Below are 59596 nucleotides of genomic sequence, written 5' to 3' on the forward strand. Positions count from 1 at the left end.
TTTTCTCATCCTGGCATGTATGCTGTCACATCGAAAGGGCTCATTTCCATAGTTTGACGACCTGATCATGGCTCCCTGAGGCAACCATATCAGTCTTTGGGGATGACGCCAGTGCAGCAACTAGCCCCTTGTGCGCTGGAACAGTCATAGTTTTATTGCTCTCACTTGGACTCCACAACTCAAGGGACTGCCAAGAACAAATGAATAATTAGATTTCAGCCAAAAACACTCTCAGCAGTACAAGAGACCCATGAAATTGAGCCTGAATCAAATTGCAAACATTATAATGTTCGTGGAAAGAGAGAAACGTGCTGTTTATCATCTGATGACCTAGAAACATTGTCATCCTTGCAACTAAAATGCTCAAGTTTGAAAGGAAACATCAGTGTCCAACTTTCTTATTCTACTGAATCAACAGAATAATACCATTGTTTTCATGTCCTCTTGAATGTTCTAATGGAAGCATAAAAGACTAGCAGTAAGGATACTAAGTGCGTAGACTAATTTTCTCATACAGAAACATTGTTCAAACGGTCAACAGAAACAATAGATATTAAGTTACCTCGTAACAACCAATGATCAAGAGTAGTGAATATCCAGGATGAAATGTGCATGATTGGAATTTGTTGCCATTTGAGTGGAGTTCATATATGCATTTTCCGCTTGATGCAGTTGACCAAATCCGTGCACTGTCTTCACTAACAGAGGCAAGATACTTCCCACTTGTATCCCAGCAAATTGAAAGGACATCTTTGGCATGTCCAGATCCCTGAAAGGAGTTTTCTAGATGTCAAGTAAGATAAGCCAGAACTTATATATAACCTAGATCACTGAATTAAAAGGTAGCAACACAAATTGCAAGATATGTTCTCAAGTTACCTTCGAATACAAGTCGAAACTGGCAGTCTCAACATCAAAAGTATTGACACTATTTCCTGAAGCAGCAGCCAAATATTTTCCAAATCGAGGCTGGAATCTGACTTGTTTAGTTGCTCCCTGCAGTTATTCCACAAAGAGATTTAGGTAACACTTTGATGAATGAAAGTCCACTTTTTTAACAATCATTCTCAGATTAATTAGAGTACAGTGGGAGGAAATTGCCATCATAACAAGAAATGAAGGAAAATTCTAAAAGGTAATTTTTTGACACTTTCATTTTGTGTTAAAAACAATCAAAACCACAGAATGCTAGCAACATTATACGATGGTTTTACTGCATTTGATTACATTAACAAATCGTGATAGCAGATATTCCAGAATATGTTTCTTCTACCATGTATTAATTTGCATATAGTTTATTGTCAAAGATGAATAGGATTTCCCTTAAGGGGTATTTCATATATTAGCTTGTATAATGTACCATTATACTAAAACAAATGCATAGATCAAGATATTACCTTAAACATGCGTGTGCACTTAGATTGGTTGACATTCCACAGTCGGATTTCATCGTTACTATCGCATGATGAAAGGAGATTGAACTTCCTTGGGTGAAAATCCACTGACATTACATGCTCATTGTGCCCTTCAAGCTTGGATATTGATTCACTTGGCTACAAAGACACAAAGAACGATAAATGATAAAAGAAGAATTAAAGGAACTAACAAAGAATCTTCTTATGAATTAGAATTAAGCGGTAAATGAAAATCAAGATATTACTGATAATGAAAGACTCACTTTGGCTGCATCCCATATCTTCACATTTCTATCAAACGAAGATGTTGCAAACGTTGTTGAATTTGGTCTAAACCGTACATCTGTAATGAGATGAGAATGCTCTTCGAAAGTTTTAACAACATCAAAAGTTTCCATGTTCCAAATCAGAACCTGCTGGCATATGATGATAATACAGCCACAAACTCATAGACTGAACAAGAAGATGATAAATTGGAATATTATAATGGATTTCATCAAGTAACCTTTTTTTCATGCCCTGCACTAGCTAACAACGTCCCATTTGATGAAAAATGGCAGCATACAACCTTAGCCATGCTTGAATGGAGAGAACAAATTTCTTCGAACTTGAAGCCTACCAATTGGTGACAGAAGTAATTTTAATGAAAAGTTCCCAGCCTATTTCTCTTCAGCTCTCAGACAAAACTAACAATGTCTGCATGTGTGGTTTTTTTAATCCTTTCTACTATCACCATCCACTTATTTGTTGTATTAACTAAACTCTTTTGCATACACTTTGTTAGTTCCCCTCAGCATCTCCATTTAAAAGAATACAATGTTACTAAGTAGAAGCAGAAGGACAAAACATAAATTTAAATATATAAAATGAGGAGCTAAAAGAGAAGTAGGAGAGAATGAATGGACCGGATATGGTGCTTGAAGCAAAGAATTACCCCTTTCGTGCTTTTTTTTCCCACCACGACGCTTTGAAGCCTTGAATGGAGTGCTTGTACCACCAGCAGCACTGTCATCCTCATAGGACAAGAAAGACTCGGTATTTTCTTCCACAGGGACATCTTCATTAGCACTCGTATTTTCCTATGGTAGGAATTGCACATAGAAATTGATGAAAATATTAGATAATAAAGGACAAAAGAAAGAATGCGCTTGGAGGAAGTATCCAATACATGATGAAGAGTCACAAGCTATTCTTAAATTTTCAATAAGGGGAGGCCTTTATAACGTGTGTCACCTACCAAATGACTGTCTCCTGCTCCTGATGCTGTCCTCCTCTCTCTGTCATCCTAATTTGAAATGATGATATTATAAAGTAAATTCAAAGGAAAATATGCATATCATCACCATGACATTCAAGTGATTCAACCAAGGCAAGAAAGTATCAATCATCAAATTTAGTAATCGAGCAAGTGAATTAATCATGGTTACTTCCCGACCTCTAGTAACTGCTGCTGATCAGGTTGTTGCTGGGGCTCTGCAATTTGTCTCAAGAGGCGACCCACCATCTGGTTCACCAGCAAGTGTTTACATAGGTTTAAGATATGTTAGTTAGACCTCTGTTGTAAACTAATTACTTGACTTTGGAAGTGGAAAGACATAAATGTCAAAAGCATGTTCTTATTGATTTTGAGGGATGATTTTGTGTGTAACTGGAAAACATACTTACGGCAATTCAAACTGGCATTGTAAACCATAGTACCCGGTCCTTAAGTTCTCATTTGGTATAACTTCCAGGAGAAGGATCACAGTTTTACCTGATCACTCAAAGGTGGATGCTGATGTTCTGCTGTTGATGTCTCAATCAGTTGTTGGTGGTTTGGAGCCTGCAAAGCTGCGCTTACTACCTGGAGAGGTTCAAGCCATGGAAAATTTGATCAACTTCAGAGGAAAGTACTAAGAAAATTGAATCAAACAGTTATAGTAATGGAAGATAGAAATTATAAAATGATGCTAAAGGAGTTCCAATGGGGAAAACTTTAAAGCGCTTACTTTTAAAGGCCTTCCAATTTGTGGTCCAGGTTGAACTCCGCTTATACCTGACAGCATAAACATATAGAAATCACACACCTACATGATGGAAATCAAATAACACACATTTCTTTCTAAGAATAAGTCTTCTTCAGAACTTCTACAATCATCATGCTCAGTTTAAGAAAACAGAATTTCATGATTTGAAACAAAAGTGACACCAGTATCGTGTAACTAAATAATATGAAGGACGTGACAGAAATACATATCATTGACAACAACTTCCAAAGAAATACAAAGACAAACATAGTGTGCAGCTCTGATGCCAGATCAAACAATAATAGGAAGTAGCTAGCAGATACATTTAGGAAGGTCAGCTAGAGAACAAAGATATATCTTAGTATAATACAATTTCAGATTAACAGTACTTTTTAAACTTCGTGTAATACCTGCATGAGTTATCTGATATATGCAACTTCAAAGTGCTTAAATACTAGAACTCCAAAAATGACCCTAATTACCTGCATCCTGAGCTCCAGTTAGTGGGAGTAAGGAGTTATGCAGTCCAAAAACCTTAGAGCCAATGTTGTTAGTCCTGCTGAAGCTAATGACATTTCTGTTGTCCTGCACTTGCTATATAAATTCTCAATGGAACTGTACACAATTGGGGTTCTTATTAGAGGGTATAATGGATTAGACAATATTCTCACTTACCTGCATTTGAGCAATATTCTTGAGGAGTTGCTGATGCAGAGGGCTAACAAAAGAATGAAAAATGTTATTAAAAAGGTGAACATACTTTGTATTCAGATAAATCCAACCAACAAGGCAACAATAGATCAAGCATTAATCTGAACAACAACAAAAATTAGTAAGGAACTGATTATACCTTGAACTGGTTGCAAGTGACTTTGAGATATTCAGATCATTGACACGAAGCGGATGCAAATTGGGTCCAAAATCTCCACCTGGTATCCCCAACCACTTACTAAAGTAGTCAATACTCCTGGTCCTAGGCGTTCGTCGAGACCTCTTTTGCTTGGTTGCTAAAGGTGCAGTAGGCACTCTTGGTAAATCTTCAGGCACTCTTGGATGTTTACGTTGCTGCTCATTCTCTCTCCTTTCCTGAAATCAAACAAATTGATACACACCATGTCACAACCACAAGTCCTAAAACAACCAAAACCAAGACTAGTTCAAAAATCAATTCACCTGAACCGGTGCTTCAACCTTGGCCTGATCTTGATGCTTCAATTGTGTCCTAGACGAATACACATCATAAAACAAAGTCCACCATTCATTTAAGAACCCCTCCTTGGTATCAATAACTGAAAAAAAAAAAAAAAAAACACCCTCAGAATTGTTAACTAAGCTAGAATAATCTGTAACACTAATCAAAGCAGAACTATCCAAACAACCCACAAGCACCACAAGGGTTCTTGAATTATGATCAAAATTGAAAACCACACTTTTATTCATCAAATTCCTCTGCTACATTCTACTCAAAACAACATAAATTAATCAGTACACCAATTCAATCACTGAAGCCGAATATGAGCAATTAATTAGTACTAACCAACAGGACTTTCAGAATAGACATCAGCTTCTCTCCTGAAAATTTCAGCAGTGGAGTGCATATTCTTCTTCACCATATAATCGTGCAGATAAAGATCAAGCCTATAACAAACAACCCTCAATTCAAACAAACCCGAAATCGAAATAAAAGAAAACAAGAAATACATTGAACTCAAACACAAGCCAACTCACATCTTTTCAGCATCCCAGAAGTCAACACGGCCCGAAGAATTGGCCATGATCGGTCACACCACCTTCAAAGAAAAGACCTACACAAGCATGAAAGAACAAAAAAAAAAAAAAACCGAAAAGCTTTAGAAAAGAATTGAAATTTCAAGTACCCAGATTGAGATTAGGGATATGAATTGGAAGCACAATTGAAATAAGAAAACCCAGTTGGGTATTTTGTGAGAAACGGCCAGACCAGAAAGAGAGGTTGAGGCAGTGAGTGTGAGCTAAGAAAGGTGTAACAGTGCCATGCAAATATAGTGTTGGCCAAAGAAAAGAGACAAACAGGCCAATTTGGTTTTTTCTATTCACAGAAAAAAGAGAGGGCTTTTTGTGAGTGAGACTTGTGTGTGTGTGAGGTTTTGGGTTTTTTATATGCAGAATTGCCAATAGACCTTTCACTTTCACTTCTCCGGGGTTTGAGTCTCTGTGGTGACAGACCAATGGCCTCGCGCCGCGTCATTGCCTGCTCAAAAGAGGCATGAAATGTCTACCTTTTTTTACTTTGGACAAACATGAAGTGTCTGCCTAAATCGGGTTTATGCATTGCTATTTTGGACTTGAAGAAGAAGAAGATGGTGATTCAATGTTTGGGTGTTTCTTTTTCCCCATTGTTAATTGTTTTTTTTTTTTTTTTCCTCTCCTCCTAACTTGCAACCGTAGTTAATTGGGTGATTCTTTTTTTTTTATCGGAAAATAGGTCAGCCCTTTCATTAAATTCAGCAAGCAGTACAAAAATGAAACACTCATATGGGGTCGACAGAAAGAATCGTTCCTTAGAACCTCCCAAAACTCTATTCTAAAATAATAAAATCCCGAAAAGTCCCCAATACACCCACCTTTTAGGAAGCCCACGCACCATTATTCTAACAAAAACCAAGAAAACCTCGAAGCACACTCAACTAAGGCATTGGTTTTTGTGACCTAAACAAAAATTAAACAATACTATGGGCCATAAAGACCCAATCCATCCAGCCCCATAACACAAAGGTAATCCAGCCCACTTGAAACCCTAGAGCAGTGAGTCCAAAGCTACGGCCCACAGGCCAATACAAGGTCCAAACGGCCCAGATACTCCAAGGTTCGACTTGAGCAGGGAAAGAAACCTCCTTGTCGCCACACCATCCCTGAACGCCGCCACCAAAGCCACCGCCGCACTTTGGACAACTAGCATTCAAGCAGCCATTATCATCCATGCCAAAGTAAGACATGATCGATCTCAATTTCGGCAATGGCAGATGAACATTCATTCCCCCACCATCATCAAATTCATCCCATCCCACCTTCAATAACCATCGCCACCGCAGATCGGAGCATCCAAAAATTGGGTACCCGATCCCATTAGTCCAAGCCTTCAACAACAGACGTCCTAGCACCGTCGACCCCGTCGCCACATCTCCGACCCACACAGCCTGGGAACCAGCAAGCACCAGACAGTCCAACCAAACTGATCGACATCCATCAGGCTCCCATAATCGAAAGCCAGCAATCTCCCTATCCCAGACAAAATCAGAGACTCCTCTCACACCTTCAGATCGAACAAAATCCACCCCTATAGCCTCTCCCTCAATATAGATCAAGAAGGAGGTGACAAGAAGCAAAGCCAGTCGGACTGACTTCGACGCAGCCATCAAATGACGACCAGGTATAGTAGAAAGGGCGAGCTGTCTACCAAACCCTAGCAGAGCATGCTAGGTCTTTTTTTAAAAAATATTTCAGTCTAGATGTTAGTTTACTGTGTAGTTAATTAGGTGGTTCTAGTTGAACCTCCAAATTTGATATTTGGACCTCCATTTTTTTCAATTATTAATAGATTTTGTCAAGTCATATGAAAAGACAAATAAGGACAAAGTTAGAAAAATGAAAAGAAAAAAAAAAAAAAAAAAAACTCTTCTTACCTTCCCCAAATATAACATTCAATTAAATTGTTTTTTTTTTCTTGAAATTTTCTTATATTGTCGTATAGTTTTATAATTTACCTAAAACAATTAAGTAAAAATAATAATTTATATACATTGCCCACATTAATACAAAAGTAAATTCAAAATAATCTGATATGAAATTTCCTTAAACTATATTCATTGAATATTCTGATATAGTTATTACTCGATTTTTCAACCCAAAACTCATGAAATCCTTCTTTTAGCAAATTCAAAGGAATTTCAGGAACCAACTCTCTGATTAATTTGGTAGAGGAGAGATCTACTCATAAGATAACAATATCATGTGATTTTGATTCATTCATTCTTTCTCTCATGGTTGAATATAGAGATAAAAAGTAGAGTAACAGATTATTGTATCTCATGTTCAAGGGTGTTTTGGTAAAAATAAGAAGGTCCACTTAGCTTTTCAAGTATTTTAAAAAGTAAATTAGAGATGTACTAAGTATAAGAAGTCCAAATAGTAAATTTGGAGGTCAAACTAGAACCACTCTAATTAATTTGGTGCGGGATGTGGGGGATTATAGCTCAACTGGTAGTTGGAGTCTCGTCACTTTCTTTATTCTCAAATCGAAGTAAACAAAAGCTTCTGTTTTTTATTATTGTAAACGGTTCTTTTATGAAAATTAATGGTTCAGTCGGTGGTGGTAAAATAAGGACAATTCGCTGACGACATGTAGTGATTAACTAGAAATTAAAGTAATGACTTTCTCCAAATCGAGGTATACAGTTTAAAAAAAAAAAAAAAAATTAGTGTGAACAGTTTTTTTTATGAAAATTAATGGTCAGTCGGTGGTGGTAAAAAAGGACAATTTGCTGACGACAAGTAGTGATTAGCTAAAAGTTAAAGTCTTGTCACTTTCTTTATTCTCATATTGAAGTAAACAAGCGTTTTTTTTTTTTTTTTTGTGAACGGTTTTTTTATGAAAATTAATGATCAGTCGGTGGTGGTAAAATAAGGACAATTTGTTGACGACATGGTAGTAATTAGCTAGAAGTTAATTAAAGGAACTTCGTGTCAAAAATGGAAGGTAGCGTATTTTATCTGACAAAGGGATGAGATCGAGGTTTTGTTGAAAATGGATGAGAAAGTAGGGGTGCATGTTGAAAACACTTGTACAGTTATAGAAAACACACGTGTCGTTTCTCATTATCAGTCAATAATGATTTCCCATTTAGGAGGTCATGTGTTCGAGCTCCATCAAGGATGGAGAGGGGTGAGGTTCAAAAAAAAAAAAAAATGCTCTATGTTACATGACATTATCTTAGTCATTTGTGTCATTATAAGGCTCATGTTCTACAAATGTGTACCTTCCATCTCCCTCAATCAATCTTAGGACCCAAATTGGAAGGCCTTCGAGGATTTCGAAGTGACCTTGAGAAGGCGAAACCTAGGGTTTTGTCTTCGTGACGCCAATGAACTTTCGTTCCCTAGACCAGGCAACGGCGCACTCCAGAAGAGGGAGGTCGCTTCGATTCGGGTGCTTCTCGTCTAAGTGTAGCGGATCTAGTACTAAGACACCGATCGTGGTGGTACAACGACAGCATTTGGCGATCTGCTTTGAGGTGGCAACTCTAAAGAAACTTTTCTAACTGTTTTGTTGTTCTCTAGGTCGGGGTCCAAGGAGCTTCTTCCCTAGACTACGACAATGGTGGAGGATCAAGTCCGGCCGCTGGATTGGTGACGGGATGTTGCTCTCTTGAAGGCTCGTTTGAGGCCGATCTAGGGGGACGAGGTGTGGGAGGTAGGTTTTGCGCCATTAGGCCTCAGCCTGCTCGGGCTGCTGCAATATTGTAGCCTGTCTGGGCTAGCCCACCCTTTTTTTTCTTTTGGATATGGCTTGGTGTGGGCTTTTGGGGAGTGGCATAGCCCTATGCTGTCTTAGGTTGAAGTTATTTCCTGTGTTGGATGCAGCAATGTACACCATAAAGGTCTTTAGGCATCATAGTTTCAAGACAGTTGCTTTGATTTAGGGTTGTGTAGGCGTAGGTTGTTTTCTTTTCCGCATTTCTTTTTGAACTTTGGTTTTTTTTTTTTTTTTTTTTTCTGTCCTTGAATAATTGAGTATCGATTTGTAATATGAGGACCCTCAAACTTGACCTAGTAAGATCGTTTGATATTATTAATGGAACTTCATTATGTTTTTCTGAAAAAGATGGTAAGCTTACGGTACAAGAGAATTTTGGGAAATAAAAATAATGTTAATATGATGTTTCAGATGCCATTGAATTCCACATGTGAATAGAAATAGAAAAATGCATATTAAGGACCTTAGCCGACTGCCTATTTTTGGGAAAATTAATATAGTAATCCTTTTATAAGTTGATACCTCCCCAATTTTGAAGGCTACCTGAGATAAGAATCCTCATTCTATCTTATGTAACCTAGGAGATTTAGTTCAACTAAGTGCATCCTTTTAGCTTGTCAGCTAGGCTGGGTAGATCTTATGAAAGTGACTCCATTACCATTTCTAGATCGACATCGTATAGTAAACATTGTACATCAGTTGTTACTGCTTCCAGATTAAAAATTCAAGCATTACATGGAACATTACCATGCAAAAATAAACAAGATACCAAAACCAAGAGATATTCAAAAGAATCCAGATGATTCAAAAGAAATTGCAAGAAGTAATGTAACAGATTAATAGAAGCAACCCAGTGACAGTGATGATTGCGATGTAGAAGCTAAGCTAGGCATCTTTTTATCTTAAAAAAGGAAAAAGAAAAATAAAGGACGAGGAAAAGCATATCTTTAGAGAGAGAGAGAGAGAGAGAGAGGAATAAAGGAAGCCAACAGTGGAGCACTATATCATGATCTCCACACAATATGATCATCAGAATAATCAAGGAGATGAAGTTCTTGTTTCAGTTCCCGTGCTGCTCGTGCTTCTGCTTCATCAAACCCAAAAAGAGCAAACACAAGGAGAAAGAAGCCAAGAGTGGCTGAACGATGTTATTCTCTCGCCAATAGTTCTCACGAAAAAAAAGTAGGGAGAACTACTGCCATCTGCTTGGTGTTTTAACAACCTTGTCTTTACATGCCTGTGTATCCAATGTAGTAGTCTTTAAATGAACAATAAGTTGACCTTTTAAAGGGCTTTCTCCTCAATCTTCATGCTGTTTTTTCTGCTTGTATCTTGATCAGTTGGCGCTAAGCCTATCTCACGGATTTGATGTTCCACAGAAACCAAACCAGTCTGCGAAAGAAACCTGCAGCATAAACCCAATCAGCAAGCCATCAAGTATATCTCTTTTAAGTAAATGACATAACAAAATCATATATAAACATTCATCATCTTTCTAAATCCTTGTAGGGGATTCTCTTTGCAGTTCCTTTCCCCAAGCAAAATGATCATTTAACTGGTCATTAAAAGTCCTCACTTGGACTTATACATGACATGCTTACACAGTTCACGTCTACCCATGCTCCTAAAAATCAATTTAGCCGTCTCCAACTTCCCTCAAGCCAATCACTTAATCCGTTCTCAGAACCACGGAAAATTCAGCCCCAGGCAGATAAAGAGTTGGACTCGATAGAACCTACTCCGTGGACAATGTCTCAGTCCAATTCTACCAACGAAAGTGCAACATGTCTTCATTATACCTCAGAAAACACATAACCATTGATAGCCAATACACAGGGTAATCAGCTTGGGATATTGACTACTGAACTATAACATTGAGTAAATTTTCATAAATTGGTGCTACATGTACAAATGCTTACCATATTATACAATATAAAGTGAACCAAATTATACCAACTATTACTCACACATGAAGCTCAATAACTACAGAAGTGTTTTTGGGTGTTCACATAGTATATTGATTGACATAGCAGCAGCACAAGGCATCAAACCGTTAGTATCAGTGGTAACATGAGACATTCGATCCGAAAACACATACTAATGCCAATACACATCCAAAACACACAGCAGAAGAAATCACAAACAAAGTAAAACACTTTAATCTCAAATTTCAGACCACCCACAATAACCCATATCCAAAAATTGACCAAACTGCAAAAACTGTAAAGGGTTTCAAAGAAAAGGAATTGTGGGTATTGGAGACGAGAGTTCAATACCAGCTAAGAAGCAAGAAGAGAGTCATAGTGATGAGGACCAAGAATGCAACATGAAGAAGCAACCAAGAGTCACTAGAGGAGAAAGCCAAGCCCAGCATCACAGCAAGGCATACACCCAGCATCACAAACGCTAGTCTCAGAGTTGTCCATGTGGGAGCCTGAAAATTCATTCATTCAATCACCATAAAGATTTGCTCAGAATCATCATCATAGTAATAAGAAAACTTACGTTTACACCAGGAGCTAAAGCCCCGAGAAAGACTGCTTGTGCAGATGAAATATTTTCTCCTTCTTGTGATTGTTTATTGGCCATTTTTTTTTATGGTTTTGGATCTGGGAGATTTTTGTGGGTTACTGGGTTTTGTGAATTGAGAGTCAATTAGAGTTGGAGACTAATTGAAACACTTTTATACAGCCTGCAAACAAATTTTATAAAGTTTCTCTCTTTATTTAATAAGAAAACAACATTAAATACATAAATCAATAGTACATATCTGAGGGAGGGATTGAGTAACTTCTCATTCCGGTCTTAAATGTCCATACGTTGCAACGGAGTCTACTAAGAAATTTGTTTCTCGGAAGTTATGCTTGATGGTGAATCTTTCAAAGCTTCGAGCAATCAGCTTAATATCTTTAATGACAAGCTCTACTAACACAATCAATTACTGGTTTCGAGTCTTCTTCAACTTCAATTCTCTTAATGTCCTCTTGTTTATTTTTGATCAAACCTTCTCTAGGGCAAAAGCTTCAACAGAAGAGACACATATTTGTCCAACTCTTCTCGAACCTGCCACAACAAGTCTACAAACAAAGTTTATAAGTCGTAAAAACAAAAAAATTCACTCCTCATTTTACAATTTACAATTCACACTTCATGTTTTCTTTTTTTGTAATTTAATCTTTATCTTTAATAACTAAAGTTTTGTTTTTTATAAAAAATTTAAACAAGGAATGAAAGAATGAGTGTGAATTGTAAATTAGGGAATGTCCCTTTCATTCTTTAAAAAAAATTTCATTGTTTAAAAAAAAATGCGCTATAAAATTTTAAAGACGGAGCCTATTTTTTGTGGGAAAGAGGGTTGCCGAGACTCACGTAAGCCTCCAAGTGTATCCGCCAACTCCACCCATCAAATTTGAACAAAAATTTTGTAAAATTCTGATTTTTTTTAACAAAAAAACAATATTTTGCTATAACAAGGCATTTTGAGTCAACACAAATTGGGTCGTGTTCCAATGTAAGACAAAAAATTTTTTCGTAAAAGTATGAAACTTTGAGAGTTATTTAAGTCATTTTAATGAGTTCCTAATCTATGGTCATGTACATATTTACCTTGAACTCGAGATTGTGATTAACTCATCCTATCCATCAGACAGTAAAAAATATGTGATCATATCCAATTGGTCACATACATATCACATAATTTTCACATTCATTTCTAGTATTGTTGATGGTAGGACTGCACAATTTCATCTACCTGCATGTATATTCAAAAATGCAGAAATGCATATTTGAACACTACAGCAGTATGGTTCTCAATTGTCCATATATGGACCTCTCACAGTTGGATCTCTCTGGAGTTGCTTCTCTCTCTCCTTAAGGTAATGAAGAAGTGGTTGCTGCTCATTTCTTAGGTCTGTCACAGCACCACACCCATAGAGGCTTGTTCTTTGGTAACCAGAGAAACCTGGATCTAGAGGGAAACCTGGATACAATGTCGAGTCATCTATACGCATTGCCGGATTAGAAGCCGCAAGATTTCCCCGTTGATTGAAATGATGAAACCTTGGAGTATCATAACCGTACAAGTTTCCAAGGTTACTGGGAGGATGAACATAATTGGGCCCACCATGATGCTCAAGGTTATGGCTTTCTCTGTACTGACGAAGCCATTCAGATGAAGTCATTCTATGTGCAGTTGGGTATTTGTCCACAAAACTCGGAATGATGGGACTGAAATGAGGTGGCCCTTGAGTAGCAGTCCAATGTGGATAGCTGCTTGCTTGTGAATATGATACATCAGAAGCATTATCTGTCATGCTGATCCCCTTATTAAACCAAAGGGGCTCATCATCTGGCAATAAAGGAGGGGCTGAAGGCACAGGAGCTGTATAAGAAGACGGATAGGATAAGGTGCTTGCAAATTCGTGATGGCTGAAAGAATCTTCATTGTCACTTAATGATAGGCCAATCAAAGATTCTGAAGCTACTTCCTCAATAGGGCTCAACCTTGATGATCCATGTTTACTTGTCCCATGTGTGCTTTTCTCCCTACTATTGCTCAAACTGCCCCTATCAAAGACCCAAGCACTAAGGGAGGGAGGGCCAGCGGTGATTGGAGTTTCCGGAAATGGCTGTGCCATTGTATCTGTGAAAACAGGCTGCTGCTGCTTATATGACATGTTGCGCCCAAAATGAGTCATGTCAGTATGGAAAGAAAAAGGATCACTCTGAGCCGGGTTTTGTGCTATAAGAAGTGACGTAGCACGGCGCAAACATTCATCAGAAGGCACCTTTTGATCCAATGAATGTTTTGGAGAGGTTGGGTCCTTTAAAGCAGAGGCCATACTGACTGGTGCTGAATTACGTCTAGTAAGAGGCCTGAAAAGAATAACTTCTTCCTCTTCCACAGCAATAGAGCTTAGATTTTCCCCATCACTCATCGGTTTCTCACATTCTTCTGGTGCTTTGTCAATCTTCTGACTAGACACTTTCAATTCAACATCGGAGTTGTTAGTCTCCAATCTTCCTGACTCTTTCCTGTCCAGATATCCATTTGACTCTGTCATGTGGTATGTGCAAAATTTGCTTCCAGACTTGTCATAGACAATCCACTTTTGAGAATCAGTTGATCTGCTTGCAATTTTAATTGCGGCATCGATGATACGCTGAGAACGACAATCCATTCCACTTTCATAATTGTCTATATGTTCCCAATGAGATGAAAAATCTAGTAATGCATGTGATTGAGCTACTGGTGCAAAGCCCCTCAGCTCATAGTCTTCCCAGAGAGAAGCACCTGCTGGACACTTGGCCTCACCGACATTGACATTCAATTGCTTTAGAAGATCAACAAATTCACCAAAAAAGTAGGACATAGCACTTTTGCTTTTCTCATCAACCCCATACGTTTCTGCTTCATCAAGAATGAAGACCAACCATTCCACAAAAACAAGCACAGCTGGTAGAAGGGGGCATGTCTCGATTGTACTTGCCTGCAAACATCTTTCAACAAAGCGTCCCATGAATATGAATGTGGCAGTCAATCCCAACTGTGTCAGCTCCATGTGCTGCATATCATTTTGCTTCTTCGAGTCTTTTGTTTCTGGGATCTTAACTAGATTCTGTATGATAAAGATCAGTACAGAAACAACCTGGAGCACTCGATAAGGGCCTCGTCTAACTGAATCCATACGCTGATATGACTCCAATGTAGCATTTAGTTTTGTATCATCTAGTGCCATCAATGCATCCAACTCTCTCATAGTAGATGCGAAAGCACAAGGGAATTGATCCACACTGCCTCACATGAAAAGAGGAAACAAAATTCATCAGAACTTGAGCAACAAAGAAATAAATGTAATACTGAATCAGCAAAATAAGCATGCATCCAAATGCAAAGAAGTTCATCGAGACAAAACTAGATTGTCTCGATTACATTCTTTGTCATGACACCAGGTCCCTTGAGCAATGTGAAGCAAGTTAATACCTAGACTATAGCAGTCTAAGCTCAAGTTAAAAGAATGTAATGACCTCAAGGTACTCCGAATTTAGGACAAGTAGTAGAAACCGTAAAATCAAAAGATTTCATACGTATCCACTACAACTCTCTTTGAAAATATATGAACCAGTTAAAACGAAATGGGTAGGATCACAGCAGAGCACGAGATGCACCGCCAGAAATCAAAGGTACAATGCAGCAACATGACACATTAAATGAAATTTAATGCAGTCTAATGCAAGTGAGTACCTCAATTTTAAGTGGAGGAAACTTAGCGTCCTGATCATAAGAGACCACAAATTTGTATCCATTTCAGCTTTCAGCATATTATCATTGCTTTCTTGTTTAGTAATCTGAACACTGCTTCTTTCAGATGGATGTAAGAAATTAAATTGGCACTCGCTTGAAAGAGAATGTAAATGAGATGAGCTGTTCTGCAAGATCATAAGAAGCAAATGAGAAGTGCGATATATGGATATCAGATGGTGATATGCAATGTATCAATAACATAATAGTACGTTGGGCTTTACCTTTTCAAACAGTAAGGTGAGGTTATCCTTGGCCTCAGGAAAGGGATTTTTAACAGCTAAACTTCTTATACAGTGGTATAACGCGAGCAATTCATCACCAATGTACATCGCCAATACAGCTAACTGCAAATATCATATAGCAAGTTAGCAACTTAGTTCTCACGAAACTTCTATGAAATGAATAAATGAGAAAAATTTATGAATGTACCTGATTTTGGGGGTTTCCACTATCTGGCCAAATTCTTGTTGCTTCCAAGTAGTGGGTGGCTGCAACTGACCAATTTCGGCTATGGACATCTGGTTTTTCATATTGTTCTTTATATCTAGCAAGATCCCCGAGGCATACCAAAAAGCGATGGCACAAAAATTGGCATTTCTGCATCTTCTTTTGTTCCCCAAGGGTAATTATGCCTCCCTTTCTGTAGAACACAGACTCTTCTGTGAGGCCATAGCATTCTCTTATTTTCACAATCAAATTTTGGTAGAACTGAATTCCTTCAGATAGAAAGAGTTTTAATCCTTCTATATGACTATCATGTTGAGGCGCTGCTGAACTTTTCTTTATTCTTTTACGAAATTCATCTATAAGCTTATAGTAAAGCTTCCACAAAGAATACTCAATGTCTTGAAGTTCCAGCTGTGCATTATCATTCAGGATGATATTCTCATAACAAGACCTCACTTTCCGGTACAAGTCCTGAACATCAGAGTGCAAAAGACCTTTGGCATGGATCAGTGCCCACAGCTGATTCTCTTTGCTTGCAACCTGATTCGACTGCAGTTTCAAGAGTCAAACCGAAAACCAATACAAGAGCTTTCTAAGTAAAGTGAACAAGTAAAGAAAATATGTAGCTGCAGAAAATTACCTCCATTTTTTGTATTTCTCTCTGATCTTTGAACTGTGGCTTAGCCATCATGTCTACTTTGTTCGGGCTGCAATATGACTATCGCATAACTCACCTATTGGTAGAAATCACAAATCAGTTCACTTTGCAGTAGCAAAAACAAAAACAAAACAAGATGAAACAGAAAATTGGACACCAAAGTGATGTCAGAAGTTGAAATATACAAACTAATGAATCTCTGCTAAGAGGTCTCAAACTATGAGGGCAAATTCTTCACAGACAGTACCAGATTACAATCAGAATCGCATTTTAACACTTACTGAGGCAATTGAGCATAATCTGGGAATTTGAGATGGGAAAAGAACCCTAAAGTTGAAAATTACAAACCAATAGCAAAGAAATTTAGGGAGGCATATATTCCTAATTTGATGAGAAGTAAAAGTTCAAAATTTAATCTACTAAATTTCCAAAAGATCTATGGCAGAAAAAGAAAAAGGAATAAAAGTAGACCTGGAATTGACTTCTAGCCACACGGAATATAATGATCTTCTACACCCAACTCACAAATGGCAAGTAGTTCAGACCTGGACTCTTCCTTCAACTTCTCTAACTCTGTAATTGATTAATCAAACTTTGAACATGCTCTCAGCTACCCACATGAAAACTGGAAAAGGAAATAAATTGGGAAAACTCACAATCAGTAGAAACCACCAAAACAAGAGCAAAGAACAGCAAAATGTTACCACAACAAGCAACAATAATGTAAGAAACCCACATCAAAATTCAACAAAACAAACACCAAGAAACAAAGTTTACACCTTTAAAGATGAAAAGAACAGAGAGTTTTACCAGAATTACCTGATCTCAATAAGAAGTAACCCACAGGAACAAGCTGCAATTAAGAAGGAACCCATTAGTGAAAGCCAGTAATCTACCAATGTTGGAAATTGAAATTGAAGCAAAACCAACCAAGAAAAAGCACACACATGGAAGAAGGAGAGCCATGATGAAGACCAGTACAATACTGCAGCTTCAGTTGTGAAACAGACAAAGTAAAAGGTGGCTGATGATTCTCCTCACATTAATGCTGTTGTGTACAGTCGTACCCAATTTCCAATTTTTTTTATATCATTTCCAATTCTTGGTCTTTGTTTGGTTGTCAAAAAAATTGAATAGTAAAATCTTTGAAAAAGGAGAATAATTTAAAGTGTGCCTTATCAACATATCCATCATCAAGAATTCAAGATTAAATCTTGTACTAAATAAAGAGGCTCCAAGCCGAGAAAGCAAAGCCCAACTTTGTCTTGGGATTACTAGGGTACATTAGAGGACAGTGGACACCACTCTCACTGGTACAACACGTGTGCTTTAGGAAGTGGCTGTGGTGGCCCTGTTCGGTGGTTGGGGTTTGGAGAGTATGTGCTCAAGCTCAACTGCTCATCAACTGCTAAAATTAATTGTAGTTTAGTCATAACCCCTTTTTTTTTTTTTTTGACTTTGTCAAGGGAAACCCAAAGTCTTTCAAGGAAGAAGATAAACCCCTTCAGCGCATGTGAAATGCTCGGGGTTCGAACCTAGGTTGGGGAGCCCACCCAACTAGGCAAGAACCACTAGGCCACTTGCAGTGGTTTAGTTATAACCCCTTTGGTCATACTAGTAATATAATACAAAAATGGTAGTTTAGTCTTGAACTCTTAGTCATAGGGTGATTTCAAAACTTATTCTAAACTATTTGGTTTGGTTTACAAGTTAGAAGTGTACAACACAATGCAACTGAATGCAATCACTCTTGTCTTGAAAAAGTAATCTGGGCTTCACATCCAAAACTAATTGGTAATAGATGGAATGGCCCAAACCCTTAAATCCACTAGCAAAGTCCTATTTTTTCCATGTGGGATGTATATATTCTCAACATGCCTATCCCTGTTTATTTGTTAGGATGATTAGCTATTCAATATCTTTTTGCTCCTTTACCGAAAGAATAAATGATCAAGTATTCGAAAAATTGCTTCAGAAAAAATAATTGAGAATTATGACAAATTAACATTAAAATTCTACTTTCCGGTCTTTGACTCGAATTAAAAAAAAATTGAAATTTGCCACTGCGTTTCTGCCCCAACAGTGGTATAAATATAATAACATAATATGAAAACTAAATAGAACCCCATTCAATGATTTCGCCGTGGTGCAAATGGCACTGGCTTGCAGTGCAGAAATGGATTAGTCATAGAAGATGCATCTTCACAGAGTGTCGTATACGCATGAAGAAGACTCTAAGGAGAGGGACATGATCAGACAATGACCTTAGTCACTGATCATTTTGATAGAGAAATCATAGCCGTCAACATTTAATAAGATTATTCTCGTGACTCTTGAGGATTAGAACAAAGCAAAAGTATGAGAAAAGATCAAAGTGGAGTAATTAGAATAAGTCAAGGAAATGAGGGAGGACATGGACACCTGGGTCTACGTAGTAGTTGTTAGGTTTTGCTGATTGAACCCGTTCGAGCAAAAGATTCAAACCAAAAATGAATGCACATCTTCATCCTAGTATCCTACTGTTGTTGGACTGAAGAGAAAATGACTGATGTTTCAGACTCTTCTGTAGTCTTCTCCCACTCTTGCACTGTTTCTGGATTGAGAGGCATTTGGATTGAGATGTAAATTTGTCGATCGTAGATTATCAAGATATATATTCAAATGCATTCGTATGTTATCTATTAAGTAAATTTGGCATAAACTCGAACAATTCTTCCTAAAGTTCGAGTTTGAGCTACGTTCGACTTGACTCAATTATCTTGACTTTAATTAGTTTGAATTGAATAAGCAATTTAATTCATCTATCTATACAATAATTGTGTGCCCCATTACGTAGCCAGCACAATCGAACAATACTTATAAGAAGAGTATACGTGAACTGCTAGTGTGCGACAGTGTCTTAATTAATACTTGTATCTTGGTGATATATCATATTTTTTTCATATAGAAATCTTATAGAAAGCTCGTTTGCTTTAGGTTTAGGGTAGAGGTGGCAAACGGGCCACTAAGCACGAGCACGGCACGGGCCCGGCACGCTTAAAAGCGGCCCGGCACGGTCTAAGCCCGTTAGTGGCCCGGCACGACCCGAGCACGTTAGAATAACGGGTCGGGCTGGGCCTAAGAATATTGGCTTATTGGCCCGGCCCGGCCCGAGCACGACATATTGTGGGCCGGCCCGTTACAAACACAAAATTTCATTTTGTTTTTAAAAATATTAAAAAACTACAATGATGAGATTTGAATATGAGACCTTTTTATTTAAAATCTCATGAGAATTCCACCAATGCTTTCTTTTATATTGTCAAAATAATGAAACAAAACATTATATCCTTGTTTTGACATAAGTATTTTTTCTAAATATTAAATATATGTTTATTAATATAGACTAATCTCATAAATCATAATAATACAACTATAGAATGAAGGAAAAAATAATAGATACTAAATCTTCATTATATTAATAAAGATTAATCTCACAATAATATACTAAAAACAATATATTTTGAGTTTTTTTTTTCTTTCTTTCTTATAGTGGAATATAAAAAATTATTAGAAATCTAATCTTAAAAAGCTAAGATTAAGAAAAACGTTGTAGAACTTAATTTATTTTAATTTTCTAAATAGTTAAATAAAATTAATTTTTATTTGTTCAAATTAAGATTTTTAAATCGTACTTTATAGTGGGTAGGCACGAGCACGGCCCGTTATTGACCCGGCACGAGCACGGCCCGGCACGATATGGGCTCGGGCCATGGGCCGGGCCGAGCTTAATGTTTAAGTAAATGGGTCGGCACGAGCCCGACACGATAATAAATGGGCCGACCCAAGCACAGCACGAAGCACGACTAGGCCCGTTTGCCACCTCTAGTTTAGGGCATTCTTAGACGATCATATCTACATCACTGGCTTGAAATGTAAAAATTCTACAATATTCTGATGAGTTATTGTCTGTCCCCTTTTCATTTGCACTTATGGGGTCCAAATTTTAGCCTGATAATAAATGTGAGTATAGGTTTTGGTTTGGAAAGCTTTTGAAACTTTGAAAAGGTTTAATACACTAAACAGAAAATTAGCACTAATCGAGCAAACGGAAACGAACTTAATTAGCAACTGAGAAAAGACCTCTACATGGTGCCTCCAGTGTTATATAATATGTAGTTTGATAAGAGGATTATTAGGAGCTTAATTTGGAGATTGACGTCAAATTGTCTCAAATGTATCTATTGAATTGGTTCGGTAATGTTACTTGCATAAACCCACATGTTGCAATGTTTTAGCACAACACCACCTAATTTCAACATCCCAACTATGTGCTAAAACACCAAAAGTGCTCAATATGTGTTGATGGCAAGGTTTTCAACCATAAAAAAGCAAACCTCATGCAAATGTACTTAATTGTGAGCCTTAGATAGAAAGTTTTTTTTATTTTTTTATCAGAGAAAATATTCATTTAACTTTTGACAATAACTTACGATCAAAGAGTTTCTAGTGGCTTCATTAAACCCAAGCAAAACAAGCCCCTAGGAAGAGTACCACACTCCAAACTTAAGAATATATATCGCTTGCAATTGATGACATGAGTCAACCTGCCATCATTTGCCACCAATAATTAGCAAACGATAACTTTAAAGCTGCCTTCGCCACACACAATGAGCTTAGATAGAGAGTTAAGCAACTACATTCAAACATGATTAAATTATAATTTAGTTACTATTTAATCATGTATATAATTATATAAATTTAATTAATTAACGATCAAATATACTAAATTTACATGTCATATATAACCGTAGATTTAGTGGTTATATATAGTATGCCATGCAAATAATCACCAAAAAGAGAAGAGGACAGAAAAAACAGGAGGAAGAAGCGGGCACCCCAAGATTAAATCAGAAAGAAAAGCACAGCCACCAAAATCAGATATTCCCTTTATTTTTGTCTAAAGAGCTTCATAACCTGCCACCTTATTTTCTTTATATATCCTCAATCCCTTCGCCTCAAACTTGAAGGAAGGGCAGACACCAATTGGAAACCTCTTTAAATTCACAAAGCTTTTCTGTTTGTCCACCCAAAAATCTGGAAATGGATCTCAAATCCTGCCTTGTTGTGTTCCTCGTGGCCTTAGCCATGGTGGCCGCAGTAGAGTCCTCAAAGATCCACGATGCCGCCTGGGGTCTCAAACAGCGCCACAACAATGTGGGTGACATGATCGGAGAAGAATCTGAGATGTTACTGGACTCCGAGGCCGGCCGGCGTCAACTTATGCAAGGCCGTTTCATTAGCTACGAAGCCCTTAAGAAAGACAAAATACCGTGTGGCCAGCGCGGCAAATCCTACTATGACTGCAATAACAGAAATCAGGTCAATTCTTACCGCCGAGGTTGTACTTACATTACTCGATGCGCCCGCAGTGATTGAAGAAGCTAGAACAAGAATAAGAAATATTTCCTCCAGATTTGTGTCATGGAGATCAGTAAGTCTACTACTTATGTAGTAGTAGACATGAAAGCCAATTGTGTCGATCAGCTCTCCCTTCTACTGCATATTATATATGGTATTTTTTGACGTTTTTGAATTAAATAATTACACAATTTTCACCATTTCAGATACCCATTTGGAATCAGTTCTCTTGCTAAGTTCAATCTATGATCAATATGTAAGGAAATTACAATATTTGATAAGTTCTTGTCTCTCCCCTTGTCATTTGCACTTATATACAGGGTACGAATTTTAGACTAATAGTATATGTGAGTATAGGTTTAGAAACGTACTTTGAAAAGGTCTAACACACTAAACAGCAATGAGCACTAAAAGAGTAAACGGGGACAAACTTGATTAGCAAATGATAAATCTATGGGAAAAGATGTAGGTATACAAACAGGAAAAACGCCCACATCGATCACATGGGATGGAAACGAAGGTCCTTGATAAGAAAGCTTCGGAGATGTCAAATTGGCTCAAATGTATCGATCAAATTGGTTCGGTTTGGTTTCCGCAGGAATTTGTGCTAAGCAAACCAAACTAAACCGGCAAGAATCGACCGAATCTCACCCATAATTGCTTTGACAATAGGCTAACCTAGCTTCTTGTGCAGTGTTACTACATAAAACACGGCAATGTTGTAGCACTACACCTTTTAATTTGAACATCCAAACTATGTGTTAAACACCAAAAGTGCTCAATATGTATTGATGGCACAATGTTTTCAACCATCAAAGCAAACCTCATGCAAATGTACTTGCGAGCCTTAGATAGAAAGTTAAGCAACGACATTTAAAGATGATTAAATTGTAGTTTAATTACTATTTAGTCATGTACATAAATTTAATTAATTCATCATTAAATGAACAATACCACATGTCTTGGCCAGTTACAGTACATCTAACTCGATTGGTTTAGGGATGGCAAAAATTTCCAGCGGGTAAGGTACCCATCGGTCATTCGACTCCAATTGAAGAGAGATTCGAGAATAATTGGATAATAGAGATGGAGATCTCCAATATTGAATTTCTCAAATTGAGGATGGGGCGAAAATGATATTGTCATCCCCATACCCATCCTCACCCAATAATAAATATGCATGATTTTGTGACTAGGATTATATATTATGTGTATTCATATATATTATTTAATATATAAATAAACTTTCTTCTAGAATATGTTGATAACTATTATATATTATTGTATTATTATATCTGAAAGTTAAACTTTTAAGACTTTATGATATCTAAATTGTAATTTTATATTTTTTTATACTTGATCATTGAATTCTTTGGGTCTTTCTAAATATACCCAGCAAATATCTAAATATACCCAGCAATTTTTTACACCCAACAAAATTTATAAAATCTCTAATTACACCCAACAAGGACAACATAATGCCCTTTTCTTTAATTAAACCCAGCAAACAAAGCATGGATTCGTTTCAAAAAACAAAGCATGGATACTAGTATTGATTATCTCTTTGGTGCAATATCCTCTCCCGTCCCTCTTTCATTGGCCTTTTTTAATGCTAGCTAGTTTCTTGTACTGATGTTTCATGGAGTTTCTGCCCAGAGAGAATAGCCAACAAAGCACGCTATGATAAACCCCTTATAGGCAGAAACTGATCCCTACATCTCCAATGTCTCTTGCATTTTTATGTGTGCCAAAGATAACTAGTTAAGTTTATGCTTTATGAAAAATGCTTTAATTGATTGTTTTAATATTCATCTCTCTTAGTTTAGTAACAGTTTGTCCCCAGATTTTGATAGAGTGCCATATAGAAGCCTGAACCAAGCTACATTCACATCAAGCGGCTGAAAACTATCAGACAATTGAGATTCTAGCACTAGTTTTGAAACTTATTCTTGAACTATCATTCTATTGTAGCAAATGCATCTGATAGGCAATGTAATGAATTTCTAGTAGCATTAATGAGATCTAAGATTCCTGGGTTTAATCAAAGAAAAGGGTATTATAGGAAAAACTTGCTGGGTGTAGTTAAAGTTTTTATACATATACCGGACATAAAAAAATATGCTGGGTGTACTTAGATATTTTCCGGGTACATTTAGAAAAACCCTTGAATAATAATTATTGTTAAAGTGAACTAGAAATTAATGCTAACGGGGATTCGGCGTGGGTATGATGACTTAATCCCTAATGGATACAAGTATGAGGAATCCCTAATATAATCTAACGGGGATGGGCTATAAAATAATTTCAGGGACAGAGATGGTATTTTGATCTCTAGCCTCTACTCTCCCATTGTCATCCCTATCTAGACTGGTTATATATAGCATGCCATGCCTAAACCCACCAACAAAATCCTGAGCAAATTAAATACCTGAGCTTTGTATAATAAGCTGCCACGTGTCCAAAAACACATCTAACGGCTCTAATCTTTTGTTGCACTTATTTCATTTTTTGCAGCTTAATCCAACGATTAAAACATTCTCATTCTCTCTCTGCCTATTCAATCTCTCTCTCTCTCCTTCTTCTTCTTCTTCTTCTTCTTCAACTTCGTATTCCATTATTGATGGTTCAATCAACTGCAGTCCTCCACCTCTACTATCTCCACTGAACCTCTCTCTTTCTTCATGATCATTATCATTTTCTTCCTTGCTCTCTTCACTTTCATACAGACCCAAAAAAATAACAATCCAAAATTGAAATCCTTGGCATTCAACAGCAAAATCAAATATAAATGAAAACCGAATATCAGGTTTTACCCTTGGCATTCTCTCTTCTCTTCCTACCCAAGTACCCAGACCAAAAATTGAATCTTTTGAAGTTCATCCTTCGAGACCTGGGTTATCTGAGTTCTCAACTTTGTTTTGGATTTGATTCTCCAAGCGACTGTGAATGGGAAGTTGAAGCCGGATGAAGACGAGAGAGGGGTGGATTGCAAAACAACAACTCAAGTTGTTTTAAATGCCAAGAAAGCCTACTAATCAATTACAAAGTATAAACGCAAAAAAATTGGTTTAGGACTTTAGGCAATGGAATATTAGAGAGAATAAACATAAATTGAAATCAACAATTGAATCCCAGCCCCAAATTGTACCCATTAATTGAATCCCAACCCAACTCATCAATTAATTGGGCAAAGAATCACTCGATAAGGAGTGAAGAAGAACAGAAGAGAGACAAAGAGAAGAAAAAGAAGAACGTGATGTGAAGGAAAGGGAAATCAGAAGAGAGAGGAAGGAAAGAATGAAGTGACCAAACGAAAAGAGAAGAATCCTAGACTGTTAGATTTGATTAATCCACGTGTCGTCATCTGCTTCAAAGCTCAGGTAGCTCAGGTATTTAATTTGCTCAGGAGAGGATCCTCTCCCAAATCTAGAGGACAAAAAAGAGAAGGCGGACACCCCAAAATTGCATTCAATCACAAAGAAAAGCACAGCCACCAAAATCAAATATGCCCTTTATTTTTGTCTAAATAGCTTCATAACCCGCCACCTTATTTTTTTTATACTAACCTTCTTGCACGCACATCGTGTGTGTGAAATGTTTTTTCTATCGTTTACATGTCTTTGATACAATTATATACTCATATATAGTTGGCTTGGTTAATTTTGATATAAATCTTTGTTTGATATACTCCTATTGCGTGCAATCTTATTTTTTTTTCTTTCTTTTCTCTACCGCACAATCCTATATTTCCATATTTAGATTTTCATCCATTTTGTTTTGATATTTTATAGTATTGACCCTTTTTTGGGTATTTTTTTGGTAACTCTATCTAGGCAATTTAAGAAGTTCAAAACTTTTGTTGGTATTTTACAGTATTATTCCTCCTTGATGGTTTTTAATTTTTCTATCGTGGGCAATTTAGGAAGTTCAATTTTTTTTTGGTATTTTACAGCTTTAACCCTCATGTGATGATTTTGTAGTTGTTCTATCATGGCAAATTGGGAACTGTAAAAAAAACAAAAAAAAAACCGAAAGCTACAGTAAACAGACCTCTATTAATAGAGGAGATATCCTCCATCCTTTTGTCTCAAACTTGAAGGAAGGGCTGAGACCAATTGGCAACCACTTTAAATTCACAAACCTTTTCTGTTTGTCGGCAAATGGATCTCAAATCCTGCCTTGTTGTTCTCCTCGTGGCCTTAGCCATGCTGGCCGCAGTAGAGTCCTCAAAGATCCACGATGCCGCCTGGGGTCTCAAACAGCGCCACAACAATGTGGGTGACATGATCGGAGAAGAAACTGAGATGTTACTGGACTCCGAGGCCGGCCGGCGTCAACTTATGCAAGGCCGTTTCATTAGCTACGAAGCCCTTAAGAAAGACAAAATACCGTGTGGCCAGCGCGGCAAATCCTACTATGACTGCAATAACAGAAATCAGGTCAATTCTTACCGCCGAGGTTGTAATTACATTACTCGATGCGCCCGCAGTGATTGAAGAAGCTAGAACAAGAATAAGAAATATTTCCTCCAGATTTGTGTCATGGAGATCAATAAGTCCACTACTTCAGTAGACATGAAAGCCAATTGTGTCGATCATCTCTATCTCCCTTCTACGTACTGCATATTATATATATGGTATTTTTGACGGTTTTGGATGAAATAATAATTTTCGCCATTTCGAATACCCATTTTGAATCAGTTCTCTTGCTAAGTTTACCCTATGATCACCGAGAGGCGATTAAATCTGACACGAAGTTGGTATCTTATAATCTATTTTTGGTACAATATGTAAGGATTTTACAAAATTTGATAAGTTCTTGTGTTTCCCCTCTTCATTTGCGCTTATATTTGGTACCAAAATTTAGCCTGATATATACGAGTATAGATTATAAGATATAACACAAGATTGTTTTGGTTGAAAATTTTGAAACTTTGCAAAGGTATAACACACTAAACAGCAATCAGCACTAAACGAGTAAACAGGGATAAGCTTGATTAGCAAATGATAAATCTATATAAGAAGATGTAGGTACAAACAGGAAAAGAAAGTCCTTGATAAGAGGCTTAGGAGCTTCTGACACTACTAGAAAACAGGCCAGAGGGCACCGACTTGGGCACACCGATTTGGGTTGGTGCTCTTAGATAATAGTATGACACGGTCGAGAGTAAACGGTGTATTGCTCTGGAGATGTCACTGAACTTCAGTGCCCATATACTCTATTTCAATATATTACTTTTTTTTGGTCTGATATTTCAATATAATACTTTAGTTTTTGGTACAATTTTGACATAATAATCGATAAGTTGCGTGTGTGGCACACTTTCTGTTGCTGGTATTTACCATTTTGACCCCGACGTCAGTTAAAAGGACTGAATTTGACGTGGGTGAGTGAGTCTGTAGAAAAGAGCTTTCAAAACTCAAATAATTCCTTGGCCTTTCCCTCCCTCATCGTCTCCATTTCTTCTTCTATCTGAAATGATGTACGGATGCCGAATCCGCTATCACCTTAGATATGGTTGCGACACCGCCTACACCAATGGCTCGAGGGTGAGCCGATCTACAAAACCCATATGGTCGTGCCACTATCCATCGCCGTTGCCAAAGTTCATCACATCACACTCGATCGCCGATCCGGATCCACATGAATGTGCTCCGAAGTTCATTGTCTCGATGGTAACGGAGTAAGACCGGTTATGTGTATGTTTTCTCCATGCCTTAACAAATTTCTCTGTTTTATGCGAATTTCTTCGTTTGACCCATATGTGGTGATTTTGCAGATATAGAGTAAAATAACAACCAAGGTAGTACAAGCATTGTTTTTCCAGTGGCTATTTTTAATCAGGCATTCACATTTTCTAGTGTGATACATAAAGGTAAACATAATCTAGCAAAGCAATTGATAAACGACCCAGCAATTTATAAAACTTGTATTCAGCGTTGATGCATTAAATCTGCACGTCGAGGATTTTTCTGAATCCATAGAATAGAGTCAACTGTGCAAGTTGAGTTCAATGTTTTTGCAATGCAGGAAACACAGTTTGAAGCCGCTGCATCCAAAGTTTATGAGTCATATTTGAAGAGGTATGCTGCCAAAAATTTATATATTTCGTTTATCATGTTTTCAACATCTAAGTTTTATCTAAGTGTGCGAGCAGAGTTTAAGAACATGGGGTGTTAGAGGTTCCAGCAATAGGAGCCAATGTGAAGTCACTAAATTCTCAATTTTTGGCAATTTTCTGTCCTTGGGCATTGTGTTGTGTAGTTACCCATGGATATATCTAGGAATGTAATGATCTATATGCTTGGTGGGAGCTGGTTTCAATGCCACTATGTCTTTTAACGTTTTGGGATTCTTCTATCTATTCCTATTGTTATGAAATTGTCTGATTATTATTTGGGTTCAATTTTATTTCATACCCTGATTTCACAACAGTTTTGTTATTACCAGCTAAACGGAGATTTTTTTTTTTGGTTTACTTTGTTTGAATATTCAATATTCTGCGACATAGTAGTCCCATAGAAGGTTTTTGAGTAGTGTAGTTCAATTTGTATTGATTTACCCAGATACCTTTTGATCTCCCAATTACCAAATTCTAACAAGTACTCCTTTAATATTGAAAGGGTTAAAGTTTCTTCACTTCCTATCGTACCCTACGATGATGCAGATGAATTTTATCAAGTAATCATATAGTAGAATGTTATTGTGTGCTCTTTGTTGCTACAAAACTGTGTCCTTTTAAAATGTCTCCTATCCTTTAAGCTTTTGGATTTCTGGTATACATAATTATGACCTTGGAATTTCTTTTTTAGCTCTTCACTCTTTTTTGGCTTTGTTTTTGACAAGCTTATAAAGAACTTTGCTATTGCAACCAAACCAGAAAAAGAGTGAATAAAGATGGGGAGGTTGTAGGGTTATAGCTTAGTTAAAGCTTGAACACAACACTAGATTAATTGTTAACTTTTCACTCTTCTGGAATCATAGGTTCATATATTTGAAAAAAGAATGGTTTCTATATGAAACCATGTTCATGTTGTAGTCGGCTAATTGTTGTTCATATTGTTACCAACTCTTTCCTCTGATGACATCTATTATCATTTGTTCTTTTTTCTATGTTATCCAGTATGGTCTAGTAATATTCAATTTTGCCTACCCTCTACTTAATCACCTGCTACAATCTGATGCTTATTTCACTGTATGCAGAGTGAGCTTGAAGATTATTCGAGGACATAAAGCCCCACTATACGGCTCCAAAATATTTGCATTGAGCGTGTTGTACTGGGTCGAGAACATATAGATGCCAAGTGTAACCATCTATTATTGATTTGATGTAAACTTATGGTTTCAATACAGTACTTGAACAGCAATACGTTTGCAGATATTCAATGGATAATTCATAGTTTAGTTATTACATTTTGATGGAATGCAAATCATTTTGTGAATTGTGAGCCAGGAAAGAAATGTAAAGCTCTTGTTTGGTGCCAAATTGGCGCTACTTTTTTAAAAACAGTACGAGTAATTTAGACACCGTTCTAATAGCTGCCAGTTAATGATATAATTGGTGTGAAAGAGGTGGCAAATGACAAGACATAATTGATGTGACAGATTGTTTGTCAAGTTAAAAGTTTTGCCACCGATTACTTATTGGTGTTCTATGCTGCATTAGAAACTGGAGCAATGGGGACTGACATTGGATGGGTGGCCGCATGGTGGCTAATGAAGAAAACAGTGGCCTATGCACCATTAAGCACCCTTAACTGATGGTGTCCTATAGCCAATTTTGTGGTAGTGTGAGATGTCAAATTGGCTCAAATTGATTTCCACAAGAGTTTATGTGCGAAGCAAACCTAATTAAACCGGCAAGCCCAGACCGGATCGATTTGATTCAGCCCATACTTACTTTGAGTCTTTGACAATAGGAAACCCTAGCTACTCGTGCAATGTTACTACATAAACCCACGTACACATGTGCAATGTTATTGCACTACACCTTTTTTTTTTTTTTTTTTTTTCTGATATTTTTTGGATGAAGTTACGCAATTTTTAGAACTTCAGATACCCGTTGAATCAACTATAGGGATGAAAAGAATATGAGAGGTGATTAACACCTGAATGAAGTTTAGTATCTAATTAAGTATCTATTTTTTGGTACGTTATGTAAGTAGCTAGCTTAAATGGATCAACCCCTTTAACACAAATTACCATAACTTCCTTACTTAGACTGCTTATCACATCGATATGGACAACCATTACAGGTTCACCTTCGATCTACCTAATTTTCAAAGGAAGATGGGCAAGCATATATGTTATAAACCTTTACCCACTACATGTGCACTATAGTAGACTTATGGCATAAACCACACGTACATGCGCAATGTCCTAAAATAAAACACACAACATTGTGTTAAACAGCGATAAGCTTGGCCCGTGGCCCACCAGTGTATCGATACTGTCTCAACTTAACCACTCGTTAGGTGTTGAGTTTTAATCACAAAAGGCCTCGGTACAATTGGGTGAGATCCACCCACTTATAAGTTATATTTTATTTATCACTTTTCCAATATGGGATCTTTCCTCTCCAACACGCCCCCTCACGTGCAACCTAACTCTAGGTCTGCACGTGAAATTAATTAATCCAATTTCCACATTGGAAATTGGGACACAAATCTCATATCGGAGACTTGGTCAATACGATCCAAGACCCACATTGAACACTTGGTAATTTCGATGGCAATATAAGGAACTCCAATTTGGGCTCATGATACGTGCCTACGTGGAGACGCAATTGGAGAAGGACCCGCTTTGATACCATGTTAAACAGGGACAAGCGTGGCCCACCATTGTACCGATACTGTCCCAACTTAACCACCCGTTAGGTGTTGGGTTTTAATCCACTACTACAAAAACTCAATCAGACGACGTCTCTCACACGACGTATCATAATTTTCCGTCGTCTGATTGATTTTTATTTTTTCAGACGTCGTTTTTACAAAATTTGTCGTCTGATATGGACTTGTGAATTAGTTCATACGGCGTTTAAGGAAAAAACCGTTGTGTGACGCTTAAAAAATAGAGCGGCAACTTTCCCACCATGTAAGTGGTGCCAAACCCTATCTAAAACCCCAAATTTCCCCCCAACATGTATTAATCCGACGACGAAAAATAACAAAACTGTGGTGTGATCAGTATGTTTGGCTGAAGGAGGGAGATTTCCCACGCCACAATTTTTCTCCAACTCCCGAAGGAGGGAAGTCCAATTAATAGGATACAACCCCCAAATTTAAATGGCTTCATTCAGACCACCTTCTTACACAAATCTGTTGTGTGAGTCCTTTTCCAAATTGATAGGGCATTAGGGCCTCACAAATCTAGCCGAAACCCTAACACGTACTTGGAGCAAAAAACATAACAAAAATAACAAAATAGCAAAACCCTCTCTCGACAGCTAGCGCCTCGCTCTATCTTAATTGACTCGTCTCACTGTCGATTGACACACCCAAAAACAAAGCCCTCCTCTTGGTCGCCTCACTGTCGACAGACCCAGACGAAAACTAGAATCCTCACCCTCTACCCTAAACCTCACTCTCCCAAACCCTCATTAATTCTTCTCTCTATCTCGACAGACCCAAACCAAAATGAAAATCCTCACTCTCTAGCCAAAACCTCACTCTCCGAAACCCTCATTCTTCTCTCTAACCAATCTCAGCTCTCTGCGAATGGGATTGAGCCGGTGAACTGAGATTGAGCCAGTTTAGCCTCTCCGGATCGAGCCGATTCCCTTAGAGCGAAGCACTATTGGCCAGTTTAGCCTCTCGGACTGGTTCCCATCGCATGCAGCCTCAGGTATCAAAATCGTTTCTTTTGATTGATTCTCTTCGATTCTGTAACTGGGTTTTGATTATTACGTCTTGTTTTCAGTTGGGTCCTCTCAAGTTTTGATCTTTTTGGTGTAATTATCATGGGCTAAGCTTTCGGCTTTTTAATAATCTGTGAATATGCTTGATTCTGTTCCTCCATGTTGATTCTGTTTAATTATCTTCTGGGTTGCTTAAATTTTTGTTTATATGTATATACATGTGGTGATGATAATGAGATGCAGATTTGAATATTTGATTTCATCATCTGAGTTGTTGTTCTTAACTGGTACAACACCGTATGAGCTATTATAATACTGGGCTAGTAGTTCGGGCATTCACATGCAAACACAGAATTTTATTCTTCTCCAACTCGTAAGAGCTAGTTGTTACTGTTATGTAGAGGTAAAGTAAAGGATTTAAAGGTTACACGTGTTTGGATTGATCTGAATCAAAGAGTCTGATTAACTGGTTTTAGCTAAGCTAGGAATGAAAAAGCTGCATATGCTTAAATTTTGATGGGGTTGGAACTAAAGAGTTGCATGAGGGTTGTTGGGGCATGAGGGTTGTTGGGACAGGTGGATGAGTTGAGTTGGATATGTTTTTGTGTGGGGATTCATTATGAAAGTCTGAGCTAAAGTGTCTGCCTCCATCACTCCATCTTTAATTGTCTCTTTCTTTATTGAACCACATTGAACCTCTGCTCGATCATACACCTTAATTTATTTTTACAGTGCAGTTTTTGAAAGATAAGTCACTAATGGCTTGAAAAAAAAAAAAAATTTATCTGATTTAAAATATAAGTTTGGGGAAAGATTTACGAAAAAATAAAGTTCTGTTCAGTAAAGATGTAATGTGCCATTGGGGGAATTTTAAATGGATGATTAACATAAGCCTCAAAGATCTCATTGATTGTAGTAGTGTAGAGTGATAAATCAATGCAAATTGATAACGGCAAATCACCTATTAAAGATTGAATCATTATCTTAAAGACTGAATCAATGTCTTTATTTCCTTTTGTATTAATTAGCTTGATTCTAGCTATCTGATTTTGTAACTGTTACTATCATTGAATCTCACAATCATTGTATATGGACCCAACTCTAATATAAATAGAAAAGCAATCTCAAGTTTGAGTTATGCAATCCAATTACAAAATCATTATCTTTCATGGTATCACAGCCCTAGTCTAACGACACAAATTTTTTTTTCTCTCCCATTTCCCTTGTTACAATGACTACCTCCAGTACTACTTCCACTACCATCTCTTCCTCCAGCACCACTTCCAACTCTACTCCATCCATTACCAACTTCTTGAATATCAAACTCGATAGGACCAATTATTCCCTCTGGCTCGCTCAACTTGTTCCCACCTTGCGCAGTCGCAATCTGTTAGGCTTTGTTGATGGTTCTAACAAATGCCCTCCTTGTTTTCTTAAGGATGCCAAAGGAAACCTCACGGATACAGTCAATCCCGATTTTGATGCTTGGATTCAACAGGATCAGATGGTGCTAAGCTGGATCAATGGGTCCCTTACTCCCTCTGTCCTCGCCACTGTGGCTCGATCTACTTCCTCTCATGCCACCTGGACCTCTCTTGAAAAGCGATATGCCTCTCAATCTCAAAATCGCATTCTTCAGCTTCGCAGCGAGCTTCTTCGTGCCACTCGTGGTGATCTTTCAATCTCCGATTTTCTTGACAAAATCAATGGCATAGCTGACAATCTGGCACTTGCTGGACATCCTGTTTCTGAAACCGATTTGGTTGCTATCATTATGAATAATGTCGGCTCCATGTATGAAAATACTGTTAGTTCTGCTCAAGCACGAGACACACCTATTACTTATGACACCTTGGAGGCATTATTACTCAATGCTGAACGCAGAATGCAAGGTCAATCTGCATTGGGAATTGACACAGGAACTACAGCACTAGTTGCTACTCCACACCGTGCTGGCCGTGGTGGCGGTCGTGGTTTTCCTTTTGGCCGTGGCACACACTCTACTCGGGGTGCCCTTACACGTCGTGTCTCTGCATCCCACCCATCATCCTCTTTCTCTAATGGTCGTAATTTTGGGCGCGGTTCCTCTATCCTTGGACCACCACCTCCAATGGCTCGTATGAACTCTCCTTTTCCACCTAACTCCCCTACTACCACCCGCTCTCCTTGTCAAATTTGTGGACGGGCAGGCCATTCCGCCATTGATTGCTATAACAGAATGAATCATGCCTATGAGGGTCGTGTTCCTACTCAGCGCCTCTCTGCCATGGTGGCTCATGCTTCCCCATCTGCTTCCAATAATTCTTGGCTATTCGATACTGGAGCCAACACTCACATCACTTCAAACCTGGGCAATCTGGTCCACCCTGTGGAATATCATGGACCTGACAATGTTGGAGGTATTACTCATGGCCTCGGTTTGGGCATACAACACACTGGTTCTTCTTCATTCTCTACTCCCTCTACTACCTTTGCCTTACGTAATGTTTACCACTGTCCCCAAGCATCTACCAATTTAATCTCTGTTAACCGTTTTTTAAACGATAATAATTGTTATATGCTTATTTATCCTAATGCCTTTTATGTGAAGGACCTAATGACGGGGAGGACCCTTTTGCACGGAACGAGTAGTAATGGTCTCTATCCTGTCACGTTTTCTCCGAATGTTCCAAATAGTCGTCCTTTCGCATTTGTCGGTTCACGAGTAAATGCTCAGTTATGGCATTCACGCATGGGCCATCCAGCTACACCTATTTTAAAGCAACTTCTCAATAATGGCAATTTGCCACTCTCAGGGTCCAATAATGTTTCCTTCTGTGAGTCATGTCAATTGGGCAAGGCTAAACACTTGCCTTTTCACATATCAGAGTCTGTTTCTCTTTTTCCTTTTAAATTAGTGCATTCAGATGTTTGGTCGTCCTCTTGTCTATCAATTCAGGGATATAAATATTATATTTTATTTGTGGATGATTTTTCTCGTTACTCCTGGATCTTCCCAATGAAATTTAAACATGAAGCTTACTCTATCTTTGTTGATTTTTATACCTATATTCAAACTCAATTTAATTGTTCGATTAAATCATTGCAATCTGATGGGGGTGGTGAATATGTTAATGGAAATTTTAAAAAAATTTTGGCCTCAAAAGGAATTCATCACCGCCTTTCTTGCCCTCATCACTCTCAACAAAATGGACTTGCTGAACGCAAACATCGACATCTTGTTGATACTGCTCTTACTCTGCTTGCTCATGCCGCAATCCCATCCCAATATTGGGTTGAGTCAATTAATACTGCACTTTTTATCATTAATCGCTTGCCCACAAAAGTCCTGCAATTCTCTTCTCCGTATCAAAAATTATTTCGGCATTCACCTACTTATGCCTTCTTTCGTACATTTGGATGTGCTTGCTATCCATGTTTGCGTCCATATAATACACACAAACTTGCTTTTCGGTCTAAACAATGTGTTTTTCTTGGTTATTCTTTAAACCATAGTGGGTATCGATGTTTAGATCCCGTCACGGGAAGAGTTTATTTGTCAAAAAATGTTATCTTTAATGAGACTTATTTCCCTTTTCGTGAGAACATTACTACTCCTCCTGCACAAGCCTCGTCACCATTCCTAGAAATTATACCACCTACTATTTCACCTCCACATACCAACACGTCCCATAACACTACTCTAAACAATTCCCCCCCAGACATGTCTACCCCACAAAACACTACTCCACATTACCCTCCTCCTCTGCCAAATTCTCCTCCACACATTTCCACCCCACACCACACTCCTCCTTTGACCAATTCTCCACCACACCCTTCTTCCCCACATAATAATACTTTGCCGAATTTACCTCCACCAACTGCAGCCCCCACATTCCCACCCAATCAAACATCTCTTACTTCTACTCCCCCACATACTCACCCACCTTCAATTGTTCCCTCTCTTCCTTCGAACAATACCCATGCCGCTGCTCCTATCGCTCCTCACCCACCAGTGCCTCCTCCACCACCTGCACTCCCACCTCATAATATGCTTACAAGAGGAAGGTGTGGTATCCGCAAGCCCAATCCCAAATATGCTGCTGTTGCTTCTGTTCCAAACGAACTCATTGAACCCAAGACATATAGTCAAGCAGTCAAGCAGCTTGAATGGCGTCATGCCATGAGTGAGGAATTCAATGCTCTCCAACAAGCTGGTACATGGACTCTTGTTCCACCCAACCCGTCCATGAATATCTTACCCAATAAATGGGTTTTTCGGATCAAGAAGCGTTCTGATGGTTCCATAGAGCGATATAAAGCTCGCTTAGTGGCAAATGGTTTCCATCAACGTGAAGGTGTTGATTATGGTGAGACTTTCAGCCCTGTTGTCAAGCATTCTACCATACGCCTTATTCTTGCCATTGCTGTCAATTTTGGTTGGTCTATTAAACAGCTAGATGTTCAAAACGCATTTCTACATGGATTTCTCACTGAGGATGTATACATGAAGCAACCTACTGGATTTGTTGATGCTCAGTTCCCTCATTTTGTTTGCAAATTAACCCGATCATTATATGGCCTCAAACAGGCACCACGGGCATGGTTTTCTTGCTTCTCCTCATATCTTGAAGAACTGGGTTTTGTCTCTTCCATGGCTGACTCTTCCCTATTTGTCTACCATTCTGGAACTGTGCTCATTTATTTATTAATATATGTTGATGATATTCTGATCACGGGCAATAATTCATCCTCTATTGCTACACTTATTATTCAATTGGGCAAACTATTCTCTATGAAAGATCTCGGCAATCTCCACTATTTTTTGGGTATTGAAGTTCAACGATCTGCTGCTGGTCTCTCCCTCACTCAATCTAAATATGCTCTGGATCTATTACGCCGCACAGATATGCTTGATGCAAAACCCTATGCCACTCCAGCTGTAAGTGGTAAACGTTTGAGCATTAATGATGGTGATGCCTTATCTGATCCTACTACTTTTCGAAGTGTTGTCGGCGCCCTTCAATACCTCACAATCACACGTCCGGATATTGCCTTTGCAGTTAATCAAGTTTGTCAATTTTTACATAAGCCTACCACCACACATTGGGTTGCAGTGAAACGTATTCTACGGTACATCAAGAAAACTCACAATCATGGTCTCTTTTATCGGCCTGGTTCTTTAAATATAAATGCTTTCTCTGATGCGGATTATGCTGGAGATCCAGATGACCGAATCTCCACTGGTGGCTCTTGCATCTATTTGGGTCCTAATTTAATATCTTGGTCTTCTAAGAAACAAGGAGGTGTCTCTCGGTCAAGCACGGAAGCTGAATATCGTCAGCTTGCTTATACAGCAGCAACCATTTCATGGTTCCGCCATCTCTTCAAAGATCTCAAATTGCCTCTCTCTTGTCCCACTTTATGGTGTGACAATATCAGCGCTCTTTCTCTAGCATCTAATCCAGTCTTTCACACTCGGACTCGCCATGTGGAGGTCGATTATCACTATGTCCGTGAAAAGGTGGTTCGTCATGAGCTTTCAGTTCACTATCTCTGCACAATTAATATGATTGCAGATCTATTTACAAAAGGTTTGCCATCTGCTAGATTCTCTTCCCTAGTTCTCAAGCTTCCTGTTCGTGCACGCCCCGTCAGCTTGCGGGGAGGTGATAAATCAATGCAAATTGATAACGGCAAATCACCTATTAAAGATTGAATCATTATCTTAAAGACTGAATCAATGTCTTTATTTCCTTTTGTATTAATTAGCTTGATTCTAGCTATCTGATTTTGTAACTGTTACTATCATTGAATCTCACAATCATTGTATATGGACCCAACTCTAATATAAATAGAAAAGCAATCTCAAGTTTGAGTTATGCAATCCAATTACAAAATCATTATCTTTCATAGAGAGGGTCTATTATTGGAGGTTTGTTATTAATTTAGCAACCTAATGAGCATGTTATGGTCTAGATGAATTGATATTTGTTGCTTTATTAATTTGGATTGAATGATACGGGGAATTTAGGAACATTGTTCAAATCACATGTAGTTCATCTTTAGGTGTCGTTTTGATGTCCTATTTGAAATTCTAACTAAGATACTTGATTGTTGTTCTATTTGTAGGGTTTCTCAAGTGCAGCAAGAGTTGGAGGCTTAGATGGAGTATTGGTACCTTGGGCTTGGGATTAAACACGGTAACTTTACTGGTCATGATTTTCTATTTTCATTTGGTTGGTTAATGATTGAACAATGAGAAGTTGATGAGGATACATCAACCCTATGTATTCATTGCACTTACTGGTAGAAATTGCTTATCAAATCTTGATATTGGTTCAATTTTATAGTGATTTGCATCAGTTTTGCATACTGCTCTTACTAAGTAATGATCTTATTATAAGTAAGCTCGAGAAGTTTAGATATTTTGTTGATCTATGAGTGTCATTACTGTCTTCCAGTCCAATAAGTGTGATTTATTTAAATGCTTAGTAGGTAAGCGTCCGTCTTGCTTAAATTTATTACTAAAGTACCGCTTTTGTTAAATTTTGGCAGGAAACTTGTGGTGATTGCAAGGGTGAGAGAGAAAGGGAGCTCAAAAAGCTGCTGGAAAATTTTAATAGCAAAATAAGGTTAGTCAATTCAACCCTAGAATTGATTTTCTGAACTTGCTTAATTTAATGGGGTTGATAAGATATTTTATTGAATGCTTAAACTTTGTGGCAGCATATAAAATGGGTTGTTGATAAGAATTTTTTGTATATATTTTGTGCAAAGTATAAGTACTATAGATACAACTTATTGTTTTTTGCTTGGTTAATGATGGATTTGGATTATAGTACGTATGTTGCTTGGTTAATGGTGGATTTGACCTTGCTAGATAAAAGAACAAAGGTATATTTAGTTGCATTATTATTTACATATTGTTCTAGTTGTATGTACGTGTGATTCAATCCTTGATCAGTAATTTAGTGGCTAGGTTTCAATTATAGTACGTATGTTGAATTGTTTAGCAATCAAAATCTATAGATTGACAACTCATGCTCAAAACTGATTGTTCTTTCATTGTTGCACAAGTTTCTGCATATCATTGTGTTCATATGATTATGTGTATTATTATTTACTTATTGTTGGTGTAGGTAAATCCTACTGAGAAGAAATGCAAGTTAGCATTGGGTTCAGCTGACCATATTGTTGCTCTTGCAACGGTTATGACAAGCGATGGTCCATTAGAAGTTTGTCATGGGACTCCATTGGGAGATGACAGATTACGTGTTTCTGTTTATGCTGCTTTGGAGGAAAAGGCTGTGATTCCATTTGTTGTAGAAGATGAGATTACGACAGTAAAGCAAGCTATGGGGAGCTGGGTAATGTGGCCGAAAAACCTGATCATATTTGATGAAAAGGTAAATATATTTGTATATGAACAGTGAGTTTTTATTTAGATAATGTGAGGTTTTTTCCATTGTTAACTGTCTTGTTTCTTCATTTAGAAAAAAACAAGTGGTAAAGCAAGTAGGAAGCAGAAAAAGAATCAGTTTACGCAAGATGTAGAAGAAGAGTTTGACTTGCAGTCACTCGAATCAAGCTTGCCAGCCGCATTGCAGAAGTTATGTCAGTGGGGAAAAGAAGGATTCAAAGATAGGAAAGCTGTTTGCTTTTATAAAGAAGAGCGGGTATTTGGTATTAATGCTAAGAGCTATCTACTTGACTTGGATGTTAAGAGGCTTGCAAATATGGCAGAAGTAACAGGAACCCTTATAGTGTTGTACATGAGGTAAATTTATTTTTTTAACATGAAGTTCAATGATATTTATGCATGGTTGTCCCAAGTTCAGAACCTTTCTTGGTTATTAATTTATTAGTATGTGATGTATGCATGTTCCCTGTGCTTTAGGTACTTATATGATGTACTAAAAGAGTCTATGATGCTAGACATGGTTGGTTTCATTGACCCAGCATTGATTGGTGAGATAGGGTGTGGGAGTGCAACAACGAGGTCCCGAAGTATAAAAGATCGGCTGATAAGTGCTTCTCCAAATCAGATTTTCTTGCTGCCTTACAATGCATCGTATGTGTATGCTTAAACCAAACCTTTGTTATTCATATGATTGCCACTTTTACATGCACATGGATATTTTCCTATAATGATTTTAATGAATTGTAGTGCTCATTGGATATTAACTGTGATTGATCCGAACAATGAGACTGTCTATTACATGGATCCATTAAAAAGACGCCTTGGGGGTAACGGAGAATGGAAAGATATTGTTGACACGTAAGTTGCTCGAAACTGAATTGTTCACTGGAAGTTTGTTCCACTATATATGCTGGTCCTTTCTATTGTTGGTCAGCTTAATTATATATTGTTGGTCTTTTCTAATGTTGGTCTGCTTATATATAGTGCCATATCAATGTTTAGAGGGGACCGCAACAAGAAAGGACGGGGTTCTATTCAATGGAAGAACATGGCAGTATGTGTTAAATATATTTATTTCCTTTTGAATAATAATTCAGTCAATAATTAGTATATATATGTATGTTGTTGATTGATGGTGCACGTTGTGTATTTTTTTAGGGTATTCCATCACAGCCAAACGACAAACAGTGCGGCTATTTTGTAATGAGATATATGAGGGACATCATATATGATACAAACTTGGGTTTTGCAGATAAGGTAACTCATGAAACTTTTCATTTTGAAAATGACAGAGTCTGCATGTTTGCTTTTAGTTTTCAAGGTAGTATTGTTTCAGTTTATCAAATGGCATGGCATGAGTTTAAATTTGTGATTTTTAAACTGTTACAGTGGGGTAGGAGAGCCAACCATGTTTATTGTTAAGGGGAAATTGATGAAGTGCGTAATGAGCTCGCAAGTTATGTGGTGAAGAACATCCTCAAGTTGTAGAGTCTGCAGTTGCTCATGGCCTAGAAGCTCAGAAGTGAAATAGGCTAGAAATGTGTTTTTGTGGTCTGAAGTGACAATTTAAAGTACATTTCTTCACTTATTTTGCTATTGAAGTAGCATATACAGATGTGCTCCTTCTTTTGCTATTGGAGTAGCATATATAGATGTGCTCCTTATTTTGCATTGTCTAATCCATTTGGGTACAATTATGTGGATTATAACAATATTAGATAAAATTATATATTAATCTAATTACTGTTCATTTGGTAATTTCTAATTTTGGCGTGTCGTGTGAAAGCCTACATTTGGCTAATTTTCTGTCGTCTGAATTCAAAACAGACAATGGATGCTTATAAAAAAAGAGTCGTGTGAATGAAAGTCCCACAACGCGCACAAAAATAAACAACCATCGTCTGAATTCAAAACAGACAACATATGCTTATAAAAAAAGAGTCGTGTGAATACAAGTCACACAACGGACACAAAATAACAACTGTGGCCTGAACTCAAAACAGATAACGGATGCTTTGTAAAGAGCGTTGTGTGAATAAAACTCACACAACGGCCATAAAATAAAGCGACATCTGAATCGCAATCACACAACAGTTTTTAAAGTCGCCCGTTGTCTGAAGAATAGTCACACAACAGCTAATGCTGTCGACAGATTGCCAGCATGCTGCCGCCATGCTGCCGATCCCTTCACACGACGGTTCCCTATAATCGACCTTCATCAGACGGCGCCTCAATATACGACGGTCAGCATTCATATCAGACGACAGTTTTTGCCCGTCGTCTGTTTCAATTTCTGTAGTAGTGATCACAAAAGGCCTTAGTACAATTGGATGAGATCCACCCACTTATAAGTTATATTTTATTTGTCACTTTTCCAATGTGAGATCTTTCCTATCCAACACATTGCGCATATGTATTGTATATGAAACCTATTTAATTTGAGTCTCACATTAGAAAGATATAATATGGTTTTATACTAGTCACGCACTCTCGACAATGAGGTAGAGGTACGTACTAGGGATTTTGGACAATGCTAACCTGTGACTGAAAAAAAAAAACGGAAATACACTGGATTATTTCAAAATATGAGAATAAATAACGATCATCCTCAGCAGACGTACAATACTGATTAATATTCTGATACACGACAGAGTGCAAGCTGCAAAGTGCAAGAGATTCATTCCACACCGTAAGGTGAAAGGAAGCCATCATCGTCATTGTCAAACTCCGATAACTCATACGGTATCATTAGACGATGAAATTCCTAATAATCACACATATCCAAGGAAATGATGGCTTTAGCAATGCGTTCAAAGCTTTAGCGTCATATATACACAAGAATTCCTTCTGTTGCTCATATGCCAACCAGTAACACTTTTGTTGGAGAGGAAAGATTCCACATTGGAAAAGTGATAAATAAAATATACTTATAAGTGGGTGGATCTCACCCAATTGTACCGAGGCCTTTTGTGATTAAAACCCAACACCTAACGGGTGGTTAAGTTGGGACAATATCGGTACAATGGTGGGCCACAGGCCATGCTTGTCGCTGTTTAACATGGTATCAGAGAGGGTCGCTGTTTAACATAGTATCAGAGCGGGTCACTCTCCCATTGCGTCTCCAATTATCATGGGCCCAAATTTGGGTTCCTTATATTGCCATCAAAATATTCCGATTGGATTGTTACCAAGTGTCCAATGTGGGCCTTGGATTGTATTGACCAAGTCTCCAATATGAGACTTGTGTCCCAATTTCCAATGTGGGAATTGGATTAATTAATTTCACGTGCAGACCTAGAGCTAGGTTGCACGTGAGGGGACGTGTTGGAGAGAAAAGATCACACATTAGAAAAGTGATAAATAAAATATACTTATAAGTGGGTGGATCTCACACAATTGTACCGAGACCTTTTGTGATTAAAACCCAACACCTAACGGTTGGTTAAGTTAGGACAATATCGGTACAATGGTGGGCCACGGGCCACGCTTGTCGCTGTTTAATAACTTCTCTTCAAATATAACTGCATGTGGCCAGTGGTAAATAGTTTCTCTTTTCAAAGAAGAAGTCTTGATTTGTGTCCAAGAATCAGTTCCCAGGCTGTATACTACTGCTTTTGGAGGATAAACAATCACACATGCCCACCATAATATTCTGGATCACCGTATGTTTTGGCACCAGAAAATCTAATGTCAACAACTTCATAATCTTTAGATTTAGGATAATAGCCGAACCCCATAGTTCCTGTGGGTTGAGAGATTGGCCTTACGTAAGAAAATTCTTCGACCAGACGGCTGTGCGGTAGCTTTGACCAATCTGGAAGGAAGGGATAACAAGTTTAAATCAATTGCAGGATTCCATAGAAACACCTCATTTTTAGCTATCCCCTCCTTTAGAACTAATTAAACAAAAAATTCCGTCACAATGGCCTATAATATGAAGCGATTTGACTACCCTGACAGGCTGATAGGAATATTGAGGTCTTCCGCGCTAGAAAGATTAATAATAAGCCCACCACCATGGCTATTAGCCTATTATCATTCTCATAGGAAAAATTAAGGAATGAGAAAACCATTTTTGTCTCTTTAGTTTTTGTGATTAAATGCTTTATAGGACACAATTAGTTAGAGGTTGTTTGTGTTTAGACTTGGAGAGGTGCTTAGCTACGAACCTGGAATCGGTGGTGAGAGCATACCACCATCAAGAAAAAGCACCAAAATTTAGTGGCGTGGAAATCTATCAACAGAAAAAAAAAATGAATAAATTCAAAAGCTTATCAAATTTCAATTAGAAATTAAAAAGATTCATAATTACCTTAGTCCTAATTAAAAGCAAGGGAGACAAAGAGACTGAGAAAGAATTGGACAAGAATTTGAGACTGAGAGAGATGCAGCAGCAACACTGAATTGGGTGGAGAGTATTATTATTATTTTTTTTTTATAAGTTTAGGGATGATTATTAGGTTTAGAAGTTTTTTTTTGTCTGTTTATAATCAAATTAAAGAAATAAGTACATTAATTTTAATTTAGCTTTTTGACATGCACTCTGTGTGTACCATTTAATTTTTAGAAAATTACATAGTAGCACATGACCAAAGATGTAAACACAGAAAACTCACTTTCAAAAAGATTTATACAAATAAGGACATGAGCCCAGGCCCAAAAGCCAAATGATGCAAGCCTGTCTCCCAATTTTAATAGAAAATGACCAAAATGCTCAGTTTGATGAAATATTTACGCGTATGCCACTGACCAAAATCTCTCTGTTTGCTCTCCGCCGTTTTACCCGTTCGATCCTAATCCAAGTCAGACCCACCGAATCCCCGACCCGACTCGCCTTTGCAAAATGGACGGAACCGCGGCTGCAGCACGTGTTCTCGTTTCTGCAGTCGGACGGCAATCGGAACTCGATCTCGCTGGTGTGCAAGTCGTGGTACGAGATCGAGCGGTGGTGCAGGAGGAGGATATTCGTCGGGAACTGCTACGCTGCGTGCCCTAGGATTTTGATCAGTCGGTTCCCAGACGTTAGATTCATCACGCTCAAAGGGAAGGCGCACTTCGCTGACTTCAATCTGGTGTCGGAGGGCTGGGGTGGCTACGTGTATCCCTGGATCGCCGCCATGGCCGGTGCTTATCCTTGGCTCGAGGAGATCAGGCTCAAGAGGATGGTCGTCACCGACGAGAGCTTGGAGCTGATTGCCAAGTCTTTCAAGAATTTCAAGCTCCTTGTAAATATAAGTATGAATTTTTCTGTGGAATTTTGCAGCTCCGCTAGGTTCATTTCGTGTGCCGAACCAGGCGGTGACGTTTTCGCAGAGGTGGAGCTCGGTGAAGGCTGTGAATGCTCAGCCGAAGAGGAGAGATTCAATTGTGCCGCTTGCGGCCACGATTGTTGCGCCTGGTAAAGATTGCAGATTTTGCTGTGAATTTTGATTTTTTTTTTTGTGGGCTTGACTGACATTGAAATTGGGTTGAATTTTGCAGAGGATGTTGAGAAAGTGGAGGCAGAGGACTATGAGCAATTGGCTAAGGAGCTTGAGAGTGCTTCTCTTCTTGAGATCATGACAAGGCGCTTGAGAAATTAGGCAACAACATTGCTATTGCCTTCAGGTAATTCATTTTTTCGGTTCATTTCTGTCATTTCTGCCTCTGTGCTATGTTGTTTCGATGATTATTAGTGAGATTGGTAGTGAAATGTGCAATAATTGTTGTGTTAATATGTTGGGATCAAGTTTGGGATTCAAGTTAGTGAAATGTGCAATAATTGTTGTGTTAGGCGATGACAAGTGCAGTAGCAGAACACGAGTACAGGACAAGTGCAGTAGCAGGATTAGGCCTGGACACGAGTGCAGTAGCAGGATTAGGCGATGACTAGTACAATAGCAGAACACGAGTAGCAGTAGCAGGATAAGTGCAGTAGCCGAGTACAGTAGCAGGACAAGTGCAGTAGCAGGATTAGGCGATGACGAGTGCAGTAGCAGAACACGAGTAGCAGGATTAGGCAATGGCGAGGTTTGGACAAGTGCAGTAGCAGGATTAGGCGATGACGAATACAGTAGCAGAACACGAGTACGAGGGCAGTAGCATAACTGGACAAGTATGAGTGCAGCGAGTGCAGTAGCAGGATTGGACAAGTGCAGTAGCAGGATTAGGCGATGACGAGTACACTAGCAGAACACGAGTACGAGGGCAGTAGCAGAACTGGACGAGTATGAGTGCAGCGAGTGCAGTAGCAGGATTAGGCGATGACAAGTGCAGTAGCAGGATTAGGCGATGACAAGTGCAGTAGCAGGATTAGGCGATGACAAGTGCAGTAGCAGGGTTTGACGAGTGTAGTAGCAGGATTAAGCGATGACGAGTGCAGTAGCAAAACACGAGTACAAGTACAGTAGCAGAACTGGACGAGTATGAGTGCAGCGAATGCAGTACCAGGATCACGCGATGACGAGTGCATTACCGGAAGAGGGAATTTGTGTTGGGAAACGTACTAGTGAGACGAAGTTTAGAAAATTTTGGTACTTCAAAATTGTGGAAATTTCAATAGATATTTTGCGCAAATTAAAATTTAGAAAATTTGATGGAAGTTTTGATATATGGGGTAAATATTTGTATCTAAAACTAGTTTTGAAGACTTTTGGAGAGTTTAAAATATCAATAAAGCTATCTTACGAAAAAAAGTTACATAAAAAATATTATTCTAAAAAAAAAGTAATATAAATGGATTATTCTAAAAAAAAAAAGTAACATAAAGGAATTAAAAGTAAAAAAAAAAGTAGTTAAGGATAAAAAAATAAATTAACTCATGACATGTGGCAAGTGAAAAGAAGATTGTCCTTATTTGTAAGATTTAATCATTATAAATGGATTAGAAGTCAAAAGAAGTAGTTAAGGGTAAAAAGGTAAATTAACTCATGACATGTGGCAAGTGGAGAGCACATTGTCCTTATTTGTAAGATTTAGTCCTTATATGTTTAATTCAATCTTTAAAGAATGTATTTGTTAAGTCATCTTTTGTCAATAACTTATATGTAATTTGTTATTTAATTTTTTCTTGTGGTGTGGGGAGAAATTTTTCTATCCTACTGGAGAACCATCTCAGCTTGCCACATGGTCTGACGAACCAGTAAAAAATTGCCATGTGGAAGCTTTGACAGCTCAAACCATCCATTAGCTACCATCGTTAACCGATACAAACCTTATTTAAAAAATCCCGAATCTAATTTCATTCTCTCTTGAACTGTTCATTCGTTATGCAGTCAAATTTGGGTGAAGACGAAATCTAAACCGAAGTCTCCAAGCTTCCTACTCTCCTTCTTCCTCCGCTTCTCCATTATTGGGCTTCTTTCCCAAATCACTGTCCTTCATATCTTTAACAAAACAGTAGTCATTTTCACTAATTTCATTAGCACAGTATATCTCGCAATCAAAAGCCATGTTTCTCATCAGAGACATGGATCTCGTTCCTCGGTGCAGAGACTTGTCCGGAAGCCTTAGATCTCTGCCTCATCGTGGCCCATACTCGAATTGGTCATCTGCATCTTCCTCGTGGAAAGCTGCAAGATCTAGCATCGGCATCTGTGGCTTTTCCCGACATGCTTGCATGATTCAAACTCATCAGCCCAATTGCAGTAGATCCGTTCGATTGGAATTAAGATTTTATCTGAGAATTTTTCAAGAGATTGCAGAATATATATATAAGACCTAATATACACTTCAATTGGAATTGAGATGAATGATTATGTATAAAAATCTAACTACATGCATGATCGATGTAATCATATGAGAAGATCTTTATTAAAATAACTTCATGTTCTGTTTACCTTGATCAAGATCTTTGACTCCATGAGAGAAACTGCAATCTTTGGAGAATAATGAGAAGACGAATTGGCAGATAACGGTAGAAGGATGAGTAGCTAACGGGAGGTAACAGGGCTGTAACATGAGCTGTTAAAAACTTCCACGTGGCAATTTTTTACTGGTGCGTCAGACCATGTGGCAATGTGGCAAGCTGAGATGGTTCTCCAGTAGGATAGAAAAATTTCTCGTGGTGCGGGGGAGGGGAAAGAGGATTAATAAATGAGATTGTGATGAACTGATTAGGTTTTGGAGGAAAGTCTTTTTTGTTTGTTTTTATTTTTCCTTGTGGTATTTTGCTTATTATTTAAAAAAAATATAAAGATGTAAATAAGACCGATAAAATTGTGATTGTGATTCTAGAGAGTTGTAGAGTGTTTAAAGTATCTTCAGGATCACAATCAGAATTAAGCTCATTCTTTAGTATTTTCAGTGTGTAGTAATTGAGAGTCGATCAAACCTACTTTTGAAGTGAAATTCCATGGGAATTGGCAATATATATAGCAACCAAGGACGATATGGGTTGAACCCATACCCAGGTTACCCTACTTTCAAAGACAGATATATATGAGCAAATCGTAAACTGACATGTGCAATGTTGCTAGCTACCATAACAAAAACCCTCTGCAAACTTCTCATTAACCATAAAAATTGGAGACAAAACTGTTTTTACATTCAAATTAAGGACTTAAACCGTTGAAAACACTGTTAGCCTCCACGTCCTAAACAAAGCTATGCCATGCAATCTTCAACGAACACCCAAAATTGCGCTAAATCACAAACGCACAACTCAACCACCAAAAACCAAGTCTCTCCCTTATTTTTTTGGCCTTTTTTTAACCCAATTAAGAGCTTCATATATAACCAAGCCCTCTCACCCCTTTCTTTTCTACCCATAACTCTTTCCCTCCCCAAACAGGAAGGGCAGAGAAGAAATTAGAAACCCCTCTCTATACAAACCCTTGTGTTTGTGAACCCTTTTGCACCCATATGGACTTCAAGCTCTGCCTGGTCGCGCTCCTATTGGCCCTGGCCGTAGCAGTCGAGGCCTCCCAGCTCCATGATGCTGGCTGGGGCCTTGCCCGCTACAGCCACGACTCATCCCTCGTCGACGTCAGCGTGGGTGACGTCATTGGAGTGGACAACGAGATGATGCTTGACTCCGAATCAAGCCGCCGCACGCTGCGCGGTCGAGGCAGGTACATCAGCTACGGAGCTCTCAAGAAGAATGGCATTCCATGTCGCCGCCGTGGTGGGTCTTACTACAACTGCGGTGGACCCAGAAGGCAGGTTAACCCCTATCGTCGTGGTTGCACTTACATCACCAGATGCGCCAGGCAAGCCTAAGAAGCTAGAAGAAGAAGAGGAAGAGGGGAATAAAGTTATGCAGAAGAGAGGGTGGGACTAGAAAAATTATATAAAGACGAAGACGAGGACGATCAGTTCCTCTAGTTAATATTGTGTGTAATATTTGTAGTATATGCGGGTGCAAAAGGGTTTCCTTCTCTTCCTCTCGCTTCTGTATAATTGCTATGTGTGTATTTCAAGAAGAAAATAAAAAGCTAGATATAAATATTTACCTAATGTGATCTTGATCATGTGGAATATAAAGACAGGAACTAGGGTTTTGTTTTTTGAATTTAATCTTCTAACAAGTCATGCTTGCAGATATCAATTCCCTTCAATATTGTTTAAATTTAATCATTAATTTTCTAACTTTTTTGTTTTCTGTAAGAACTGGGGACGGTCTCGATCTGCTCGATAAAGTACCTCAGTGAGGTTACTAAATTTCTAAAAATCCATACCAGAGCTTCTTCATTTTGTCCAAAAAGAAAGAGTTCTTGAATCCTTAATTACATGTTGCGATATTGTGTACTTTCATACAAATAAATTTAACAACGTCCAAATCAAAGTAGGTTCTGAGTTGATGTATACTTGCTAGGAAGAAAAACTTAAAGTGGGATTCTATTTTGGATTACTATAGCTTTTAGAAAACTGAGGATGAAGGCCGTTGATGAAAAGCAACTGAAAAATGTAGTGAAAGATGATCTAGTTAGGCGGCTTTACTATAGTGGTTAGGCTCGATCCAATGCTGACAGGTCTATCCCTGCAAATAAGGTTTGGCTCTTTCTTTCTTTTATATTCTTTAGGGTTTCCTTTTAGCCTTTAGGTAAATTATCTAACATATATCGATCATAGAGGATACTTATGAATCTTATAATACAAAAAGTCTAAGATGAATAATTGGTAAATTGTATTCTAATACTTGGAAAATTAGGTATAAGATTGAATTGCTGTGATAAGTTGAACCAGTGGATGAAGATGAATCTATTTTTCGGTCCAATCCAACTTGATTCATTGACTGATCACTCTACAGGCCGAGCTCGATTCTAAACCAAACCAGGTCAACCTCATAACCTGGTCCAATCTTGACCTTTACACCTAATAAAGATCGCTCAACAAGTGAAGTTATGAAATCTATGGCTGTGTTTGAAAAATCTTATAAGCAGCTTAAATTAAATAGAAAATTACATAGTAGCACATCACCAAAAATATAAACACAGAAAACCCACCTTCAATTTGTTTTATACAAATAAGGACATAAGCCCAAACCCAAAACCAAATGAAGCAGGCCTGGCTTCAAATTTTAATAGAAAATGACTAAAATGCTCGAGTTTCATCACAATTTACGGGCATTGCCACTGACCCAATTTCCACCGTCCAAAAACAGAAAACCCAAAACCCCATCCATGTCCGTCGCGTTTTTTCTCTACTGCCACCGAGTCAAGCACCAATCGGAGACTCAGAAACTTGTGAATGGCGGAGGAAGCAGCTCGCAGTGGTTCGCCAACGATTCCAGAGCAGCGCCTTCGAGCTTCCATGAGTAGCGACGCCATGGGCGGAGCAACGCCGGAAGTGAATCGGTCGCCGTACCGGAAACTCAACAGATTGGATCGCTGGAGCCACTCGCCGCACTTGTACCCGCCGGACATCGACCGCGGCGGGATTTTGTACACAGCGACCTCGCGCACCACCAGCAGCGTGTGCTCGAACGACTCCTCCTCGTCCTTGAACGGCATCGTTTTGGACCTTATTAGATTCCGGTTATCAAATGCGGTGGCTGTGGTGATAGCTAGGAAAGAAAGAATGTAGTTTTTGGAAATTGAATTGTGGTCGGAGGTGAGAGAATTGAAATTTAGAGGTGCGTTTCACGTGGATTTGAAGTAATGGGAAGAAGGTGAGGGGAAGGTCTCAGCTTTGCTGTGTGTGAAGGAAACGTGGGTTGCTTCAAATGTCAAAACATTCTCTGTGCTATTATTATGGGTGGTGGTGGTAGGGACTGTGGAGGCTGAGATGGAAGGTGACGGGGCTAGGGATGAGGAGCAGGCATTATGGGATTTATGTCAAGTGTGATGTGCTGGATGGGTTGAACTTTGAAGAAAGGGTTCATGGGTCAAGTTCCATTGCTGGGTTCTCCTGATTGTAAAGTTGATATATGATCGAGTAGATTTTTGGTTGTTGTAGTTGAGTTGCTTGTTAATTTTTGTTTGATGAAATTCCCGTTTGTTTAATTAATAAGTACCTGAGCATGAAGAAGAACAAAGATAATGAAAGGTTTATAGTTCTTCTTCTTCATTTTGAGTTCATACTACTGCTATATAGGAGTTGATTAAGTTTCACTAACATGGCTTTCTTAATTTTTTTAAATGGTGATCCCAATTTGATCAGAATTTGTGAAGGGATGATGGAGATGAAGAGGTGGCAAATGACACATGGCTATAGAAGTGATGTTCGTGACAACGGAGGTGGCATGTATTGGGTGGTTTTGACACGGCATTTGTAGCTTTCCACATATAGTAGCCTCGTAATTAATTCTTGATTAGTATAACAACTGCTGCGTTCTTTTACTGAGCATTTTGATACTGTACTGGGGGAGAGATGGCAGAGGTATCATTATTACTATCTATCTGAGTGTTATTTACTTATTTTCCTTGTCCAGATGTAGCAGAACTGGACGAGTATGAGTGTAGCGAGTGCAGTAGCAGGATTGACGAGTGCAGTAGCAGAACACGAGTAGCATAACTGGACGAGTATGAGTGCAACGAGTGCAGTAGCAGGATTGGATGAGTGCAGTAGCAGGATTAGGCGATGACAAGTGCAGTAGCAGAACACGAGTACAAATGCAGTAGCAGAACTGGACGAGTATGAGTGCAACGAGTGCAGTAGCAGGATTGGATGCGTGCAGTAGCAGGATTAGGCGATGACAAGTGCAGTAGCAGAACACGAGTACAAATGCAGTAGCAGAACTGGACGAGTATGAGTGCAGCAAGTGTAGTAGCAGGATTGGATGAGTGCAGTAGCAGGATTAGGCGATGACAAGTGCAGTAGCAGAACACGAGTACAAGTGCAGTAGCAGAACTGGACGAGTATGAGTGCAGCAAGTGTAGTAGCAGGATTGGACGAGTGCAGTAGCAGGATTAGGCGATGGCGAGTGCAATACAACAGAACACGAGTACAAGTGTAGTAGCAGAACACGAGTACAAGTACAGTAGCAGGATTAGGCGAGTATGAGTGCAGTAGCAGGATTAGGCGATGACGAGTGCAGTACAGCAGAACACGAGTACAAGTGTAGTAGCAGAACACGAGTACAAGTACAGTAGCAGGATTAGGCGATAACGAATGCAGTACAGCAGAACACAAGTACAAGTGCAGTAGCAGAACACGAGTACAAGTGCCGTAGCAGAACACGAGTATAAGTACAGTAGGAGAACTGGACGAGTATGAGTATAGCGAGTGCAGTAGCAGAACACGAGTAGCAGATCTGGATGAATATGAGTGCAGCAGTAGGATTGGACGGGTCTAGTAGCAAGATTAGGCGATGAGATGAGAGTAGTAGGAGAGTGAGGTTTTGTGAAGTAACATAAAGGGATTATTCTCAAGAAGAAAAAAAAAAAAAAAAAAGTAACATAAACAAATTATTCTCAGAAAAAAAAAAAAAAAAAAGTAACATTAACGAATTATTCTCAGGAAAAAAAAAGTAACATAAGTGGATTATTCTAAAAAAAAAAAGAGGTGGCACAAAGGGATTAGAAGTCAAAAGAAGTATTTAAGAGTAAAAAAGTAAATTAACTCATGACATGGGGCAAGTTGAGAGCATATTGTCCTTATTTGTAAAATTTAATTCTTATAAAGATATTAGAAGTCAAAAGAAGCAGTTAAGGGTAAAAAAGTAAATTAACTCATGACATATGGCAAGTGGAGAGCACATTGTCCTTATTTGTAAGATTTATTCCTTATATGTTTAATTCAATCTTTAAAGGATGTATTTGTTAAGTCATCTTTTGTCAATAACTTATATGTAATTTGTTATAAATTAAAAGCAATAGATAGTAATGTGTTTAGTAAAAGTAAAAAAATATATCTTTTTATTTCTTTAAGCTAAAGGTGGAATCTCACTCAACTAAACTTATGGAATTTTTACTATTAGCACTTTTAGCTTCAAGTCAAGTAAAACGCTTTGCCACTATTTTTAGTACTATATATAAACACTTTTAGAAATTTAATTTATCAAACACTCAACTGTTTTATTTAACAACCATTTATTCTCATATCAATAATATCACAGCATAAGCTAGCTTATAAAGCCGTACCAAACTGATCCTATCATACGTTTGACATTTCTGTTTTTGATAACTACCGGTTTTAATCTAAACAATTGGTGGATAAGTTGTTTTAGTATTGTATAATCGATTTTACACTATTTTCATCCACATTGGAATTGTGTCGACATAGCTATCCTTCTCTATCTCATCATCTTAAAACTCTCCGTATATATGTTACCATCGACGTTTAATCCTCGATTATGAGGCACTAAGGCATTTGGTAATACTCTTATTGGTAATTAAGTAGTAAACCACTACGAGCTCGTTACCATGAAGTTTGTCTAATAATAATATTTAATTAGAATCCTTAACCTAAAACACCAAAATATATCGATACATTAACGTACATAAGATTAACCTATTCAGTAATCATCTCATTTTGAAGATGCAAATTAGAAAATGCTGAAAGGAGAAAGGCGTCTGAAACAGAGCACATGAAGTGATGAAACTTTCAAAGTTTGCAATCAATTGCCCACCAAACCATACAATACTCTCCCATAGTGTGCAAAGTCTACAAACATCGCCCACAAAAGCAAACAGACAAACAAGCACAAGAGGCCAACACCTACACCTGGTTTTCTGGCTTTCCCTCTTTTCTTTTCTTTCATCATCACAAGACCCACTTCCCCCTTACGCTTTCACTTTCTCATGTCCCCATTCAATTACACTTATTTGGTCTTTTAGAGTCAAAGAAGCCATTGTTGGATTTCAACAAAGGAGAAAAACCCAACTACCTTTGCATGATTGCTTTTACACCAATTCAAACCACTCTGGTTGAAACTAGCGTACAACAAGCAAGTTCCAAAATTTTCCAGGATTAAAAAATTAACCCTCCTCAACAAAGCTCAATTAAATTTGTTTCATCCCCGCAGGAAAGGGAAAACAGAAAAGGATAGGTCAACTATACCAGTCTGAACTTTGCTGTAGATGAGCTTAGGCAAAGCTAGCTTGATGGACAGAAATATGCAGCATGGGCCAACTTTAAATTGGACCAGCATATATCAAGAGGTCACTTTCTCTTCCATGATGACCTATAAATATAGATCTACCAAGCCAAGACCATGAATATGTAATGCTCTGTGCTTATAGCACAACTGCAGGTGCAAACATACCCATCAGCAAGTACATATTTTGATACAATAAACCTAAGTAAAGCTAAAAAGAACGGTTTCTCATTAATTACCGATATCAAGGTAACTAACCTCTTGGCGCAGGCACTGGTTAACTAACCTCTCGACACATGCACGCGTAATAAAAAGTTTTCATCAATTACCAACATCGGTTAACTAACATCTCGGCATGTGGTCGTTCTAGTTTATTGTAAATTTTGGTAGATGAGTAACAATATAAGCAACTAAAGTCAGTGACAATGGAAACTATACCAGCATAGTACTCACACAAGCTTTTGGATAGGAGTTTACTTTTAATGCGGACATGATATCAACACTCTCACTTGGTCAGTTGGTCTCTTATCTTTTCTATACAGCTCAACCTCCATGCTTAAGCAATAAGCAGGAAGATCATGTATCATCTATGCACTAATCACCTAAATGGCTTAAACACCCTAATAAATTGTAAAATCAATAGTAAATCTATGATAACAAAACCCATGAGACCCATGTACATTATGAACAGAAATCTCTGTCTTGGCTTCTCTGTCATCTTTATCTTACTTGAGAAAAAATACAAAAGGGTCAAGATTCCTTGCCCAATCTTCTACTCTTTCTTTGACAGCTATCCCTAACCTCCTCCTCTTTTCATTGATATAAAAAACCATAACTGCTTCCCCTCCCACTCTTCCATGGTAACAATTAATGCCCAAACGTAATGAAGGTGAATTCAACCCTGCTATTTATTTACTTCAGTATTTAATGAAAATAGAAGAGGTAGACAGACAAATACCAGAAGAGCTAGTAACTCTTCCCCCTGCAATTTATGGTGATCCATAATTCCCATTGAATTCTCACTTCCCCCACTGACTTTTTCCCCAAATGGTTTTCTGATTCAAAATTCGAATGCTAGATTTTTATTCAATCATAACATTCACCCAACTAAAGCTTTCAACTTGAAAGATAAATCAGTCCCAGTAATTTTCAAATTTTACTAATCCACCAAGGGAAAAAAAAAAAAAAAACATTCATGAAATAAAATTTTACTCTTGATCCAAACATTCTCTCTTCCATTCATCCTCAGCAAATATTCGATTACAAATCTTTACCTTCCTCCCTCTCCTCTTCATCATCAATGTCAACAATAGCATAATAAAATTACAGAGATTTCAAAGTTTTCGTTTTTTTTTTTTTTTTTTCAATTCAAGAAGGAGATGAACCTGAAGCTCTAGGCGACGTCGTCGGGAACAAGGGCAACAATCGGGGCTCCGATTCCCTCGGCGTCGTAGTCGGCGACGGGTGCAAGTAAAACCCTTTTTCTTTGATCGCTTTCTCTTCGGCCTCCTTGTTCAACTGTGAGCAGCCATGCCCGAAATTCGCCGACCCGGCCCGGTCAAACGGGTCGGGTATGAGCGGCGTGACGGGGCTGAGCACCAGCGCCGGGAAATCGAGAATGCTCGGCGACAAAATCTCCGGGTTTCGCGGCGAGAACCCGGAGTTGTTGTTGTTGTTGGAATTGAACACCGGGATTGGGATAAGAGGGTTGAGCCGGAGATTCTTCAGGGCGTTGTTGCGGCGCTCGTAGAGCTTGAAACCGGAGTTCTGTTGCTGTTGCTGCTTCTTGGGGGTGGACTTGATCGGCGGGATGTTGTGTCTGGCATCGTGTTTCGAACACGCGACCTTGCTGGCTGTTTCGGAGGATCCGGTCAGCATTTGGACGACTTGTTTGAAAGATGAGGTGTCGGCCTGGACGAAGGTGGTCGGGTAAGGGTTAGCGGAGTCGGATCTGGTCATGGGTTTCAGGGGTTGGGCGGTTGGGGTTGTTGGTGGAGCTTGGAGTCCATTGTTGTTGCTGTTGGTGCTGCTTGTGCTGCTGCTGTTTGGGGATGGGAGGGCGTTTGGGTTAGGTTTAGGGTTAGGGTTAGTCTCTCTTCTGGGAGAGGTTTCCATTGATGAGGGTCTGAAATTAGAGAGAGAAATACGAGTGAGGAGAAAATAAGAGGAAGAAGAAGGAGAGAGAGAGAGAGAGAGAGAGATTGATGAGATGAGAGACCTTGTTGTTTACCTTGTGCTGCTTTGGTTTGGTAAGAAATGTTTTGGTGGGGACTTTGGGTCTTACTGCTGTGGCAAGTTGCACGCGCCGCAGGATATAGTTTGCATTTCAGACAAATAGAGAAATAAATGAAATGTGTTTTGACGGAATTAAATGCAATGTCTGTTCAGATATTTATTTATTCTTTTTCCTTTTTTGCCAATTGGTGAAGTTAGTAATTAATTTTTTTCTATTTGGATAATTTGATTTACGATATTTTTTATGGGAATTAGAATGAATTGTGGATCGTAGCGTTCGCACTTGTAATTGGAGATGCGCGTGAGAATTCGTCGGTTATGTGGATGTGGATAAGACATGCTTAAAATTCTCTTTCGTATTAACTATTTAGCCATCATAAATATAGATTGATTTTCCTTCAGATTTTGATCATTTAGGCGTCATAAATAATCCAACGATCATCGATCACTTTTAGTGTTTGATCGGTCTCTTTCGAGTACCGTTAGGACAAAATATTATATTTAAAAATGAGTGCCGTTGGAACAAAATGTTATATTTAAAAACGAGTGTCGTTGGGACAAAATGTTAATGTTATTATTTTTATTTTTTTGAATGGGAGGTCATCCTCACGCCAAACTTATTATATATTATAAATAAAATGAGGCATAGAGGGGAACACAGAGCCTTGACCTCTAGTAATATTACAAACATCCTCATAGAGTGCATTTCGAATAATAATAAGAGTCTCATCTAACCAAACATCATTTAGAAAATTAAAGCTAGCAAGATGTGCTAATCTATGAGTAACAATGTTTGCTTCACAAAAAATATATCTAACATTAGTTGAGTGAAAGAACGTCAAATATGACTTACAATCATCGATAATACGCCTAACGTCAATAAGAATGAGTTGAGATTACGTGTCTCATAGGAAGCTAAAACCTATTCGAAACAAGAAATTACTATCATATACGACTATTACAACAAGTCCATGGCCTAGCTTTTTTTTTATTTCTTTTTTTACGAGAAGAGCTTAGTTCTTGATGAGAGCTTCATTATCTTGAATTGAAAGTTTATAGCAGAAAATTGTGCTCCCATAATTAGCAATAATATGCTTTGGTGAGTTTTCTAGATTTGATATTCTCTACATGTACCGCATTATTTAAAAATTGTACTTCAAATAATTATATTAAGATAATATTCTCAAAACATTGGTGTGTACTCAAATAACCAAATTAGAGGTGATACGAAGATGAAACTCGTCCTCGACACTAACCCTTACGTCGCAATCCCTAACTCTAGCCGAGCCAGTCAAAATAGTCATCTAATAATTATGTTCATGTATCTAGTCTCTACCGTCAAATTGGAGATTGCCTTCCGAACCTGCCAGAATACTAATGATATTCATGTATCTAGTTATCGGTACAAGGTATATTTATTTTATCAAATCATCTGTACTTTTATGCATTTAATTCCATATAAATGATTTACTTCTTTATTTTTTTGGTCCGAACATAAATGATTTACCATTATAAAAAAAAAAACATAAATGATTTACCATAAACACCCCCAAACACCCGATTCCCTGAATAGTCCAAAATTCAATTATCTAGAAGCCTTGAACTCTCGAGGTGCGCGTGGGCGTGAGTTAAAAGAAGTCTCCACTAGTCCACTGCCATTGGTGGTGGTGTTCAGAATTTCGGACAAAACATAACACAATGGGCCCCCCTCGGCTTTTTTTGTCCCTATGACTCCCTCTCAGACTAAAATATATTTATTATATTCAAAGAAATCGTCAAAAAGAGCTTCAATTTTCACATTGACTTTCCTAACCTCTCTAGTCTCTATTAACATAGCCATGGTAATCAACACTAATATAAGCATAATTAAATTATTTAAATCTCCTGACCAAAACCAAAAACTTTGATGCTTCCTAGGTCCAACCTCTTCCACGTGAAACAAGTGATCATAATCCCCCGGAATTTGTCATGAGACGTCTAGTTATCCTGTGATTCCTATTCTTGCTGGCACTCGTAACTTCAGCATTGCTAACGTTACGTTATCGCGGCTGAGTGACTAGTCCTTCAGCTTGTTCTCCAAAGTGGAAGGGGACAGCTCTAAGCTTATTACCAATTGCATCAACAACGTTTATGAGATTCCACAGTGCCTTAAATCCCTAATTCTTCTTGTTAGTTAAGAATTTTGTAGGCAATTTCCTTCAACTACATCATTCCTGAAGCTAATTTTGTTGCAGACGCTATCATCTTTAATTCTTTATTGATCACAATCTCTAATTTTTCTTTTATTGTCGTGAATCTGACTTTTTTTTGTATAAGAAAAAAAAAAAAATCTCTGCCCTGTGAGATTACCATTCTACCCTTTCCCTCAGGGTCCATGACCAGTAGATAATGTCAATATCTGCAGTCTGCAACACACAATGTGGTCTTGTCACGCTGCCAACTATTAAGTACAGGACAGTACAGCCCCTGTTATTGTAAGTACACCTTTTTTTCGTACCCCATTTGATTTTCCAGGACAAATAGACATTTCTTGCACCGTTTAAGCTTTGAGCACAAGGATATCCGGATCTTATTATTTCATCTACAGTTTGGTTAATTATGGATTTAATCCCATTCGATCAAACTAACAAGACCCTTTTGTCCTATCAAAGAAAAATGATAAAGGACGTTTTGATACGTCTTGCAACATTTTACGCAACTTAATTACCTCTCTCTTATATTCCAAACATTGAAAGTTTTGAAAAGAAACCAAAAAAAAAAAAAAAGTTTTGAAATTAAATATGGTTTGCGATGTGTATGGTATATAATGAACTAATCCAACAACTATTTTTTGGGAATTCAAATTCTCGAGAGCATTATATGAATCGATCGCTAAAGATAGTGTGAGTTCTTCAACTCTGTATGGATGCTGCATGGGTTTACCAAATGTCAGAGACCTGGTGATGGTCCATGGCAGGATCATAGTTTATAGCTAGCTGGGGAAAGAAAAGTGAAAAGTTAAATGAGAGGTGGTGAATCCAATTGCGGATTGTGTACTTTAAAAGCTATCTACTGTTGCTGTAAAAAGGTAGAAGCAGTGAAGGACCACAGTCTATTATTTCGATCAGACACTTCCTCCAAGAGGCTTATCTTGGTTTCTTGTCAAGTGCTTGCTTGTCAGAATTCTTTTACTTTAACTGTTTTCAAAAACCCTGGATCGAGAGCAGATGAAGCATTGAAATCATGCAGGCATGCAGCAACCAAAGACTTCGAGTGCTGGTTATATTTTGTTGAATGTACATGATTCTAAAACTCTCATAGATTGCACGGTGAGGATTCATATTTAGTGTTAAAAGACATTTACCATCGCTTATAAGTTGTGTTCTAACAATCTAACTCTTTCACTCATGTCATGTTATTTGTAAAGTTTTTTTATGGAAATGTTATTTGTAAAGTTAACTTTTCTGTTTTAAGTTCTTTTGAAGCAATTCATTAAACAATTTATCTGTATATTTTGAAGTAAAATGCAAAAGTATAGATCAACAGGGAGTTACTTTAACTTACACTTTACCGCCTACCGGTGATAAACATAATAACTCTAACTTCATCGGAATGCTTGACGAAGATGAATGGGAGAATTTTAGATGGGGATTGAGCTAGATCCATGTCCACATTTTGCTTTATAATACACAACTTTATTAGTTAACGAGCTCAAATTTCAGATGTAACCACTGTGCACGTTTAGAAAACTTGCAGATCGAGTTGATTTAGAAGACGCAGACATTAGACAAAATCTTAGATCTGAATACCATTAGAAGCCATAATCTGAAAATGACAGGAGCTGAAAAATCCAGCACGTTTGCACATTCATAGAAAGCTAACATGTCCCTTCAAAAAAAAAAAAAAAATAACTTGTGTGTTTCT

General features: G+C 38.1%; 6 protein-coding genes and 2 long non-coding RNA genes across 20 annotated transcripts in view; 4 read left to right on the forward strand and 4 right to left on the reverse strand.

Moving 5' to 3' along the window:
• Positions 1-5513, reverse strand: part of LOC133733830 (transcriptional corepressor LEUNIG_HOMOLOG-like) — a 5757-nt gene extending 244 nt beyond the window's left edge. Inside the window, exons 1-18 of one of the 4 annotated variants that reach the window (XM_062161471.1) lie at positions 5382-5513; positions 5150-5226; positions 4959-5059; positions 4595-4710; positions 4272-4507; positions 4097-4139; positions 3904-4015; positions 3404-3450; positions 3169-3258; positions 2851-2919; positions 2653-2700; positions 2350-2494; positions 1921-2030; positions 1679-1831; positions 1398-1553; positions 880-996; positions 563-769; positions 1-187 (exon numbers count right to left, since the gene is read on the reverse strand). The exon at positions 1-187 is cut by the window's left edge and continues 244 nt beyond it. In XM_062161471.1, coding sequence (XP_062017455.1) covers positions 41-187; positions 563-769; positions 880-996; positions 1398-1553; positions 1679-1831; positions 1921-2030; positions 2350-2494; positions 2653-2700; positions 2851-2919; positions 3169-3258; positions 3404-3450; positions 3904-4015; positions 4097-4139; positions 4272-4507; positions 4595-4710; positions 4959-5059; positions 5150-5196 — 1944 coding nt within the window. In that variant the 5' untranslated portion in view covers positions 5197-5226; positions 5382-5513 and the 3' untranslated portion in view covers positions 1-40. Of the gene's footprint in view, positions 188-562; positions 770-879; positions 997-1397; positions 1554-1678; positions 1832-1920; positions 2031-2349; positions 2495-2652; positions 2701-2850; positions 2920-3168; positions 3259-3403; positions 3451-3903; positions 4016-4096; positions 4140-4271; positions 4508-4594; positions 4711-4958; positions 5060-5149 lie in introns of all 4 variants that reach the window. The other 3 variants (XM_062161473.1, XM_062161472.1, XM_062161470.1) reach the window with 3 other exon arrangements.
• Positions 5514-9715: 4202 nt separating this feature from the next.
• LOC133729595 (uncharacterized) lies at positions 9716-12005 on the reverse strand. Its single transcript, XM_062157158.1, has 3 exons — positions 11439-12005; positions 11210-11367; positions 9716-10338 (listed from the first exon to the last, which is right to left on the reverse strand). The coding sequence occupies exons 1-3, from the start codon at positions 11520-11522 to the stop codon at positions 10218-10220; spliced, it is 363 nt and encodes a 120-aa protein (XP_062013142.1). The 5' UTR covers positions 11523-12005; the 3' UTR covers positions 9716-10217.
• A 570-nt stretch (positions 12006-12575) lies between these two features.
• LOC133729594 (nonsense-mediated mRNA decay factor SMG7-like) lies at positions 12576-17412 on the reverse strand. 9 transcript variants are annotated; one of them, XM_062157155.1, is made up of 8 exons: positions 17290-17412; positions 17162-17195; positions 16888-16967; positions 16325-16418; positions 15667-16224; positions 15459-15581; positions 15178-15362; positions 12576-14726 (listed from the first exon to the last, which is right to left on the reverse strand). In XM_062157155.1, exons 4-8 carry the CDS (start codon positions 16373-16375, stop codon positions 12743-12745), a joined length of 2901 nt encoding a protein of 966 aa, XP_062013139.1. In that variant the 5' UTR covers positions 16376-16418; positions 16888-16967; positions 17162-17195; positions 17290-17412; the 3' UTR covers positions 12576-12742. The 9 variants fall into 9 exon arrangements, with proteins under 9 accessions (XP_062013139.1, XP_062013135.1, XP_062013138.1 ...); XM_062157151.1 differs by having other exon boundaries at positions 15667-16233; XM_062157154.1 differs by having other exon boundaries at positions 16814-16967.
• A 9608-nt stretch (positions 17413-27020) lies between these two features.
• On the forward strand, positions 27021-29155 carry LOC133733304 (uncharacterized). 2 transcript variants are annotated; one of them, XR_009857617.1, is made up of 4 exons: positions 27021-27441; positions 27522-27617; positions 27773-27825; positions 28946-29155. It is a non-coding gene; the product is annotated as an uncharacterized LOC133733304 (long non-coding RNA). The 2 variants fall into 2 exon arrangements; XR_009857616.1 differs by having other exon boundaries at positions 27025-27617.
• A 9247-nt stretch (positions 29156-38402) lies between these two features.
• LOC133731362 (uncharacterized) lies at positions 38403-39862 on the forward strand. The gene is made up of 5 exons (XM_062158753.1): positions 38403-38474; positions 38720-38986; positions 39074-39357; positions 39478-39651; positions 39748-39862. Exons 1-5 carry the CDS (start codon positions 38403-38405, stop codon positions 39860-39862), a joined length of 912 nt encoding a protein of 303 aa, XP_062014737.1.
• Positions 39863-39989: 127 nt separating this feature from the next.
• LOC133731508 (uncharacterized) lies at positions 39990-40683 on the forward strand. Its single transcript, XR_009856695.1, has 3 exons — positions 39990-40054; positions 40159-40257; positions 40390-40683. It is a non-coding gene; the product is annotated as an uncharacterized LOC133731508 (long non-coding RNA).
• Positions 40684-47841: 7158 nt separating this feature from the next.
• Positions 47842-48198, forward strand: LOC133731363 (protein RALF-like 19). Its single transcript, XM_062158754.1, has one exon. It carries the CDS (start codon positions 47842-47844, stop codon positions 48196-48198), a length of 357 nt encoding a protein of 118 aa, XP_062014738.1.
• A 6474-nt stretch (positions 48199-54672) lies between these two features.
• On the reverse strand, positions 54673-55636 carry LOC133733308 (VQ motif-containing protein 4). The gene is given in 2 exon segments (XM_062160949.1): positions 54673-55423; positions 55426-55636. Coding segments are annotated over 2 exon segments (639 nt in total). The 5' UTR covers positions 55468-55636; the 3' UTR covers positions 54673-54826.
• Positions 55637-59596: the final 3960 nt, after the last annotated feature.

The sequence above is a fragment of the Rosa rugosa genome, chromosome 2 (assembly GCF_958449725.1).
Source record: "Rosa rugosa chromosome 2, drRosRugo1.1, whole genome shotgun sequence".
Taxonomy (NCBI): domain Eukaryota; kingdom Viridiplantae; phylum Streptophyta; class Magnoliopsida; order Rosales; family Rosaceae; genus Rosa; species Rosa rugosa.

Bases quoted from the DNA above. Each gene is read 5' to 3' on its own strand.
- LOC133729595 (XM_062157158.1), bottom strand. From the start codon at position 11,522: ATGGCCAATAAACAATCACAAGAAGGAGAAAATATTTCATCTGCACAA. The intron at 11,368-11,438 runs GTAAGTTTTCTT...ATGAATTTTCAG, and splicing joins CTTTAGCTCCTGGTGTAAAC to GCTCCCACATGGACAACTCT. The intron at 10,339-11,209 runs GTATTGAACTCT...TTTATGCTGCAG, and splicing joins CTCTTCTTGCTTCTTAGCTG to GTTTCTTTCGCAGACTGGTT.
- LOC133729594 (XM_062157151.1), bottom strand. From the start codon at position 16,375: ATGATGGCTAAGCCACAGTTCAAAGATCAGAGAGAAATACAAAAAATG. The intron at 15,582-15,666 runs GTACATTCATAA...TGATATTTGCAG, and splicing joins GTGGAAACCCCCAAAATCAG to TTAGCTGTATTGGCGATGTA. The intron at 15,363-15,458 runs GTAAAGCCCAAC...ATGATCTTGCAG, and splicing joins TCACCTTACTGTTTGAAAAG to AACAGCTCATCTCATTTACA.
- LOC133731362 (XM_062158753.1), top strand. From the start codon at position 38,403: ATGGATTTGGATTATAGTACGTATGTTGCTTGGTTAATGGTGGATTTG. The intron at 38,987-39,073 runs GTAAATATATTT...TTCTTCATTTAG, and splicing joins TGATCATATTTGATGAAAAG to AAAAAAACAAGTGGTAAAGC. The intron at 39,652-39,747 runs GTATGTGTATGC...AATGAATTGTAG, and splicing joins TTGCTGCCTTACAATGCATC to TGCTCATTGGATATTAACTG.
- LOC133731363 (XM_062158754.1), top strand. From the start codon at position 47,842: ATGGACTTCAAGCTCTGCCTGGTCGCGCTCCTATTGGCCCTGGCCGTA.